The sequence below is a fragment of the Anguilla rostrata genome, chromosome 10, assembly GCF_018555375.3.
Source record: "Anguilla rostrata isolate EN2019 chromosome 10, ASM1855537v3, whole genome shotgun sequence".
In the NCBI taxonomy this organism is placed as follows: Eukaryota; Metazoa; Chordata; class Actinopteri; order Anguilliformes; family Anguillidae; genus Anguilla; species Anguilla rostrata.
Genome location: NC_057942.1, coordinates 35,389,381 through 35,450,038, shown reverse-complemented (window position 1 = coordinate 35,450,038; position 60,658 = coordinate 35,389,381). Strand labels below are relative to the sequence as shown.

Below are 60,658 nucleotides of genomic sequence, written 5' to 3'. Positions count from 1 at the left end.
TGAAATTAGTATCGGATTTGGTACTGATGAAAGTCGCAAAATGGATTCTGGCCGATGGTAGATTTGGACAAGAAATAAAGCGAAAGGAGAAATAATTGGCAGTCTTGGATGGGATGTTGTGCAAAAGTACAGGTTCCTTTCATCAATCCCTGCTCCACAACAGGCTTAGTCTGTGTCAGATCAAAATGCTGGCGCTGGTATTACAAAAATTACTGTGAGCTGTGCTAAACGCACATAGTTTAACTAATCGAGGTTCTGTTCTTTTGCCTTTCACACGCTGTGGAGTGCTTTCATATTTATCTGTGAACCTGGCGGCATCTCAAAGCTTTTAAAGCTTTAATGTTGCACTGCTTTCAAAAATAAGTGTCCCTTTTTTTTACAGAATGTTTATCGGTTTTCTTTTTTTTTTTTTTAAATGTAACTACTAAATTTACTAAAGCCCATGAAGCCCTAGAAACATTCTGTCTTAGTGACCCAAAAAAATGTATTTTTAGCAGGTGGGAAACAGTATTCTGTCTTATTTGAATCTGCTTTCTAATAGTCACTTTTTCATATTGCGCTGGGCCTTGTGTTTTATATGGCTCTTTATGTCTGAACAGGCGAGGGTTGGCAGCTGCTGTGACCGTACAGCTTTGACTGAGGAAAGGTCCGCATTCCTGAGCGGGGATTTAGCGGGCTGGCTTCGGCGATCGGTGGGTGTGCTTAATAAGATGGAGGGAGAGGGAGCGGACCGCGCCGTCCCGCCTCACAGCTAATTAGCCCACCGCTCCACAAAGGTGGACCAGCCACGGAGGAGGGGACCCCCGGGGGGGGGGCGGCTTTACAATCCCCTCTGCGCCTGATTGGCAGATGTGCTGTGCTGGGGTTGTGGAGAAAAAAAAGAGCGGTGGAGAAGGGGAGGAAAAAAAGACAGACAGAGGGTTCTTTGCGCTTTGCGCACGCTGGATCTGGGTCCTGGCAGGAGTTTGTGTAACAAGCTGCGCAGCCCCAGGAGCATGAGGACGGTGCCTGTGTGAGTCTGGGGAGCAGAGGCTTCTGGGATGGACGGGGTTCAGGGCTCTGTGAGGGAGATGCTGTCCCATCTGCTCCAGCACGGCCACACCAGCAGCGCCTTTAAGGACAGTGAGTACTACTGGCTCCCTTCTGCCACAGGCACCGCTCCAGGGCTGGCATGGGACCCCTCTTTCACAGGCAAATGAGATGCCCGTGCTGTGTACGCTAGCGCAGCACTTACGCTCATAAACAAGTGTTATCGTAGGAGTCTGCTATTACACCAGATTAGCATGACACTAATGCCTGTGGTTTAGCAGTAGCATTTAAAAAAATGTATATTGCTGTTTTTGGTTAAAAAAGTTTTGTTCAATATTGCTTATGACATATGTATTATTTGCTGCATATGCAGGTCGCCATGCCAACATTTCAATTGCAACGCATCTATTCTCATAGATTAGACGTTTAGTTTCTTTCTCTTCCAACCAAAGTGGATGTAAAAAGTATGCGTAATTTGTGCTTCAGATGTGCTGCTAATTTTTTTAACTTTTTATAATTTGGCTTTTAATAAGTTCAGCTGTGAATATACTCAGTTGTTTGGGTTGTGGTGATTTGTGAAGGATTTCTTTCAAAGCAATCCATGTTTATCTCACACAGATGTGCATGTCTTGTATATTCAGAAAAAGGATTCTTCAAAAAATAATTTTCAGTTTGTATATATTGATTTGACAGACTTGAATCCTCCACTGTGTCTGTGAAGCATATTTTCACTTTTGTGCCAGTTGGTGCTGGGAAATTATTGAAAGTTCTCCAATATTTAAACAAATGTCTTTCATGTTTATCATGTACATTTTTATTTTTATACAATAACCCATGAAACATAATAGCAGTGTAAAGAAGGCACAAGTGTTACTTCAAACATAAAACAAGTGCAATGAGTTATAGGTTTCTTTTATTTGTTATTATACCAATATGGCACTGCAGAGGAGCAGCTGTCAGATGTAAAACTGCTATTTCAAACAATGTAATGTTTGCATGCGAGCAGTTCAGGGTAATAAGATCCATGAACGCAGCAGTTTTTATATTTAAAATAATGTAACCTCTTCTCAGTCTGAGAGATAGAATTGATACATATATATTATATATTGTACATATAGGTGGTACCCAGTTATCTTATTTCCATTATAATAAAGCATGGAATTTCCTGCATATTTAAAATAAGCTTTTGCTACCATCCTGAGATCCTTATTGAACCTGTCACCTTAAAAAAAAATATGATGGGTTCCATCCTGTGGTGCTTGTGTTTACTTGTGTTGACGTGTGTTTATCCAGATGGATATGATAGGCAATACGGTCAGACTATAAAAATAATAAGAAACATTGAAATCACATGATTGGAATGCACTTATCCCCCCCCCCCCCCACTTCTATCAAACCCTGCTGGAGAGAGACACTGTGAGCTCCTAAACTTCTTCCATCCATTCTGGTGAAAGTTCTTTCAAGTCAACAGAGTAATATTAAATTATCGCAAAGTGTCAGTTTTAAAACGTTTTTTTTTTGTTTTGTTTTTTAATAACTTATCTCCAATGTTCATTTAATTTCCTGACCATCATTGGGCGCACTGCTGCTGAGCTTTAGCTGGGTATGTCATCCAAGAGCACTCACTGACATTCATCATAACTGTCCTTTACATAGTCATATATTCCACAGTCTAAGTGCCTGAATAGTTTGTTCCAGACAAGCTGATGGTCAGTGTGAACAGTGTGGTTGTGAAAAGGAAATAAAATGTAAGTATTTTAGGAAATAAATCAATTTGATTGAAGTGGTACTGTTAGTCACTACTAGTTTTATGCAAAACTATTCTTCATATATTTTTTCTGTAATATTAGATTAGATTAGATTAGAAGGGCCTCTTTGCAGGCAACTGCAGAAGCGCACACCTTTAATTGTTTTAGCTGGAGATAGGAAAGACGTCAAATATCTTATACAAAGGATAACAATAAGTCATGGAATGTATAATATAGAAGAGTGAGTAGCCTTTCTGGAATGTTCTGCATGTCAGAAGTGCAGACAGCAGCCATTCTCAGAAGTGACTGCTGACAGAAAGCTTCAAACAGTCTGCCGGCTCAGAAGGAGCACACTTTCAGACAGTTTACCTCCGTCCAACTGCAGAACCTCTCTCTGCCGAACACACTGTTTCTTTTAAGATAATGGCCCTCAGGGAAATGGGCGTTTCAGCAAAAATCTAAATTGGGCTTAAGCCCCAAAGACAAATTGAAGGCCATTTTAGCTGCCTGGTACTTCCTCTCCAGGGTAACTTTGATGAACTGCATAGGAACTTGAAAATTCCTTGGCTCTGGACCAGTTCAATAAACACCAATAGGCCCTGCGTCCAGCGTGCACTCATCTGTGATGGTGATTGTCTGCAGCCTTATATGGTGTCCTCTTACATTAAGATCGCTCTGCACTGTATTAATAATCTGAAGTGTATGTCAAACAAGATTAAATAAAAAGGTGCCTGGTTGGTTCATCTTGTCAAAGACATATTGATACCATCAGACTATGAGTCAAGTACATTTTTCAGCCAAGTATCATAAGAAAAACTGGTTTAACTATCTTCAGGTAACTAGTCACGGTGAAATAACACATTTGCACATAATATCTGACTGATGGGTGAATTGATGGGTTTAGTAATAAACATAAAGTATCTTAACTCCAGGCATTCTGTGCACTAAATAATGCTACTGTAACTACTGAAATCCAGACAGTTTAAAAAACAAACCCTCCTTCGTGGGCTGTCTGGGTAATTAAAGGTGGGCCCTCACTACATGAATACAGTAATTTTTCTAATTATTTTAATTATACATTGGGTCATGCTGAGTTTGAAGATTTGTTATGTTTTTGCACATTGAAACCAGTTTGAATAATCGCATGTACAGTTGGTTTATCCAAAGATAAAAAGAACTTTAGATCCTTGTGGAATTTCAGTCTCTTATTTGGAGTCAATCCAGAGAAAAATGGCTACTTAATGTTCCTGAACCACTGTGAACTAAAAAGTTCTCTTGTTTATAATTTCAATTACATTTTACCATGAATTATCGTTGTCCAACAGTGCTTTTGAAATGAAAAAGCAACCACTAGAGAATAAGCCCTCCGATCAATTTACTTTTTGTCAGTTTCTTTGTATTTTTTCCCCATGTCATTAAAATGTTTCATATGTTTCATCCTCAATTTTTCTAAAAGGCTGTCTGAGATTTAAAAAGCAGAAGCACAATGATGGTAAAGCTTGTCTGGTCCACTTAAGTAAGCATCATGGACATAATTTTAGGTCAGAAAGGTATAAGTGGAATAGGCAACTGAGGTTGATTATGCAATTTTACTCTTCTGTCTCCATAGGGGCACCCTAACTAGACCATTTGTCATGAGAATCCCTGAGCTGTAGAACTGTCTTCTACATATACAATGTTTCGCAGCACTAGGGAATTGCTTCTTGATCAACTGAGTTTTCCTTCTCTGACCATTTGGTCTAGATTGAGGATTATATATAAAGACATTCTGGTTATAAGAATAATGCAGAATACAATAAATCAGGCTTTTGACCTGTTAACCCTTAAAAGTCTGCTTAACTGAATTTTACAATTCTTCTGTGAGTCCCAGTTAAATTTAATATCCCTCATTCTGAAATTGTTTTTAGGACAGCAGTTCATTCCCGTAAAGTTTTCCTCTTTCCAAACGCTCAAGTCAAATGAATGAGAAAGGTTGAGGCTTCTGCATGACATTACATGCAATATACAATACCTTCTGTGGCTGTGGAAAAATTACATCTATGTGCTCTCTATGTGTTTTCAGTGAACGCTGTAGCAATGCTACATTACTTCTGGGAGCAGAAACAAGCGCAGAGAGGCATCGTCCAATCAGACAGTTTAGTGGTGTACGAGTCCGCTCCCTCTCCCAGCCCCCCGTACATCTGCTATGTCACCTTGCCTGGGGGCAGCTGCTTCGGGAACTTCCAGGTAATTATTCTACATCTGTTAGACCAAGGGTAGGCAACCCTGGTCCTCCAATGTCAGAGATGTCCTGGTTTTTTCTCCGCCCAAACCTAAAACTACATAAATGGCTTCCTTTTTTAATGAACAGGTTTAATGATTGCAGGTAACCATGTGCTGGAGGGGTTTCAACATTCAGACTCAGGCTCTTAATAATCCATCAAACTCTTGCAATCGGATAAGATGGAACAAAAACCAGAGATGAAACTGGCTCTCCAGGACCAGGTTTTCCTACTCTGTGTTAGACAGTAAGGGTGCATTGCACAGGCCACGAGCATCACGCATATCATCTTCAGATATTTAATTAAATGCTTTGTCATTTCCAAACACTTTTTATTTATTTTCACCTTCACTTTACAAGATCACTGTTATTCTTGTTCACCAAGTAACTCAGATTTACCCATATATGTGGTTGATAGTATTTACATAGTGTATCAGCAGATAGATTTAAAGGCAGAGGTGCTGATGCCTGGTTTGCAATTCTATTGTTACTTTATTGGTTTTTGAACAAAAAAAAGAAATTATTATTAAGTTTAGATTTTGATTTCCACCTGCCACTGGGAATAGCATTACAGACAAAGTTAATATTCACAAATATGTATTCACACAGTGCATTCTAGGTATCCATAGCCCCAGATCTGAAGCAGTCCCATTTTTCTGTACCAAAACTTGGACTTCTGACTTAAGAACACAAAATTCAATTGAAAAACACAGGGGTGTCTGACAGTCAGAGTGTAAGTGCTTAAATTGTTTGCTATACGGAAGTTCCTGGCATTAGTTGCCAGGTCTATGAGTCCTAATGGGGGGGAAAAAAACTTCAGTAGCTGCTTTTCTATGCGAGCTCATGAGACCTGGAATTATGAACCAGGAGTTTCCCTGGGTTTGCCAAGCGCAGCCATGGGGAACCTTGAAACATTTGAAACAAATGAAACATTGAGTATGAACTTTTGAAAGCCAACCTTTAAACAAAATTCCTCACACTACAATAACCTACACCTTGCTGTCTAAGGCCCTATTCCAAGGATTTTGGTGTCGTGTTTTAAGATGATATGAGAGTATCAATGCACACCAGTAACCCTCCGTCTCAGAATTTGTAGACTGGTTTTGCGTGCTTCTGTCTTGTTCTGGGAAAAATATCACAAGGTGGATCAATACGTTGGGGGGGAAACTATGAAAATAAACATCCATCCTTTAGCCTGGAGGAGATCCAGCCTTTCTTCGGCACGTTGGGAATGCACGGCCACCTCATGAGCTTAGTTTCCTTTCAGTCTGTCTCATCAGCGCATTTCCCCCTTTGTGCTCCAGAACAGTGCCATGTGTGAGAACAGGGATGGCTACAGGTGGTTCTTATTAGTCCAATTAGGCAGACCCACCACAAATCAAGCCCTTTCTCTTAGTGTAGACGGAATGTTCTTGAACGTGGCCGAGATGAGACTTGAACAGATTCTTATTCTTTCGTGTGTGCATGCGTGAGTATGTACGTGCGTGCAATTAATGCATACAGCTGTATGATTCTCTAATTGGACATTCAATATTTTTGAGGTCATCAATTATCTAATATGAATTTTATAGTTTCATGTTTTAGTTGTGCCTAGCTAGTTAAATCTCTTCTTAGGGACGAGTGGTCTATATTGACACTGCACACATACGATTCTTACCTTTCACGTGAGTGCCACTTATTTATACACCAAAATAATAAATTACAGAGAGCTGTATGTGTAACCAATGACATGAGACATGCCTTTACCTCATTCGATTTAGCCCATTTTCAAAAATAAGCCCCACTCACAAAGCGGTTCTTTGTTTCATAATGTGATTACGCCCAAGTCTCTCAGCCTCAAACTTCTCGTAGAGTTCCTTATCATTTGGAATGCAATGACTAGGCCTGTGTACTGTAACTGCTCAACAGAGTGCGTGCATAAACTTGGATGTCCCACATTTAAAACGCTCCAGATTTGTGGCTAGTTTGCATGTTTAGAAGGAGAATAGCTCCAAAGAATTTTCAGGGGTGGCAGCTGTCTCTTCAAAGGTTTTCACGCACACACGAATGTTTGCCCCCGAGACGCAGTGGCTGTTTGAACAGAGGCTGCTAGCGGCTTTGATCCGCGGCCCTTCCCGTCCTCCGCAGAACGCAAAAGGCTTACATTAACTTCCCTCGGCTAGTGTTGGGAGGCTTGTTTCTTCCACCAATCGCGGCAGAATAATTTGGCCGAAGCGGTGTCTTGCCTTGTGTTTTTACCCCGCCGATCAAAGCCGCTGCAGGCTTCTGAGGATCGACCTTGTCTGTATTCTCCCCACGTGTCCGCCGCGGCCGTTTCTCTCTCTTCATATTGTTCAGCCGGGATCCCAAGCTGGCTTTCAATGGCTCCATTGTGACCTGTACAATTGGCTTTTCACCAACACCACAAAGGCAAAAGCTGATCTTAACTTCAAAACTGGGACTGGGTGTATGGGGATGGTTAGAGTCATAATCCTGCAGTGAATTGGTAAACAAAATAGGCTCATGCATGTTTGTAGCACTAAAATTCCACTTATGTCCTATATAAACTCATTCCACTATCAATGTGATTGACAGTCGGTAAAATTTTGTATTACCACTCACAAAATCCAGGTGCCTCATTGTTGCATTTTAGAATAAAGGAATAACATCACTATAAAAATGAAGTTAAACAACATCAGGTTTATGAAACATGACAGTGGATGTGTGGTGTGATCTTTGCCCCTGCTCTTGCTGACCTGTCGACCGATTCTCTCTCTCAGTGCTGTTTCACCAAGGCGGAGGCCAGGCGGGACGCGGCCCGAATCGCCCTCATGAACTCGCTCTTCAACGAGCTCCCGTCCCGAAGGATCACCCCCGAGTTCATCTCTCAGAGCCTGGAGGAGGCAGCATCCACTGCTAGTGTAAGTCCCTATAAGCAGTTACCTACTAGTGTGAGCCCCAGTAAGCAATTACCTGCTAGTGTGAGACCCAGTAAGCCGTTACCTGCTAGTTTGAGCTCCAGTAAGCAGTTATCTGCAAGTGTGAGTTCCAGTAAGGCGTTACCTGCTAGTGTGAGTTAAAAAGATCATGTAGTACTGAGACCTGTGAGCCAAAGCATGGCTCCTTACGTATCAAAATGAGCAAATCAGCTGCGTTTTATAAAAAACCAACCAAGTGCTTTCCCATGGTCATTTCCTTTCTGAAAGATAAGTAACTTGCCATTGTGATGGCTGTAATGTAAATGTAATGTAAATGTAAAATGTAAATGATGGTATTCATATGATTGCTTGCAAATCTCTGTGCTTTATTCACTACATGAGAAGGGAGTAGAGACCTAGTGAATTAGGAGCACTATAAATTCTCACATCAAAGAAATAAAGAACTGTTGCTTGTACTAACAAAATTTTTTTAAAATAGTACTGAGGCCTGTGAGCCAAAGCATGACTCCTTACGAACCACTTACCCCAGTGATGAAAGTGCATTATGAACATACGATTCCAGTCACGTGAAAAAGCCCAGCACAGTTCTCCCCTTTTTACGTTCAGCAGGATTAGACATATTTATGTTCTGGGAGCTCAACGGTTAACCTGGCAGCGGGCCAAAGAGCAGAGAAGCTGTTTAATGCCTCGGTGGGAGAAACAGGGGCCACCCAGTAGTGGAGTAGTTGTCCGGCAGTGTTGTCCTGAGAGGACAAAGCACCGAACGCGCAATCACTCAAAGCACAGCTGTGCTCCCAGCTATTCCACGCTGCGATGCACCGATGCACGGCCAGTAATTAGAAGGGCTGGTGCACAAGGAGAGGCTTCAGCTCGCCCTGTCAGTTTTACGTTCGAGTTATCTATTAGGTGTCAGCGAGGGTAATTGGGATGACAGGGATGTGTGTGTGTGGTCTAAACCCTGTCTCTTATTTCTTTGTTCTCTTTCGCTCCGCCCGATACGCATGTACGGTCTGCTGACAGAGTGTTTGACAACACCTAACTCATATGAAGAGACAGCAGCCTTTATCTTGTAAAGGTGAACTTTTCTTAAAGCTTAAATAGCTGGAACTGGGACTTTAGCCTCCTCTGAAATGCAGTGCATGTCCCTCTGGGCAGATGAAGTAATTTTGCATTGTTCTGCTCTGGAGTTTAAGCTACATGCTACTCAGGCTCCAGAAAATGCTAACATTTGCAAGACGTGAACGGCCCTCTTATGAAACATTACTTTAACAATATCTTTTTAAAAAACACAGCCCAGGTTAGAGGTGCAGTTTGACAGACCCACATATAAAAGGCTGAAATAAGTCATAAACTCCACAGCTCCAAATAATTTGAAAAATTATAAAATTCATAGGCCAATGCAATGTTTGAGACTTGTGTTTTCCTACCTATTGCTTTATTTGCCACACAAGGTACAATTTATAATATAAGGCTAATAACCCAGCTATTTTCCAGCTAAGTTAATTGTTTGTTGATGTTTATATTCATTTCCATGCTTGTCAGGGTTGCATCAGCGATGCCTCGGATCCAAGCACAAGTATTGGTGCTTACTGCCTTATGTTGGAATCAAACATAGGAAAAACCATGCTGGAGTTTCAGGTAAGGGAACATTACTGCCAACGTGATACGTACTGCTAGAAGTTTCTACGGCTGGCTAATGGAGTTGTTTTTATATAAGAGCTATTTATTTATGAGCTATCTATCACATATATTAGTTTAGTCCTCAGTACAGTCAATATTTTGTTTTGTCTAATTCAACTGACATTTCATTGTTATGATAATGGTCAGGAAGAGCACCTCACAACTGTGGATGTAAATTGTATTTTTGAATTAAAAATTCTAAAGATAAAAGAGCTCCAGAACCATCATGTGTGGGGAAAAATTAGTTTGACAGAGATTCGGTCGCAGCACCTGGATGAAAAACCAGTCAAGGCATTTAATCCTGTTATATTCTTTGAACAAAAAAAACAAAGGCTTCTCTTGTGCAATATTAAACTAATCAAAAGTACATATTGTTTTCCTGAGACTAGCAATGATGTTCTCCACTTCCCTTGGATAAGACTCAAATGTAATGCATCCCCAGTAGTCTACTACTGAGTTACTGCTATTTGAACCAAACTCTCCTATTAGTATTTTAAGGAATATAACTACCTTAAAATGATTTGACCAAGTTATTAGTCCCTTTTAAATAGTAATATGTCCTGCGAAATTCGGGGTGAAGGCCAAATGTATTCGATTTGTGGCAAAGTGCATTTACCAAAGGAATATTCAGCAAAACTATTTTTCACTGCACAGGTAGCTAACATTTTCTGCCATTGTCAATTAGCCAGTTTCATTTATACTGTGCCTGAGGAAAAATATAACCAGAAATTGCTGTAACACTGTATCAGGCTGTGAAATGCCCTCTAGTTTACATACGTGATATATTTAAATACATTATATGTAATTAGAGGGGAAGAACCAGCCATACCCTACCATTTACATTCTGTCTAAACTAAATCTGTGTTCATGGAATAAGTCCAAAATATACACTTGCAAATCTGCAGTTATACTTCACCTTGTGTCCCTCAAAGATAAATTATCTTAACTGCTCCTGAGTTGAGCATACTTGTTGGCATCTAATGAAGTGTTACAGCTGCTTAAAATGACATAACAGCTCTAAAGCTACTTCTGTATCACAAGCAGGTTTGGAGTATAGGTAAATAGGAAAAGCATCCTTCAAGCAACACTACCTCTACTTGAGATAAGATTTTAGTGTTGCTTAGAGTAGGCTTCAAAACTAACTCTGCCCTCAATGTGATGAGATGCTGGAGCCCATCCACATAAGCGTTCAATTATGTTCACATTCTTAAATGTTTGGCTGAACTCCAGTGAGATAGAATTTATCAAATCACATTTTCAACAGGGAATCTTGGTGAAGGTGAATCATTTCAAATATATTCCAGTTATATACAGTTTTGCTTGGATTGTGTAACATAGCTGAATACCTGAGTAATGTTGACTTTTGGAATATCTTTTCTCTCACTTGATTATACTTTATAAGCAATCTGAAAAGCATGACTTTCTTGCTTCCTGCCAATATTCAGGAGATAATGACGGTGTTTCAGCTTTTGCACTGGAATGGAACGCTGAAGGTCTTTCGAGAAAGAAAGTGTTCTCGCCAGGTAAAAATATTTAAATTTGTATTATGTGTCAGAATAAAAACATCAAAAAGGCATGACCTTCATTGCCAAACACTAATAACCCTTCTGGAAACTTTTATCAGGCATCAGACTATGAATAAATCATTAGGTTGCCTTAGTAGATCAAATCTTTCTCACATTGATAATAAATATGCAAGGATGTTATACAATTTGAAATTCTTGTCTGAAATAATTTATTCATTTTTATTTTATTAAGTTATAAAGAGATTTCTAAAATTTGTAAGATTAATTTGCATCTCTGCATAAATATTAGAAATTATATAATACATTTTAAAATGAGTCATTAAATGCAACTTAAAGTTAAAGTTCAGTATTGAAATATAACATTGTTTATAATTTGTCAAATTACAAGGCCTCTTAAGTTCTTCATTTATTATTTAATACTTTATTTGTGTTGTGCCAGGTAACTCAGCATGAATTATTGAAAAATGGTGGACCTTTTCTGTCACCTATTTGATATTTTATTAATTTTACAGCTTTTCTTTTCAAGTCTGGGCGAAAAACAATTGGTTATTATTTCTTCTCAGCTTTTAAAAATTGCAATTTGCTGCTCAAGTAAACACAATGATGATGCATAAAGCAAACAATAAATACATAAAGCTCATGAAGCTACACAATAAATGTCTCTCACCGGCATTATTGATTGTTTTCACAAAATGGCCGCCAAAGCTCATAGTACAAAGCCTTGGTGCTGATCACCTTGTGCTTCCCACCATGCAGGAAGTGATCACGTACTACTCCCAGCATCCTCTGGACGAGTACACGCGGAGCCACATGGCGCTGGACTGGATGGTGCGGGAGCACGAGAACCCGGGGTTGATCTCCCAGGAGCTTCAGGTGGCCCTGAGGGAGCTGGGGGAGGCACGGAGGGCCGGGAGGGAGCTCCGCTTTTACAAAGAGAAGAAGGAGATCCTGAGCCTGGCGCTTTGTCAGGCCTACAGCCAGGACCAGGAGGGTGGGGCTGGGGAGGCGCGGTGGGCTGAAACAGACCCCGCCCACGTTTACACCGAAACAGACCCCGCCCACGTTTACGCCGAAACAGACCCCGTCCACGTTTACGCCGAAACAGACTCTGACCACATTTACACCGAAACAGACCACGCCTATGTTCACGCCGAACCAGACCATGCCCACGTTTACACCGAAACAGACCACGCCCACGTTTACTCCAAGGACAAAAAACCGAGCATGAGCAGGGATCTGCCGGTTGAGACAGATCCCAGCTATGCTTACAGCCATGACAATGACCAGATACCAGGAGGGAGTTAGTGGGCTTATTCACACCGCAGACAGACACCCCGAAAATCCAACATGGAAGAGGTCATCCCATACACAGCCTTGAACTGACTGGCTTTCCCATGGTTTTGATTGAATTCACATTGCACCTCTCAACCCATGGCCTTCAAATGCTTTACAGTGAAGAAGGAGCGTCTCACGTCAACCATCACAAATGTGTAGCCTCCAAGATGCACAGCAGCCATTTTCACCAGAATGCTCACCACACATCAGCTGAGGTGAAGAAACAGAGGTTCATTTATCCATTAATACAGATAGATGATTCACCGCTGGATGCAAGTCTACTCGCTTCCACCAGTGTCCAGGGTTAAGCAGTCACAAGCGTGCGTTCCTCTTAAGCAAATCTGCCCCAGGAATACAGTGTATCAGTCAAAATATGTACTGCCAGTGGTAGTATGGGTATGGAGCACTTTTTGTAAATCGGGTTCAGATTTCCCGGAAACTGCCAAACAGTTTTCTAATCCTACTCCAAACAACTCCTACATTAGGCACTGCCCACGCTGACAGCGGTATTTCCAAAATAAACTTTTCTGGCCCTGCCATGCTGGCATTGGTATTTCCACAATATACTTCTGCATACCAGAGGAAATCCACCTTTCATGTACCTTGATCAAGACCTAAATACCATTGCCATCTGTGACATAAAGAATTTGAAAGACAAAATATTTTGTTAGGAGAACAATCAATGTGCAGCAAAGAATCTTCAGTGCTGTTACTATGGACATTTTTACTGAATCTCAAAAGGGAAAATGTTAATGGAGTGTTAAAGTTTTGTTTGTCTATATTTGTAAATAAAGCTTTATAGTGTGTGTCTTTCTAAATCCATTCATTGTCATCAATAAATCTTCCCACAGGTGAGATTTTGTGGTTTTCCTGGTCTGTAATTACTATGAAGTACTAGAAAATGGTAACCCTAGTCAAAATAGATAAATCAGTACGTGGCTTGTAGGTGGAACCCCATTCAGCAGTGTCTTGAGCAAACTCCTGGTAACAAAGGCAACCTCATCCCAGGCATTGCAGTTCTTGTGGACGTTCAGAGTGGGGTTGTCTGGATTCAGAACAAATGGCTTGCTCATAGCACAAAAAAGAACTAAAGTCAAATGATCTGCACTTCAAATCAAGCAAATTGCCATTTTTGTACAATATGTAACAGATCCTAGAGGTAGTCTTACAGGGACATGAAACTAATGTCATGAGAACAAATCACTTTCAGAGCCTACTTGGCAAAGGATTACTAATATGAGACAATTTAAAAGGCAACAGGCATATCAATTTTATTAAATCCCCCAAAATGTACATACTGAATGCTTTCTTATATCTTTGCCTCTTCATAAGAAGTTTCATTCTTAAATATTATTTCAACCAGAACTGAGAATGTATATTTTTATTGGAACCTGCAATTTTCATTGTTTCATATTCTGACTCACATTCAAAGACAGATTATATGAAATCAAATATTAGCTTGGCACCAATATAATGGTATGCGTCGAACTGGTATGTTGGCCAATGGTTAGTTCAATCTGTGTACGAGGTTTCGTCTCCCAGTATGTTTGATTCCATTTATATTTTAATGATTGTTGAACAGTCTGTTCAATAATATTAAGACCACATCACCTCTTATGATGATAATGAAAAATTAATGCAAAAAGTCATTAATTAATTTAATTAATTTTAAATAAATTAAATTTAATTCATTTTCATAACCTTTTGTTTAATTGGCAAGTTAAACTGAAGACCTTCATTCATAATGTTTTTTAAACAATTAATTAAAATCCCTTCACAATGCTTTGAGAAAAGCAGAATATTTGAAGACGGACGGATGACATGGCAGGATCAACTCAACCAGTTTGGCACAGCTTTGTGCACCAAGGACACACGCTACTGAAGTTATTATTTTTGAGTCCATATACACCTTGTGCATTTTGATGTTCTATTCTGCGAGCTCAGCAGCTCTGCAGTGTTTCTCCAGAAGGGAACATTGCAAAAGGTGCTGCATGGTCTGCGGCTCAGGTCCACAATAGCATGTTGTTGGGTTCACATGGATTGGGGTCATGGTAGAAGTGTTCACGTCGTGACTCCATTTCAACAGATTCTACCACCACAACGCACAACAAGCCCCCACACTGATTTTTCATCTACATACAACCATTTATTTGATGCTCTGTTGAAGATTCATGGAATGATCAATTAACCTGTTTGTAGGGCCATGATTATTTATGGATATTTGGAGCCACTGTCTGGCCAGGCATGTCTTTACCAACTACAGTGTGACTCAACTGCGACTCATTTAGGTCCATGAAAATAAATGCTAAAGAACTTAACATTTATCTGCTGCAGTAATACTAACCAACCATATATGTTATCAGTAAAATTATTTTGGTTTTGGGTTATTTAATAGTCGAGCCGAAACGGCAAACTCTCGTGTCATGCCAAAATACTTCGTTTCGCCTATCATAGTCCTTCTCGTGACCCGTAGAAATAGAAAGGACTGGGCGGAGAACTTGCCATGTGACCTTAATTGCGATAGAGTTCCTGGAACAAAACAAAACAAACAGAATGGCAGGTGTCAACCAAAAGGAGTGGTGTACAAGATAGCCACGTTTGCTTGAAGTGTGTTTGGTATGGGGCTTATCATATGTTGTTAACAATGCCAAATGGGTTGTGATCAATAAGAGAATGTTATATGATTGACATAACAATGCTTTGTCGTTTACGTTTGCTAGCTAACCAACGCTAGTTGTTTCGGTGAAAACCTAATAACGCTATCTACATTTGCTGTCTAGTTGCTTAACTCAGCTAGCTGGTCATCGAGACAACTAACTTAAACGAGCTCGTTGTTACTTTAGTTACAAACTAAGGAGCAAGCTTTAGCAAGATTCCTGGAGAGTGCTAGCTTGCTAATTCGATGTATGTTTATATTTGATGATCTTAGGTAGTTTTTCCTGTTGTCTCGTGATAATGCCATGCCAGCGTATGACATCTAGCTAGCTAAATTGCAAAACAGTGGGACTTAGGCTATGCTACCACTGTTTTCATTTACAGCTAGCCTGTTAAAAGCAATGTTTCTTATGCAGTATAGCGGACTGTTAATGTATTAGCTAGTTGTAATCTGTCATAGCTGGCTGTCTAATTACTAACGTACGTTAGTATTTCTGTTCCTAAGTTAGCTAGCTAGTTACCCATCCATTTAGTTTAATAATATTAACGAACGTCCATTTCTTTGGCTGAAATATTACGTAACATTCCCAGCAAGTCATTTGCACCAATTTAAGGGTACATTAGCTGTTGTTGTAACGTGAAGCTGTACAAAGTTGAAGTGAAATGTGTATCAAACTCGTTTACATGCATGCATTTACATGCAGACCAATATGTCGTTCAGAATGATACTGTTCTTGTCTTCATGTTAAGTGGATTGCTAGCACATGGTATCTGATCTTAGAAAACAAGGGTTTCCACTGTCACTGAGACCTTCGCCTGGTATGGAGGGGTCGAGACGTATGTTATTTCCAAAATGCTGAACGAGCATGCAGCGGCAGTGTAGTATAATAAAGCTGATAAGAAGCTGGTTTTGTGACCTAAAGGTCGCAGGTTCCCAGGTTGGACATCGTTGTTGTAGCCTTGAGCAACCTACTTAACCTACATTACTTCTGTATATATCCAGCTGTATAAATGAATGCATAATGTATGCATATATAATGTTGTGTAAGTCGCTTTGGATAGGAGTGTCTGTAAAGTAACAAATTGTATCATAGTAATACCCCATTACATTTCCTTGAATGATCTACATCAAATTTGGTTATTGCACTGAAACATCAAACTTCTGTCCCTTATCTTGCATGAATATCAACGTGGACACTACAGACTGAAAACCCGAAGAAGAAAAGCCATTCTGACGTCAGAAAAAAAAAAGATCTGAGACGCTGGACTGGCAGCTGTCATGAGAATACATACCCAGAATGGCAGAAGCTGTGAGACCCAAGAGAATCAAGCCAAGGCACAGCCAGAAGTCTCAGGTAAAAACCAGTCTGATCACCGTTTGGATATTCAGGTTTAAACTGGTAGCTTTATGGCTTATAAAAATACCATAATAGCATGCAGTGTCTTTATTACGTGCTGGGCAGAGGGTAATGCGTAAAAAATAATGATGAAAGCATGTTTCTAGTGCTGCTATCTGAGAAACTCCAGTAATAAGTCTGTGTTTTTTATTATGAACAAGTTTTTTATTTTTCATTCCAAGGATAAAAAGCAGAAAGAGGTTGAAGGTGGTAAGAGAGCAGGGCAGCTGACTCCTCTTGACCTGAAGGAGGAGCCTCTACCTTTGGCCCCCGCGCACCCGCCCCTCAAGGAGAAAAGTGCCCCCGAGCCCAGCGATGACTTCACCAACATCCCCCTGAGCCTCACGGACACTGGACCCCCAGCAGAGCCGGAGGATGTATCACACAGTGCAGAGCCATTATCAGACTCAGCCGGAGAGGAGAGGGGGGCGAGGGGGGTGAGCGAGGAGCTTGCGGGCGCTCTCTCCAGCCAAGGGGATTCTCTCCAGCCCAAGGACAGTGTCGAGGCCAGGCCTGCGCTGAAAGATGAGGTCATCAAAGAGGCGGCGCCTAGGCCATTGCAGCCGAAGCTCCTTGAGGAGAAGGCCTTGGACTACAAGTTTGGGCCTTCTGAGAAGGCCCCGGAAGCCAGTGTCGCTCCTCGTCTGTACCCCACCCTGCCCGCCGCCCCCTCGGAGCCCCAGCTCCTGGTGGTGGAGGACCAGTGTCCCGCCGGCTCTGAGCTGGTGGACACCTCCCTGGCGCAAGTCCCGAGGATGGGCGTGGCCCTGAAAGACCCCGAACAGAGGGCCCCAGCCGTCCTTCGCCTGGCCGAGCAGGAGTCCTCGCCGCCCAGCCTGGTGCCCGTGGACCTGGCTAAGCCCGAGACGGCCCGGCAGAGGCTCTACCCGGAGCTGCCCGAGGCCAGCCCGGCCGTGCAGGCCTTCACACGGGAGCAGCTGCGCCTCTGGGAGCCGGGCTCCTGGCTAGAGAACGTGGAGCTCCACGCCGCTGAGTTCCAGGGCGTGGCCCACCAGGAGGGCCACGAGCTGCAGGAGCTGCTGCTGCACTACTGGCGCTGCCGCAAGCAGCTGACGCAGGCGCACACCGAGCTCCAGGCCGCCAACTCCGACTGCAGGAGCACCCAGAACCGCCTCTGGAGCTTCAGGGACGAGCAGCTCACCCTCCAGGTGAGGGCCGCAGGGCTCCGGGGCTCCCCATTGGACGATGATCCCAAGAAGGAAGTGCACCCGTTAAGGGTCTCCCAAGGGTCGCACTCTTCTGAGCACTGATTACCTGCACACATTCCCACATTTAAATTGACTACTGAAGTACTTAGTGATCCATTAGGCTTTCTTTGCTGCTCTTATCTATGCTGTTAGCAACATTCATCTGCTTTGCAGGTATTGTTGTTCAGTCAGGTGTTTATTGCTTACACTTAATGCCTCATAGATATATGCAGTTGGATATGAATACAACTCAGTGTACTTTGTTAAAGCTTCAATAGCAGTGTCTCAATGCTCAGTTGAAGCTGTGACCATCTCAAGTCCAGTTCTCTAATTTCGACTTAGTACTTCTTAACTTATTGCCTTTTGTTATCATAGAAGTAAGCACAGCTTCTTGTTTTCTTGTTGGAAATCTCCCACGTTCTCACTCTGGGCTTGCGTCTCTGTGCCACTCAGGGTGTGTGCACGGACCAGGCCAAGGTGTGCGGCTACCACCGCTTCCAGCAGGTGACGCTCAACGAGGCGGTGGTGGCCGAGCTGAGGCACCTGTTTGAGGCCAAAGCGGAGCTGCTGCACCAGACGGTGGCGCTGCACTCCTACACCGCCATGCTGTCCCGCCTGCAGGTGGAGTCCTACCTCTACCGCCTGCTCAGCGGCAACCAGGCCACCAAGGGCGTGGCCGTCCTGGACTCCGGCACAGGTGAGCCAGAGCTTCCGTAACCACGGTTTCAGTTTTATTCTAATGACTTCATGCCGGAGCTTTCATTGAAGCGGTGAATCTGTGCTGTGATTGGCCGGTAGTTATCCGGCTGGGCTCTGACCCCGTCTCCCCGCGGTGCTGTTTCTCCAGACTGCGCCGAAGCAAAATCGCAGCCGTCCTCGCTGCAGCCGCTGCGGGAGAGCATCAGCGTGCTCTTCGGCTTCACGCGCAGGGTCCTGGACGACGCGCAGTTCCAGGCCGACGTCCACACGTGGCTGCAGAGACTGGTAATGCCCCCGCGCTGACGGCAAGCGCAGTCTGTGACCACAGCCTGTGAGCACAGTTAATAGCACAGTCTATAGGCTCTGTATGTGAGAACGATTAATTAGCTCAGTCTGTGAGCACAGTTAATGAGCGTAGTCTGTACGCGCAGTCTGTGAGCACAGCCTATGAGCTGTAAGGTTAAACCAGACAGCTGAGACAACGCTAGTACTTGGGACCCACATAAATAGATAATGTACACTTTACGCTGGTCTGACAGGGCAAACACAACATTGCACAGATGTTTCATGGTTGTTGAGCAGTATAATATTTCTTGTTAGTGACCTTTATGAAGCCATAAATGCTCTTATTTTTTAATTGGCCTCATGCAGCACCTACTTACTGCAGTTACTGACTACTGAACACCTGGCCACACACAGATGCTGCACACACCCTCTGGTCTGTCTGAATGGCAAACTTCAAGCATTGTTTTGTTTTCTTTTTTTATAGCTCTATTCAGACATTTGTCTGCCACTGCTTTGTTCTGGAATGTTGTTTTACTTGCTTTGCCCTTTCAATATTACATTGTCATGTGACATATTGTCATGAGTAGCAAATAAATGCTGTTGTTTCTTTCACTCATTCTTGTTTATGCTGTTACAGGTTACATGTTTAAAATTAAAAGTGATTTTCTAATGTTTTTGTTCACAATATTTATGAAATTTGTTTGGTCACAAGTTGAGCAAGATCTTAAATGTATTATTTTGATATATTTGTTTATAACATACATCGAAATACCTGCTTTCCACAAGCCGGAGGCTAGGCCATTGAGACATCTTAACATTAGCCTTTTGACTATGGTAAACAAGGCCCCGACTCTTTATTTGCACTTATAATGGAGATATAGAATGGGTTTGTTTGACTCGTATTGATTGTGATGCTGTGGGCTTCCAGGTTTCTGTCCTGCACAAGGTGGGCTCACCTGGGGATCACCTGTACCTCCTCAGCCACCTCCTGCACTGCCCAGCAGGGGTGGGGAGGTGGGCTGCACCTTTCCTGCAGGTGTGGCATGTTCAGTCTTACCTTCAAAACGCTATTATCCATCACTCTTACTGCTGTTTGGATGACTGAAATACTGAATACTGAAATATAAGCTTAGCAAGATACAACAGTATGTACCAGTCAATCATGGTCAGTCAGCAATCCTGCGATCACTAATAAGGAGAACAAAATGCGTTATAAATTGGCTCTGGTTTCCTACTGGAAGGCTTGGAAACATTTATGGATGGGGTGTAAAATATCACACTCATTTGTAATTGAAGTGTCGATGTTGTTTCCTAGATAAAAGTCTTGGATAACCCCTCTGGAGTGTATCACTTCATGCAAGCTCTGGCCATACTGATGTCTGCAGTAAGGTGAGGAACATCACAGAAGGTTCTGAAGGGCGTGTTTGTGCGATCCTGTGTGTGTTTGTGTGATCCTGTGTGTGTTTGTGTGTTTCATTCCTGATATTTTTGGCCCAAGGAACCGCGCTGACTTCCTGTGCCACATGAAGCCCTGTGAGACCAAGAGCAGCTCCGCGGGCCAGTCCGGACCCGGGTCGGGGAACTGGACGCTGGTGGACGAAGGCGGGGAGGAGGTGAGAATATGGGGGACCTGCTGTCAGCCTTCCAGAAGCTGTTTGCTACCTTCTAGAACTTTCCAGAACCCGTCTACTGACAGGCATTTTAAAGTACCGGAGATATAATCTTTTGACTTGTCATCGAGGTTAGTACTATTCAATAATATTATGTGGGAATGTATAATGTCAAATGAGGACTTCATTAGATATTAATGCTGAAACAGGTAGACGTTGAATGTTCTACTTATGACTTCACTGGAATTACTATTGCCAGGTTATGAGGTCATTCCCTATTATTACCTTTCCATTGATATATATCATATACTGTATACTTGTGCATGTAATATTTTTGAAGGTATAAATAGTTACCTGGAGCTGCATATTATTTATTGAAATGAACCATGAACTTCAATAGATGTGCAAAGGATTAGCATTGTTTTTGGAATTATAGAAATCACTTGGAAATAGTCACAGGCTCTCACTATTGGATCTGAATGAACCTTTATCTTTCAACATCAGGATGAAGACCCAGAGACAAGCTGGCTGCTTCTGTCGGAAGATGACCTCATCGTTCTCTTCTCCCAGTTCCCCTTCGACGAGCTCTTTAAACACCTGTTAGGGATGACCTCCAAGGGTATAATCAAATAATTTCTGGGACTGTATTCAGAATGTCTGGCTTTTTGTATTTTACAGTAAGCACTCTGTCCTTACATCACTGACACCTAAAGTTTTATTGCCAGACCTTTTTTTGTTCAACGACTTAAAATAGTGACTTCGACAGTTTAGATATACCAAGCAGAACCCTAAGATTACCCTGTTTTCAGGGTGGTGAACACTTTCTGGTTGAGGAAGTAGATAATCATGACTCAGCCACACTATTGTTTGTGCAATATGTACTCAGCTGACACATTTTGCCAAACAGCACATGAAAAAAGCTGCTGCAGCTTTTTCTGTGTAGCATATGCTAAACAATGATCTCTCTTAGTGGAAGAATTATAAATGGTGGCACCTATTTATGGAACAAAAACAGGTTCTTTCCCTTGTCTCTGTTGGCCAGGTAACTACCAACCCCAGGCCACCACCAGCCAGAAGATGATGAAGATCTTTGCTTTCGCCTCATCGCTGGTGGAGCTGTTAGCTGTGGGCCTGCAGACGTACAACAGGGCCCGCTACAGGCAGTTTGTCAAGCGAATAGGTCACATGATAAGGTTTGTCTGTCTAGTGATTGCACACAAGGGGCCTGCTGTTCTGAGGTTGACTCTTAAAATGCAAACACTGCTGGGCTTTGGGGGAAAGAGAGATGAAAAACAAATTTAATTTAGAGCTTGAAATGCATATTTTTGTGTGGAAATGGTTGAAACGTTCTAAACACAATCCAAGTCAGAAGACCTTACAGCCAATTTATAAATTGTAATTCATCCGACCAAATACTCTTTCTAAGGTATATTTAATCATAAAACTACGCAATGTGCTTTCAGGCTTCTTTTGTGAGATCTGTTAATGGTGTTCCATGCTAGTGCTAACCCTGCAGTCTCCTCCGGTAGGATGACCCTGTGTTATGTGAGTGACCACTGGGCCCAGTACGTTAGCTTGACTGGGGTGTCCAGGACCACGGTTCAGGAGCAGTCTTTCTCCATGGAGAAGCTGCAGGTGGAGTTTGACCACCTCTTCCTCAGGGCTGTGCTGCACGTGCTGGAGGCCAAAAGGTGAGAGGGACGAAGGTGTGGGGTATGAACTGGGGGCTGGATGATTAGCATGAAGTCAAGGGAAGGAAAAATGTTGGTTATGAACATTATGTGGGGAGGGTGTTCATTTTTCATGGGTTTAGAACACTGGGGGATATGAACTGACATTGCACTGTGACTAAATGGAGGTTGCTCCATTCGCTTATTTTGTCCAAGGAGTGAAAATAAGCGATTGGAACAAACCCAAGGACTCTAGGAAATGTCCTTACCCGTAAGCCCCCTAAGGGGTGTAGCGCGTTAGCGGTGTTGACTCCGGGTGTTGCTTTGACCCGGCAGGCTGGGGATCTGGCTCTTCATGTCAGAGATGCCGTACGGGACTCTCTCCAGCTCCATGCTGTGGAAGATCTTCTACATCATGCAGTGCGCGGAGACCGAGGGCTTGGACAGGCTCAGCACCGGCCTGAGCACCGCAACCTGTGTTCAGCGACTAAGGGGTGAGTTTGGCCTCCCCTGAGTGCAGAGATCTGCGTTCAGAGTCTGAGGAGTAAGTCTGCCCCCCCCACCCCGAGCAGTGTCCTGCGTTCAGGGACTGAGGAGTAAGTCTGCCCCCCCGAGCAGTGTCCTGCGTTCAGAGACTGAGGGGTGAGTTTGGACCCCCCTGAGCACTGAGACTACAGGGGTCCCTGGGGGGGTAATAACGGTGTGTAAGGGACTCAAGGAACGCCAGTTCAAATAAAGCACACACTTCCAGAAGGTTCCTCTTAGCGGGGCTAGGTTCAGGTTGTGTAATCATATAAAAAGGGATATTATTCTTACTAAGGTTCATCTGTTTGACATGCCCATGTAGGAGATTGAAAATCAGACCACCAACTCATTTTGGCTTTGCTTTAGTTAGGGTCCCGTCTTGCACAGATTCTTAGAATTGTGCAATAACACATTTTCGACTGTGAGTAATGCAGGGGTGTCAAATTCAAGTGGGGGGTTGCTGTTTTTAAGGGTTCCTTTCACTCAGAAGCCAGTTGGCCTCAGAAACAAAGCTCTGCCTGTGACTTAAACACTTAAATGACCCTCTTGCAAAAACCTGTAGAAACCGTGGCCCTCTTGAAATGTAGTCCAATGACCCTGGACAAGAGGAATTAGCCATAGAAATGATCATGTCCTTCACTGACTCACTCAGTCACTCACAGACCAAAGGCAGTTACAGTATGGTAACACAAGAGAGCAAGAAGCTCAACTAAGTAGATAGCTGTTAGTCAGCTTCGTTTTTTTTTTTCTTCTTTTTTTATGCAAACAGGTAAACGTTTTCACCGCAAATGCTTCAATATAGAAGATTAAATTTGTTGTAACAGTGAGAGTACACATACATACCATTATTTCAGGAACATTCATGGTTTGTAGACCTGAACTATAGTAGTGGTATTAGTTATGACAGAAATGTGATTACAGCTACAAACTATTGCACATTGGACCACTTCAGTAGTCATGTGACAGTGGTGTAAATGGATTTTGTCCAATCAGAGCCGGAGCACCAGGAGAAGTTTGAGCACTGGCTCTCTGAAATAAACAGCTCCGACGGGATCTGCCTGCTGACGGCCTTCGCCCACATGGCCCAGCCCAAACGCACCGACGCCGACCCCGAGTTCGTCAGGACCATCGTGCTCCAGATATACGAGGTATCGAGTATTTCGGTGCTTTATTTAAACGCTCAAATTTACACGTGCCAAAACACACAGTGCGGTTTATACGCAGAAAAGACATTTGAAAGGCATCTCCCTCGTTTTCAGTTTTAAAGCCGGGCTTACTTTGTCCATCAGACTGCAGCCTGCATGCTCTAGGGTTTCGTAATGAGATAGCTTTGCATATTTTAACTGTGGACAAGGTGAATCTCCTGTTCTTCAGGATTAGCTGTATGCTATTATTAGGTATTAGTACTACAAATGAGTCCAGTCCAGTAGTACCAGAACAGCCCAGGCCTGTTTAGAATGTTACCCTGGGGACCTGCCATTGGCCAGCTGGTCCTGTGTTTGTGGTTCTGGGTCAATTCTCAAAGAAAACATGGCTGAAACTTCCCGGTGTTCCGAGTCGTTGTGAAAACTCTGCGGATCCGTCTCTTCCTGCCGTTGCCTAGGTGTCCTATGTCAGCGTGGCCACCAGGGAGACCTTCTCCAAGGTGGGGCGGGAGCTGCTAGCTGCCATAGCGACGGCCCACCCCCACATTATTTCGGTGTTGCTGGAGCGACTGCGCGAGACCATCGATAAAGTGGGCATGGTGCGTCCGCCTCAACCTTCCTGAAACATTCACCAAACCATAAACATCCATTGATTCCATTGGTCACTGATGAAATCTTGACTGTACTGTGTTCTATTATTGGTAAATGAAAATCTATATCAGTGGGAGCCAGCCCTGTTTTTGGAGATCTACCATCATGTAGGTTTTCACTCCAACACCTCATTCAATAGCTGGATATCCTGTTGAGCTGCTAATTAGTAGAGTCAGCTGTGTCAAATTATGGTTCAAATAAAAGCCTTTAGGATGGTAGATCTCCAGGAACAGGGTTGGTCAGTACTGATCAGAATGAGCCTATGAGGATCGTTCTCTGCTGACCCCGCCCACCCGTGCTGTTGCCAGGTGTCTCTGTACCTGTTCAAAGAGCTGCCGCTGTACCTGTGGAGCCCGGCCCCCAGCGAGGTGGGAGTGATCCGGGGCTGGCTGCTGGACTTCGGCCTCCCCGCCGTGGAGAACAAGCTGGCCTGTATCGTCCTGGAGGGCCTCAACTGGGGCTTCAGCCCGGTGAGCCAAAACTGGAGCTGCCTGTCTGCCGGTCAATCAATCAGTCACCCAATCAATCCCTCAATATATCCATCAATCAGCCAACCAGTCAATTAGTCAGTCAACCAAACAATCAGTTAATCAGTCCATCCATCCATCTGTGCTATTACTGAAGGCTTTGCTGTCATTCATTATGACTTATATACTGTAGAAGCATTTATATTTTTATTTAGTCCACATAAATCCAAAATTGTGTCTATGTATATATATGTGTGTATATAACAGTTTCTGACTAGCACACTGTATTACATCATATACCTTTGACATGTCTATCATTCACTTTATCATAGAACAGTATTTTCAGTGATGTTTATATTGCAGTGAGGGCCTCAGAGTGGGCTGTCCTCCACTATTACCATATATGGAGTTCCTACTGTATATTCAGTTCATTAGCTATAATGTACACTGTACTTAACTTTACCTTTAATCATGTTGTGCCCTCTCTGCTCTTCAGAGTGGCTGTTTGGCCCTGGACCCTGCATTGCACTCTGAGGTTGCCTTGCTGGTGGTGGAGGCCTATCAGAAATACCTTACAGACAAACCCTATGGGGGAATCATATCGGAGAGCATCAAGCAGGTGAGCATATAGCCTCTAATTCTTTTAAAAGTAGGCGGTCAAAAAAATATAATATAGGCCAACAATCGGAACTAATCATCAAGACCTGTGGTGTAAGCATAGCCGTAGGGATCTGAAGCTTTGCCTGTTACTGAAAGGGAATGTTTTAAATAAGCAGCTGTTAGACTGACAAGTTTTGACTCCGCCCTCTCTGTGTACAGGTGTCTTACCTGGCCAACGTGGTCCGCCTGGGCCACACCCCTGAGGCCTCCTTCAACCAATGGGCCTGGGACCTGGTGCTGCGCCTGAAGCTCCATGCCAACGAGCGCCGTCCCCGGGATGCCTGGTCCCCCCTGCCCTCCACCAGCACGCTGGTCCCGGAGGTGACGGACACGCCCACCATGCACCCCGTCCTCAAGGCGGTGAGGGCCGGGATCCCCATTGGCTGCTTCCTGGCCATCACCATGACTACCATCGGACACAGGTCTGCAGAGATATCCGAGACGCCTCGCACTGTTTCACCTAAGGACGGGTATCTTCTGTCCGGTCAATTAAAAAAAATAACACTGTAATCTGTTTTGTGATCTGCTGGACAAAAACTATTTTTAGCTGCATATTTAAACTTAGCTATTGGTATTGTGAATGAGCTGTGAACAGTTGCTATGGTTATGTTTCCTTTTATTTTGGGATTTCTAAGTACCTGGAGTACCCAGATTACCATCCCTATACACAGATCTAATGCATGGCTGTCAATCAGAAGCATTTATCCAAGTGTGTGTTCTGTGCTTCCTCAGTTTGGAGAAGTTCTGCAGTGAGGGGGTGGGACTGCTAAAGACCCTGGTTCAGTCTCGATACCTCAAAGCGGCAGTCCACGTGCTGGACAACCTCCTGCCCCTGGTCTACTCCTGCCAGTTCTACCTGCTCAAGAATGAACAGTTAAGACCCTCTTTAGAACTCCGGCTGTCCCAAAGACCCTTTTTCCCATCTCCACTGTGCTTAATATAGAAATGCCTGACTATTTGTAATCATTAATTATATCAAGGCCTGGTCTATGAGACAAATATGAAATAGATATATAATAGATTTTTTTTTGTACGTTTGAGAAAAAGTGTGTTTTTTTAAGTGATCTCCAGAGAGTCTTTACAGGGTTCATGAGGTGCACTCGTATAATGACTTGTGTAACCACCCAAGGTGACTTATGATTAGTAATAGTATTATCCCAAACAAGGATGACAAAATGGCATGCTGTACTAATTATAAAACCCTTTGCTTATGATATCCTCTTTCTAGACATTCGTCGTTTTGTTTTTTTCTTTGGAAGACTGCACGCTGTGTAAACGTTTTTGTGAGGGATCCAAGGCGGGTGTCTGATTTGTGTGTGTGTGTGTGTTCTGCCCCTGTCACTCAGGTTCCTGGGCTGCATCCAGCTGTTTCTGCAGCTGGACAGCGGGACCCCCCAGGGTGTGACCCAGCAGGTCACCCACAAGGTGGCGCAGCACCTCATCGGAACCTCCCACGGAGAGAACGTCAAGCTCCTCGACAGCGTCATACAGGTGGGGGCACGTGACGTCATCACGTGACATCGTCCGCGCTCGCGACGGACCTCCCACAGTTCGGCTGCCCTGTCGGTTACGTCTGAGCTTTAAAAAAAAAAGAGATTGTTTTGTGTGAACACAGATGATGAATATTTTGACTTCTCTCTGAAGCCCCAGTTAGTGCGTTGTCTGTTAATCTTACCCACAGCTACATAAAGGCTCCATAATCTTTGCAGTATAATAGGTATGTAGATGCCTTCCCTAAGTCTTTATAAACTGACTTTGAAACATCAGAATAAGCAGAACAGAATGGCATTCACACAGTCTATGCCTGGATTTTCAACAGGGGGTCCTTGAAGGTGCTGTAGGGGGTCCCAAGCCAGACTTCACATGCAATGATTATACTGTGTATAGATTTGGAAATATTTCAAATTGTATACTTCTTGTTAAAATATGACCCTTTTTAACTTATATTGGGGTCCTGTGGATGCATTTGAGCCTGGGTGGATGTCCCTGGATCAGAACAGGTTAAAAACCCCTGGGCTATAGCGCTAGCTCTCAGAGCTTCCCTCCCAGCCAGTGAAATCCTGACTGTGGCAGTGGCGGCTGTGGCTCCCTCAGATGCACCTGTCGGGTAAAAGACGGCTCGTATGCTCTCCTCTGCCTCCTCCAGACCCACGTGCTGGAGAGCTCCAGGGCGGGGCGGGTCGGGGCGGTGGCCGTGCTGGAGTTCTGGATGCAGGTTTTGACCGGGCAGAGCCTCTGGCACCGCGACAGGACCGTCCTGCACCTCCTGGACCACCTCTGTCGAGCCGCCTTCCTGCACCAGCAAGAGGAGTGTCTCCAGAAACTTCTGTACCAGCAGCACAAGGTGAACGTCTGCGGAGCCCCTGCGAGAAAGACAGGAACACGAGAGAGCTGAAATTAAACCGAAATCAAAGGAACAAAATGTGAAGTTGTGAATTGAAGAAAGAAAATTGTGATTGAGGAGGCTGTCCAGTTATTTTGCTGTCAGTGGTGTTTCCAGAGTGTTCTGTATTTAAAACGGGTACTGACTGTTCTTTCTGCAACCCTCTCCGTTTTGAAGAATGCCTTAGGTTACCATGGAGACCGGGGGCTGCTCTCGTCCCTCGTGGGGTGGATTGTTGCCGGGAACATCACGCCCTCTTTCATCGAAGGGAACGCGCTGGCTGGCGAGGTGAGAGACACAGCTGTGTGCAGTCAGGCCAGATAAGAGCTCAGCTCTGCGCAGTCAGGCCAGATAAGAGCTTAACTCTGTGCAGTCAGGCCAGATAAGAGCTCAGCTCTGCGCAGTCAGGCCAGATAAGAGCTCAGCTCTGCGCAGTCAGGCCAGATAAGAGCTCAGCTCTGCGCAGACAGGCCTGGTAAGAGCTCAGGTCTGCGCAGTCAGGCCAGATAAGAGCTCAGGTCTGCGCAGTCAGGCCAGATAAGAGCTCAGCTCTGCGCAGACAGGCCTGGTAAGAGCTCAGGTCTGCGCAGACAGGCCAGGTAAGAGCTCAGGTCTGCACAGTCAGGCCAGATAAGAGCTTAACTCTGCGCAGTCAGGCCAGATAAGAGCTCAGCTCTGCGTAGTTAGGCCAGATAAGAGCTCAGCTCCTTGTGGACAGAGTGCTGTTTCTGCATGGGCTACACCTGTCTCACCCCTCGCCCCCGCCCTCCCCAGGTGTGGTTCGCCTGGCTGGTGCTGAACATGGAGTCCATCTTTGAGGAGGATTCCCAGCTTCGCCGCTGCGTGGAGCACGAGCTCCTCAGCAACCCCGCCCTCCCGCCAGACCAGGCCCTCAAGGTACAGCCCAACCCCACCCACTGGGCCTTAGGTCCACCCTCTGTGCCCTAGCTCCGCCCTCAATGCCACCTTTTGGGCCTAGCTGCACCCTCTGGATCCGTCCTCTACATTAAATTAATTACTTTAACCATTTTAATGTGTTTAATATATGTGAACAGCAAAATGCATGAGTTCATTACCCTTATTACAGATTAAAACAACATGACCTTTCTACAGTTGTTTTGCAGTACTATGCATATTACTAGCTTTTGAAATCTCCAATTTCTGTTTTTTTAGGCAGCAGTATTTTGTGAGTTTGTGAAAAATAATACATCCCCAGAGGGTCATATGGCATTTCTGTCACAGTGTCGAAAGAAAGACATTGTGATAATTGTCCCGTGTCTGCAGCCCTGCTGAGAGTCTGTGTCTGTTGACAGAAAGCCCAGGTGCGGCTAAAGCTGCACGTGGTGCCGTCCCTGCAAAGGATGATGGTCTACCGCTGGGCTCAGCAGGCCCTGGCCACGCCCGCCGACCACCCCCTCCTCCCCCTGGTCTGGCAGAAGTTCCTCCAACTCTACCTCCGGCAGCCCGGACCCGAATTTGGGTACGTGTCTGTCTTACGCTGGCATGGATCACATCACTTACAAAGTTTGGATATTTAACAGGAAGTCTGGCTCATACGCATTCTCTATAACAGGGGTGTGAAACTGAATCCCAAGGGGGCCACAGTGTCTGCAGCTTTTTGTGTTTTTCTTTCAATCAGCTGCCATTTAAGTTCTTGAGAACAAGGTGTGTGGATTCCTTAGCCAATCATTGAACCACTTGTGCCAATAACACCCCAAAAACCAGCAGACCCTCCAGGACCTGTGCTCTATTACAATCATTTATGAGCAGTGTGATTGTCTTGTGCTGTTGATGTTTCGGAGAGGTCACTGTGAGGCAGGTACATAAATTCACATGCACGGCTGGACCACATCTGACGTAACTGGCCCTCAGTCTTATTGTGTGCCAAATCTGATGTACGCTGTCAGGAAGCCATTTTAGAAATGGAGCCGGTCACGTTAGTGTTTGGGAAATGTCCTCCCGCTCAGGTTCGAGGCGAAAGGTTGCATTGGGAAGCGCTACTTCCACAGCCCCGCCCACGCATCGCTGCTCAAAGACCTCCGGCAGAGGCTGGTGGAGGTGTCCGATTTCCACCACGCGGCCAGCAAGGCCCTGAAGGTGCCCCGGTCCGCAGGGGAGGGGTCCGGCGAGGGGGACAGCACACCCGGGACCCCCATCGCTCAGTACCTGACCTCCCCTGAGCTACACACCGAGCTGGTCAGGTAAGACCGCTCTAACTCAGGAGCTAAAGTACACGGCATTACTATTTCTATTCTTTGGCCTTTAATGGACTGTCTGATTTAAATGTCTAGAGGTAGATTACTCTACTTAATCAGTCCGTTATTGTGGATCCTGCATTACACGAGTGTACTGTTTGAGTGCATTTTGTTTCCTGTTTAAAGGCATACTATGCAGGATTTGTACCTTGAAAACGTAGTAAAATAAGCATGCACAGTCATATCTATGATGCACTGGCAGTCTCTGTTTTTGTGCACGTCTGCCAAATCTGTGCTCCTCTGCCTGCATTTCTTCTAAGATGTGTTTGGGATGTTTCTGGGCATGACACTGTTTTCTGTGTGGGGATGGGTTAGTGTGACTACAGAGCCCGTGGGGTGGGATCAGGTATCAGCAGAGCCTTTGTGGCTAGCTAGCTACTTCTATGGCGGAGTTGAAGAAGCACAAGTACAGCAAAGCGAAGTGACATATCGACAGGGCTCATTCTAAAATTCTTGGAATTTGACAGCTACCAAAAAACAGAGATATCTAACCTCTGTGCTGCCAGATTCTCTCCTGAACTGAAACCTTACTTTTTGTTTGTTTTAAGGCTCTTTGGTGTATTTGCGGTTTGGTTAGAAGATGAAAACTTTCTGAAACAGGAAGTGTATTTACCCTCATTGCCAAAGCAGTATGATGCACACAAGCTGGCCAAAATCATGCAAAACCAGCAGGTATGATTCCCATAATCCTTTTATCAAACCGCCCGAGCGGTCTCCATTACCACCTTGTCACTGAGGTGAAACTACAGTTCCCATGGTGTCTGTTACAGGAAGTGTGGATGGAGTACATGGACATTGAGCGTGTGCAGCACGAGCTGGGGGAGGTGCTTAACCTGTGGGCGAGAGTGAGGGCGGAGCCTTTATTCCTGCAGAGCAGCAATAACTCCATCTTCACCGACTTCATCAACCCTCAGGCTGGTAGGTTCACCCAGGGTGTGTGGCGTAGGGCCTAAGCAGGGATGTAAGTGCTGTTGAATTCTTTGGAGGGCTGCGTGGGGTTTGAATGATGTTTTCTTGGTGACTGGACACCAGTACCCTGATGAACTATAAGCATGTATTCAGGGATAGTCCTCTTCTTTCACTGTACTATAAGGGGACTCTGTTTTGCGAAGAGTGAATGGAATCACATCTATCTGTAAGTCATGTCAGGATCACCGCATACTTGCAGTCATATTAACTGGAGTGTTTGGGACTGAGGATAGTCAGGTTACCTAACGGGGTGTTACCTGATGTATCTGTCCCTGTGCTCAGCGAGGGAGCGCATCCTGACCAACCTGAAGAAGCAGGACGTCCCGCAGCCGCCCATGGCGCTGGTGCCCATGAGAGCGCCCGTGCCGGACATCTCGCCCGAGTGCCTGTCTGACAAGGCCTCCTCCGCCAAGCTGATAAAGGAGGACCTGAGCAAGCTGCAGCACCAAGCCAAGTGAGAGAGCAGCATCTGTTTGCACATACTCAAGAGTCCTGATCCATTCACACTTACTCAAGAGTTCTGGTTCGTTCACATATACTTGGAGTTCTGATTTGTTCACATGTACTAAGAGTCCTGATCTGTTCACATATACTCAGAGTTCTGATTCTGTCTCATATACTCAGCGTACTTCACATCTGAGACCCACAGTGCCATCAGCACCAAGCCCCCATTTCAGTATGCTTGCCTGTTAATTGTATGCTTACAGTCTAAGAGCAGTTTAAAATTTATAGATACATCATTAAATTAAATTAAATGTAATTAAATTAAATGTAACTTAATTAAATAGAAATTAAACAGAGCAGCAGGTATATCATTGCTTATCTGGACATGCTGAAGTTAAAAATGAGTAATGAGTAATTAGGCTCAATAATAATTGCCCCCCTCTGTTGTAATAGGGTATGAATATGACTGATGTGTTTGTTCAGGCTTGCAGCTCTGCGGGAGACCCAGCAGGTGGCGCTGGACAGCGAGCTGCTGGAGATGCTGCCCCAGCTCTACTGTAACCGCGAGGAGCAGCTGTCCATGCAGCTGGAGTGCCGAGGCAGCGGGGGACGGCCCTGCCAGGGCCCCGCCCTCATCACTGTCACGGTCAGGGGGGGCTCCCGATTGGCCGGTTCTTTACATGAACAGATCGTAGCTATGTAGCAACACATTCAGGACGCATCTGGACAAGTTCACATCTAGCTTATGTTAGGCAAAAGCGGAAGTGGAAAGTCCATGGGTCAGAATGTAAATGTCCTGCCATGTGTTTCTTCCACCCATGAACTCATCCAGCTGAATTAACTAATTAGTTCTACCTCCTGGCTGAAGAATAGTGCTAATTAGCAAATTCAAGTGATTGGAACAAAATACTGGAGAGAACTTTTACTTTCTGCATCTGGATTTTACATCTCTTTACATAATTGCCTTAGTAGCTTAGTAATTGCTTTATCTGGGGTGTGTTCCTGGCCGTTTGATTGACCATGCTTGCTTTCCCTCCCCTTCTGGCGCAGTTTGAGGGGATGCACAAGCTGGAGCCGGTCCAGAACCAGATCCAGTCCCTGAAGAGCGACATCAAGCAGCTCCAGGCGGACGCCATGAAGCCCCCCCTCCAGAGCCTGGCCGAGGCGGCCGTTCACGTGGAGAACTTCATCACGTCAGTGTGCCCCCCCCCCCCACCCCACAACCTCCACGTAACAACCCCCAGCTGTCACTGGCTCCTCGTGTGGTATCCGGGTTTTAGAAAAACCCCGAGACTCAGTGATCGTAGCGTAAGAGCTGGAGATGCTTACTAAGAGTGTGCTTGGAGCTGGTTGCCTGGCAACCGCAGTAGTTGCAGATGACAGTAACCTTTGCTTGGTGATCTTTTTGTTGTGTAAATGTTTGTCGGACTCCTGAGTGCTAGCAGTCAGTTATATGAAAATAATCTTCAATAAGCCTTCAAAGCGAAGTCTTTGTCTCCTTTCTTGGTAGTGAATGATGCATGAACGCATCTGGCGGAATACTGACTCGGGTGTTGACCTTCGCAGGGCCCTTGTGAACGCTTTCAAGATGCAGCCGTCCCCCGCCACTCAGAAGGTGGGCATCGCGGCCTTCTACCAAGTGGTGTCCTTCGTGTGCGAGGACATCCAGCGGCACCCCCCCACCCGCCAGTTCTTCTCCTCCTGCATCGAGATCCTGGGCCAGGTACGTAGGACATCCCCCCGCCACCCCCCCCCCACCCGAAATGCGTTAAAACACGGCGAGCTCCGCCCCTGACCCGCGTCCGTCGCACTGCATCCTCCGCCCGTCTCCAGGTGTTCATTCAGGGCACCCAGTCGGAGTGCAGGCGCGTGCTGAGCACCATCCTGCAGACCCGGCGCCTGTGCACCCTGCTCTCGCCCTACTTCACGCCCAACGCCTCCGCGGGCGAGCTGGTGGCCCTCTACGAGGAGGTGGTGAAGGCCCTGCACGCCGACAGCGGCGACGTCATCTTCATGCTGCTCACCAAGGTCCCCAGGCCGCTCACCGCTGCCCACAAACATTACACACAGCAGTTCCACTCAGATTAGAGCCATCCATTTTATTCTGTGCTGAGTTTCCCCACTGGAGATCAATAGGAAATATTCTCTTCTGTTGTAAGCAAATTATGAGTTCTTATGGGCTTAATGCCCTATTCTCATCATATCTCAAATATCATGTATACATATGTTCTGTTCTATTCTATTCTATTCTATTCTATTCTACTCTGTTCTATTCTATTCTATTCTGATATTTTAGTAGTATTACACATTTAGTTCAGGGGATTTGGTTACCTTCAACCTCAATGAAAATATAAAGTATATTATTTAATATTTATAGTATAGAGATGTAGTACTGCAATGGAAGGTGTGGTGAAAGGGGTGAAAGGTGACAGTTCCTGTGTTGCTCCTCCCCCCCAGTTTGACCTGAGCCAATGGCTGTCGTCGGCCCAGCCCCCCTTCTCGGAGCGCAGCCGGCTGATGGAGCTGGTGCACCTGGCACTGAGCGCGTGCGGGCTGGAGCCCGAGCAGGAAGTGCTCCTGCCCTTCAACCACTTCTGCAAGCACTGGACCCAGCTGCTGCGGCACCAGTTCCCCGACCACTACAGCGACTTCCTGCGTCTCCTCATGCAGAGTGAGCCAATCCGCACACGCCGTTTAACAGTGTAGCGCGATGTACCAAAACTTCAGTATTTTTTCGGTACTGTAACGAGAAAATGGGTATTGTTTCATATTTTCGGTTCTTGTCTAAAAGCGTTCCACTTTGTGTATGAACTGGCGATCTTGTCTTTCTAGATTTAAGTTACTGCATTTTCCTTTTGGGTGTGGTATTGTTTTGGTATTGAGTATTGTGATACTAAACCTGTTATCGGTATCAAAAATTTTGTTATCGTGACAACACTACCGCTTACCTTTTCATCAGTGCATTAGTGCATGGAGCAAACTCCCCTTATTTAAGTGTGAGAAATTACAGCAGGTGACAATTTGAGTTGCACTAAGTTTGATTGGCATACAAGGTTTATTTACAGATGCCTGTGGCTCCAGCTTACAACTTGACTGTTTGGGGCCTGTTCATCCTGCAGAAATATGCTATATGCAGTGCATGTTTTAAGAGTGCCTATCGTTCATTTACATATTCATCGCTTTGATTTTGATTAGTCTTGATTAATGTTTAGTTAAAATCCTTTTTGTGGGTGAGGTGTTAAGTAATCAGTAGTGCTTGTGAGGTGTATTGGTGTGCAGTAACACTGGGGACTCTCTGGCTGACAGGCTCCTCTGAGCAGCTGCTGAGTCCTGAATGCTGGAGGGCCTCCCTCGCTGTGCTGGGATGCTCCCCTCAGCCAAAGAAGAAAGGAGCAAAGCCTGCTGGGAACTCTCAGGGCCCCGCCTCCATCTCCCTCTCCCCACAGCAGGTAGGTAGAGCATGCGCACCCCCACTCAACCCTCCTTATACCTTTTAGCATTTTCTATTTCGGTTCATAAGTTTGCGAAAAAAAATACATGCTTAGGTGTGACTAAAAAGAAGTCTGTTTCGAAAACATCCTCAGTAGGCTGTTTCTGTGTGTCAAATTTGTATTGCTCTATTGCTCACTGTCTAAAACAGTATAAAGCTAGCTCTTGTGCCTCTCTTTGACTGGGGGGCAATGCAAAAAAAAGTGCAAAAACTGTGTCTTTCCTGTAAATCTCTCCTCTAGGTTGACGAGACAATCGAGTGGCTGTCCAATTTCTTCCTGAAGCTCCGCCTTTCCAAAGCGGACTTCCGAAGCTTCGGGCTCTACTTCAAATGGGGCCCCTACATAGAGGAGGTGAAGACGTTCTGGGGACACCTCATCAACTACATCATAAACCTGCAACTCAATGCCTGTGCCAAGGAGGCAGTGGGCAGCAACAAGACAGTCACAGGTAAAGAGGTCATCCTCACTCTGTGGGGAAAGTAACATTACATACGCGGGTGGAAACTCTAAACACAGTTTGCAGGGCTGCTGGGCTTGTGTAACAGTAAGAAAAGTAAAGCATTTCTCTTTCAGCTCTTCGGAATTTGCACTCGAAAATCATCGGCCTTTTTAAGCCATGGATTCTGGTCCTGGATACAGACGATGTGAGGTACTGAAACTATAGTGCTCTAGAAAGTGGAACAAGATGATTTATCTGTATTTGTTTTAGTATTTTTTTATGGCATGCATAAACATGGCTCTCTCTGTTGCCAGTCATCCTCGCTGTTACCCTTGGCTGGAGACGGACACTTCTGCAGCAGCCAGCATGGTGGCGCTGTACACCCAGTTCACCCACACCTTACAGGAGAAATTCAGAGGTGAGACCAGCGGCCGGGCTTGTGCGCTGATATTTATTCAGGGTATCTCACGAAGTAACGTAAATATTTAATTTGGCTCCGCTCCCTCTTGCCGTAGACCGGCTGCTGCCCGGTCAGGCGGGTCCGCTGTGGCTCCACCTCATGCACTACTGCGACGCCTGCACCGCCCCCAAAATGCCCGAGTTCGTCCTGTACACCTACCACACGGAGTACGGCCGCCTGCCCTGGAGGGACCTCCACCCCGACCAGACCCTCATGAACCACTTCTTCAAGGTGAGGGAGGGGCCTGCCGATTCTGCCCTCTCCATCTGGTGCTCCCGCCCATCTGCTGCTGCTGCTGACGTGCTCTGACGTTCCGGAAGGTTCCTTCATTTCCATGTCTGCTGAAGCCCTGTGACCATCTGCCATGAATTAATTTAGCATTTTCTGAGGCTGTGATCAAAGGGTTGATAACTAGAGGTCGTATTCCTTGAGAACCCAAGCTGTTGGTCAAACTTATTAAGGACAGGCAGGTTTAAAAAGGGCTATTGAAATGAATAGCCAGTCTTCGTCCCACTTTATGCTGTAGTTTTTCAGTAATTCAGTGGGGGATGACACAAAAGTACTTGCCCTGTATTGGAGCATTAAAACCAAATGAAGATTAGGTATGGTACTGAGGTTCATGCTTTTAGCGGGCTGTAACCATTAATTGGGCCCAGTAGCCTAATTACTGTTACTGTTCCAACACATACAAATGACGCACGGTGATATCAATGCCTGTGTAAGGTGAACCCAAGGGTGGACCGTTTGTTGCATCTGCATACAGGTGGAGAGAGGAAGTCCAAAGAGCTGCTTCCTGTTCCTGGGCGGCCTCCTGTGCGAGGTGAACTGGGTCAGCGTTCTTAGCGGTGCCCTGGGACCCCAGCCCAGTCCCCAGGCCCAGAACATGGTCATCTATCTCTTCTACATGATGGTCTTCCTGGCCAAAGAGGACTACCTGCTCACCAAGCCCGTGAGTTCCTCTGTCTGACCCACATTTACATCCTCTCTGCTTCCTGGAGAACCACAAATGAAGCACTGACTGACACAGAATGTTATTATTTTATAGTGTATACACTGGAGTTTTCCCCCTTGGCTAAAAAGTTTTAAATTACATATGAAAACTCAGGACGTGTAATAAATCCATTATGTTTCCCACAGGTGGTATCCATAAAGTTTTGCCAAAATACTTTGACCTCACGATATATAACATACGGTGGTCCCCAACCACAGATGTCTCTCATGTTAAAATATGTGCATGTAATATTCAGGGTTTTGTTTATTAAGAATGATTGACAAATATTTCAAAAGTAATCAGAACAAGTAGTTTGTTATACCGTTTTGCTATAATGAAAAAAGGTAAAAATATTGAGGGACAAAATGAAAGCTTGTAATTCACACATGCCTAAACAGTGTTGGTGAATTCAGTTTGTTGGTGACCCTTACAGGAGTCCCCCCTGCTGAGTCTGTTGGGCCAATCCACCTCCCTGCCCTGGCACTTTGTGGACTCTTCCGCCTACCAGAACGTCATGGGCTACGTCAGCACCCACTATCCGCCCGCGCTCATCCTCAACCGGGACACCTCCTCCCAGCTCATCCTGAAGCTCCTCAAGATGGCGGCCGGCTTCGGACCCACCCCTGAGGGCACACCCCACAGGGTGAGCGGGGGTGCTATGGGGGTGATATCATCCCATAATGCATCCCAAACGAGTTCAGACTCATTCAGATGACCCTTATCTTTCAACAAGCAAAACCCTTGTCTTTCTAGTCCTTGCCTAATATGCTTGGGAAAGCTCAGTTGAGATTAACCTGCAGCGTTAGCATTAGATATGATGTCATACTTCCCCGTTGTGATGTCAGTGTGTTTCCTCCTATCAGGACATGACACTGAAGTGCCAAGCTTTCATCCACCTGGCAGTGCAGTTCCTCACCTCTCTGGACCAGAACGGGAACATCAGCATCGCCTCCCTGGAAAGTGAGATGGAGAAGCTTCTGGAATGCGTCATGGTCTTCAACCCACCAGGTGAGTCAGTATCCATCAGTCTGGCCTACAGCCTACGACCCATCCATTTTTGAACATTAGAGATTGCTATTGTTATGTAATAAATACCTGGAAAGTTCCAGTACAGTTGCTCATCTCTCTATTAGACCATTATTAAAAGTATTAAATGGTAGAGATGCCAGGATGATGCATGTTTGCTTGGTCATCACCACTCAAGAAGAAAACCTGTGTGTCATTGTTCAGTTAAAGCTGTAGCAGCTTCAAATCACCATTAAGCCTTTGAAGAGTAGGTTTTCTGGAATGTTTATTTCTTCAAAATTCTAATTCAGTGTTCTAGAATTCCATTGCTTTCGATTACCATTAGTGATTGTTACATCATCATTAGAATGTTCAGTTCAGAACATTCTAGTCACATTTTTAAGGGGTTAAAAACAGCCCTTTAATCAGAGTGTAGGGAAGCCGCTGTGACCGCCGTGTCTCCCTCACAGAGACGGACCTGCAGCAGAGACACATGGCCACCTGCAGCCTGTTCGCGGAGCTGCTGACGGTGCTGAACAGCGCGGGCGTGTCCATGGCGGAGGGCCTGGGGGCCATGCTGCACGGCTGGGTGGGGCGGAGGGCCCGTGGCCCGCTGGCGCTGCCCCTGCTCACCGCCGCCTGTCGCTGCCTGGCGTCCGTGCGTCACATGACCCGCATCACCGAGGCCTGCATCCAGGCCTACTTCAGCGACGGTAACGGGACGGGCGGAGTCACGCTACTGGGGAAGGGTGCTATGGGCATGTTTCTATTTAGTTACATTATCACAGTGAATAATCAACAACAAAATATTTCAGAGGGTTGCCAGCTTGCTTTGCCACCTGGCCAGGTGTGCAATTGTTCAGCTTAAAATGTATGCAGACCCCTGGGGTCCTTGAAGGTGCTGTAGGGTGTCCCTGGCCGTACTTGAGCAATAACTACTACATATTGATATGAGACAGTATAAAACCTTTTTATTTTAATATAACTTTTTGGTACTTTTTCAGTACTCTTCTCACCTCTCTCTCTGTTTGCTGTTCCTTTAAGGAGGCTGTGTGGATCAGTACCCTTCTCACCTCTCTGCCTGTTTGCTCCTCTCTCAGGGGGCTGTGTGGATCAGTATTCTGGCTGGGGGCCCATCCTGGCGTCCCTGCAGGTGCCCGAGCTGACGGCGGACGACTTCATCCGGGAGAGCCTGGAGCTGGGCAGCTTCCTCACCCTCTACGTCTACGTCCTGCAGAAGCTCAACCTGGAGCAGACGCTGGCCAACGAGAAGAAAACCCTGGTGCTGCTCAACACCTGGATCAACCAGGTCTTCCCCAGGTGACCTCACATGACCCCTACACTCACTTTTCCCTTTTACCGCCATTTATTAGCATATGTTTGTGCTGCTGTGGCTCACAAGCCTTCAGGAGCCTAAAAAGCCTGCTAATGTAGCACTAAATGCTAATGCAGTACACTTGCCACAGGAAGGTAATAGCATGTACCATTCTCCCCAAATATTACCCACAAGTGTCATGAAAAATGCTCCATTTAACAGAGCAGGTCCTTCCACACTCTAATTTCACCAGCATCACAAACCGGCACTAAAACGAGAGAAAATGTTTACTTGGCATATTCCCTTATGTAGGGTGACTTGGAGTTCAGTACACACTTTCCTCTCCTCGTTTATATAAAGGTTTATTTAACTGGGAAGTTAAACTACCGTGTAAAAATAAAGGTAACAGCGGAGTTCTGCTTGCTTTTTGGGATCTAAGCACCCACGGGTTCGTTGTGTTCAGTGCCCCTCCCATTAAACCTTAGAACCGCCCATCCAGAAAACGCATATCAGGGAGGGGCTTTTTCACTGCGGTTGAATGCAGATGCGGTTTGCCTGTATGAAAGGGATCAGGGTTTTGTGACGTTGTGGATGTTAACCTTCACCCCTACCCCGCCCCCCCGCCCCCCCCAGCACCCCGGCGGACGAGGCCAAGCTCTTCCTGTGGTGGCACAAGGCCCTGCAGCTGGTGGCGGTGCAGGTGGAGCAGGGCGACGCGTGCGGCCTGGAGCCCCTGCTGCTCTCCCTGCTCGGCCTGCAGAGCCGCCTCGCCCAGCTGGGGGAGGAGAGGCTCAACTCGGGCATCCTGGGGGCCATCGGCCTGGGCAGGAAGTCCCCGCTCTCCAGCAGGTAAGAACCGGAGCCGTCCGTCCGCTGAAAGGGCCAGGACTCAAGCACAGTAAGATACTGTATTTATATCGAGGCCTTTACCCATCCTGCAGTTTGAATCATTTCCACATTTCCTTTGTGATTGTATTTGTAAATCTAGCTGACTATGAGACTTCAACCAACAGGCTATTATTCATAGTTTATGGCAAAGCTAAAAACAAATATAAGTTATAAGCACTCTCTTCAAAGTAGCTATATCAATCTCAGTGACTTTATTTGTAATTCAGGTTCACTTGGGTGCTGGACGTGTCTGTTGAGAATAATTTGACTTGTATTCCGTGGTTATTGCAGAACTGGAACCAGATCGCTAACTGATGCCTCAGCCGTTTTGTTAGTGACTACGATGGTTTTGTGGTACAGTTAGCCTTCTTTTCGTAACATGGCAGCGTGTTCTGGGTGCCGTGGCGACGGTGACGTTCCTTCCTGTCCGTCGCAGGTTCCGGGTCGTGTCCCGCTGCATGTCCGCGTTCCTGCTCGTGCAGGTTCCGTCAGAGAACCAACTGCGCATCCAGCCAGGGACCAACCTGCAGCTCTCCCCCAAAGCTCAACAAGTAAGCCTCACAACGGTATATTTGTAACGCCACTTGTAATTTTAACACCATTCGTGCTTATATTTGTAACACCAATCATACGGGACTTCCCGACTTTCCATCTGTGTCTGACTGCACTTAGATGTGAAAATGATGCTTTAGTGTGTTTACTGAGGGGACTGTCAGTAGCTCAGTAAGTGTGTTTTTCAGGTTAGGTTTAAATGAATGTGGTCTGTAGTAAGTGTCTTTTCCTCAGTTTTGGTTTAAATGAATGGGGTCCGTAGTAAGTGTACTTTCCTCAGGTTGGGTTTAAATGAATGGGGTCTGTAGTATGTATGTTTTCCTCTTGTTGGGTTTAAATGAATGGGGTTTATAGTAAGTGTACTTTATTCTGGTTTGGTTTAATGTCCAAACCCGGTCTCTCCCCAGGCTCTGGCTGCTCTTGAAGGCATGCCCGGCAGTAAGCAGTACGCTGAGTTCCAGGAGACCCTGGGCCAGGCCTGCCAGTTCATCCGCTACCCCGGGCACTGCCTGCTGGACGCCATCAGTCTGCTGGCCCTGCTGGTCAACTCCCTGTACACGGACCTGCACTACTTGGACATCATACGCTAGTGCCCCGCTCCTGGCAGGACAGCGCCCCCTGGAGGAGGGGAGGCCCTCAGTCACAGTGACAGTGAGCAGGTGTCAGTTACTAACCCAGACCCAGACGCAGGCTATTCGACTGTGAAGTGCTGTGCTCCGCCGCGCGGTGCGGACCCTCCGCGATGACCTCACCGCTCCTTTGGGCTCCAGGCTTCAGTCTGACTCTGCACCTTTAAGCTCCCAAAGGATCAGTGGTTCAAAGCTGCAGTACATTAGCTCACGCTTTTGCTTTCTTTTAACTTTAAGGCCGCTATTCAACCTGACAGCGATGCGCTTCGTCCGTCACCGTCTGAAAGAATAGGAGTGTTATTCCGAACGTATGTAAACTGCATGTTTCTCCTGGTCTGGAAGTTTGCGCCTTTACGTTCACACGCGGTTGTCTGTTAGAAGCCTTTTCATTTTGCGGGTTTTTGCCAAAACGTAACAATCTCATCCCACTGGATTGTGGGTAATTTGGGGTGCTTTATAGACTTTACCTTTATGCCTTCCTTACCCTGTCTGCTTTAAGCATTTATGTAGGCCAATTTTGTATTGTTTTGAAAGATACTGGGATGTCCTATAACAGAACAAGGAACCGTGCCCTGTTTAAGTGTAATGTCCAACATGAAGTTTGCACTAAAGTTATGACTGGAATGACTTCTTCAGTCTTGTCAATAGCTACAGTATGTGCTTCATTTTTGCTTGTAATATATAATGGTGTATAATAGATAAAATATATTAGAACTGCATTTTCAATTTTAAGTTGTAAATTAAAATGTCCAACGTTGCATTGAACATATATTTAAAATCACTATGTACAATTTTCTCCTCTTTTTATCGTGATTCTATTTGGTTACACGTTAGCAGAGATTCATTGCAGTCACCCTGTCCAGGTTAGCATGGAATTTGGAATGAATTGCATCTGAATGCTTTCGTTCTATCCCAGATGCACAGGCAGGATATGCAGTGTTGCACGCAGCAACAGAACGCGTAGACATACCCCATACGTATATTAGCGTCCAGCATGCTAACTGCATTATGTTTCCCAGAGCCTGCTGCATCTCAGCCTGCACTAGAAGTGATGGCTAGCACACGTACAGTAAGCTAAGCACACTTTGGTTAAAAAGATAATGGACTGTTTGCTAGCCTTCTCTGATAGCAGAGGGCACCATTGACTGCATGCATCCAGTAGCTTGAAAGCACCCAATAAGTCCAGGAACAAATCAGGGCCTGCTCTAAATAATTCAATTAGGTTCTGACATCGTACACTTTGACTGAGTGCTTACTTTTTAGGGCTGCTAAGATGGGCACAGTTTACTCAAAGCTTACGTTAGGCTTAACGGGTCAGTCAGTCTTCAGCCTTCAACCCAACTGACCCCGAAGGCTTTTCTTTTAAGTGTACTTGCCTACTGAGTACAGTACCTGATTCATAACCTCCATATGCTTGTCAAGAGTTACTCTTTCAAGATAATGATGACTCGACTTGAACACGTGACTTGCTGAGCATAGCACTTTAGATGTTGGCAGGGTAAAGCAATAGATTGCTGCCCTTATTCAGTTGCTATGTCTGTATAAAAAAATGCATTCTAAGTTAATTATATAATGGTAACAAATATGGGGGTACCAAATGTGGTGACATTTAAATATTTATTTAAAAAGTTATGCCATTTTAAGACTGGCGATCTGCCCGGGGTGTATTCCTGCCTCTCCCCCAATGCATGCTGGGATAGGCTCCGTCATCCCCCGTGACCCTGACCAGGATAGGCAGGTTACGTAATGGATGGATGGATGGATGCTATTTTAACTTGTCTTCATATTATTAATTTGGAGGTAGGTTTAAATTGCGATAAAATGACATTGGTCGAATAAGCAACACGTGTAAAACCATTGTTGTCCACTAGGAAACAAAATCCACAGAGCTGAAATTTTTCATATGCTTGTCCTGGTTAAGTTACCCATTTCCTGAGTTGATTGAATTGAAATGGAATTCAGCCAAACCCTGTGCTCGATTAGCTTACCGCTATGCCACCCTTCAGGTTGTAGAATACAGTAGGACCAGAAAATATAAGCAGGGATGCACTGACAGAGGGCTAAAATGTTGACAGTACACATAAGCACACGTGTTTTTAGGTGGTTAAAACACTTGAGGAGAGCAAACCAAGTTCGAAAACGTTTCTGACAAAATATGTTTATGATCGAAGTATCATAGCAGTCAATCCACAGCTGTACAGTGTTGCACATGCCTTAACTATGTGCTTGCAGTGTGTCGTGGGTTTATGATGTTTTGTGCCATATCTCTGTGTTTGACTGAGCGCACTGTTGATTACAGTCAGTGTATACAATAAAATGCCAGACAAGCTGGTTGTACATTTCCGTCTGTTTCTAAATAAGACCTGCCTTGGACCACTGTCGATGTGATCAAATAAAGACATTGGTTGTTTAACGTGATGGAGTTGGGCAGTTTATTGCGTGGTGTGGGCGGCTTTGAATACTGCAGGTTAGTCAACTCTCCTATTTATTATGTTTATTAATTAAAATTTCCCTCTTTTTTCCTTTACAGATTCATAGTAATTCATAATTCATTCAAGTTTCTTGTTCTATTATGAAAGAAATATGTGCTGCCCTGTCATTGTTTTCAGAGCAAATGTTTTAAGCTTTCCCAGGCCACTATTGCAGAATCCTTTGCAGAATTGCATGCAAAGTTTCATATATTGTGAACATAAGCAGTATATACATATTGATTAAATGTAAATTGTGTAAGTTGCTCTGGACAACAGCTAAATACCTAAAATGCTAACGTAAAATTTAAATGATCCATATTGCCAGTGTAGTTTGTTCCATTTTAAAGGCCATCAGTGGTCACACAATCCATCAAGTCTGTTCTGGACTATATCTAGGCCAAGAAATGCTGAAGTTCACAGTAACTAAATGAGTAGCCTGCTCATGGTATTGATTTCCGTTCTGAATTGTGAATCGTGTTGTAGAAGGAGTGTCTTCATTGTCCCAATGTGTTCACTTAAAAAGTGGTCAATATTTCCCAAGCAGCTGGCTTAGCTCCCACTGAGAACCGCTGGTGGCAGGTAGACTTTGGGTACCCACTGTGGAGAAACTACTGCAGTGCTAGCCCATGTGAACCTAGCCAGCTTTGAACCAGTCCTACCCTGGTGGTACGAGGCCAGTGTGACCATTTGCATACCGTATAGTGGACGGCAGTGTAGTATAATGGGTAAGGAGCTGGTCTTGTAACCTTGTCACAGGTTCGATTCCCAGGTAGGGCACTGCCATTGTACCCTTGAGAAAGGTACTTAACCTGCATTGCTTCAGTATATGTCCAGCTGTATTAATGGGTGTAAAAAGTTGTGTAAGTCGCTCTGGATAAGAGTGTCTGCTAAATGACTGTAAAGTAATGTATTTATTATGGTTTGTTTGTAGTCATTCACACAATGTGCTTTGTGCAAGAGCCACTCCCTTCTGCAGCTGCAAACCCTCGACTGTCCAGATCATTGCTCTGTCATTGCTCTGCCTGTCTGCTGCACCTGGTCCCCTTTAGCTTTCGAAGGGCATCAGAGGGTTTTTTAAGGGACACAAATTAATTTAAATATCGCGGGCGGCACAAACGCCTTTCAGGGGTCCTGAGCCGTGGTGACGAGCTTGTGCACACGTGTAGTACACATATGCTACAGTATGTGAGGCGTGTTGTACAGAAACATAACCGCTCCACGCTGATAAAGAGCATCACCTGCTCTGTTGTGCTGTACCTTTTACAACACAGCACTGTTATGCCAACAGAGATAGCCAGACAAAGGGAAATGGAGGCTGCGATGAAACTTTGTCTGTGATGTTCAGCGAACTTCTGAGAACAGAATGTCCAAATCGTGTGCTAGACACGCATACCTAGACAACAGTCTGCCGTCTATCGCTCCGAGAGGCGGGGGAGGGAGGGAGGGAGGGAGGGGGGGAGGGAGAGAGAGAGAGGGAGGGTGGTGAGAGAGCCGCTTGCATCTGTCTCTGAATCCTCAAGCTTTGGCCCGGGCTTTGGGAAGACGGCGGTTGCCATGGAGATTTCTAGACATCTCTGTCAGTGGGACACGGAGGGAAAGAAAATCGGCGCCGGTGGCCAAAAACGGCTATTGAGAGAGGCTGGCTAAGACCCGCTCCACTTTCAGATGTGCGCGCCCATAGGCGCCAGCGCATGCCCGCCGTGAGTCATTCCAGTTCGCGGGTTTAAAATGTGAGAACTCCGCCGAATCCACCCCCTTCTGGCGCAATCTGCCGTTTGTCCTTTAAGATTGCGTTGTCGTTTGATGAGTTATTAATTAGTAATCTCAGGATATTCGTCTTTAATATTCGTCTGGTTTGTTTGCTTAGAAAGTCTAACGGTTGACTCAGGTAGAAAGGTAACCGACCGTTTAAGGTCAGCTATAGGGAGTGCAATTTGTTTGGTTTGTCCAGTAGGTGGCGATAATGTACAGTTTAACAACTGTAAAACCTTGACCATAATTTCCCAACGGGGTTAGTTTTGGGTAAATTTTGGGTAAGTTTTGGGTTAGTTGTGCTTGCGCAACAGCTTTGAGCTTGTACTGTGAGCATGGATTTGGGCAGTACAATGTCCAACTGCTGTGCAGTGATCATAGATGACTGTTTCAAAGATTTCTGTGGCTTTGTGGGAATGCTACATAGATTCTGAGGCTCAACCTGAACAGTAGCAAGGGCTCTGACTTTAACCGGCCTCATCAGTGGGAGTTCCAGTGAGATCAAGCACCTCGCCTTCATTGCTTCTCAGAACATTCACACTGACATTGGAAGCCACCCTCTTCTCCTGCAGACACCACAGGTGAAATATGAATTGCATTTAGCTGTTAGAGGCTTTCATTTTTAACCATAGATAACTGTCCTGGAATAATGTCAATTGCTAGTCTTTTAGTTCATTTACCACCACATAATTGTAAAGGTCTTAAAAATCCTTGGATGAAAGGGAACATAAAATGAAGGTATTTTTCTAATCATTATTTCCTTCCTATGGGTTTTAAGCCCTGTAATAAAATCTTTTTAAATGCAAAATTGTCACACATGCACTTTCCCAGCAAATTCTTTAAATTATGAAGTACTTAAGCACATCAAGATTGCTTTGGGCATGAATAATGAATTTATAATGTACAGCTGGCCGCCTTGTGTTACCACTCAAACCTAACATACAGGTGTGTAAAGATTGTGATACACTGTGGTAAACTGTAGTACATTGTGATACATTGTGGTACATTGCAGTGCATTGTGGTAAATTGTAGCATATTGTGATAAGTTATAAAAAGGGGGACTGCAATGCCTGTCCTTTCAGCACTCAGCATGTAAAGGTCAGGAATGGTCATGGGCTTGTGTACACCCATCCTCTGTTGAGTGGCTGCACAGGTAGCACCAGCAGCTTTTCCAGACACATTCGGAAACTAAGGTGTCAACCAGACACCTCTCAAGTGTACTTACAGAACTTTTGATTCTGGTTGAAACGCACCCTTCAAATACAGTGTTAAGGTTCAGGGAAGGTGGATGTATATCACCAGCGTTATTGATTGAAGTAGGTTGGGTACAATCAAGTTCTGGTGACAAACAACCTTCTCGAGTAAATAGCATCATGATTCAATTTTATTAAGACTGAATAATATAGTTCTCTGCTGTTGATGAGGTCGCGACCTAGGAAGTGGTACTCATATCCTGTTTTCCTCTACATATAGAGTGCAGAAATCACAGCTACCCTTCAAATGGATGTTCAATGAGAACTCAGAGTGCCTCTGGGCTCTGTGACTTCAAAGAGTAGCGGTCTTGGAAAGGTGGAGAGCAAAGAGGTCACATCTTTCCTTTTAGACAAAAATGGATCTGTATTAGTCTATGATTCATACCAAGGCAGTGAATGCAGTTTGCTACTCTACTTACACTCGTGTTTTCATGTTTATTTAAAACAAGCAAGCTGATCTTGACCGTATTGAAAGCAGCACAAACAAGAAGTTACGGCGTTTGTCTTTATTTAAATGGTTCTCGTCTGTTTTATCGCAGGACGTGCACTGCTTAGGGTGGGAGAGTTTCTGTCGTCTTCCTTCTCGGAGCCAAGATCTTTTACCAAGACCACGGAGCTGAAACTTTCCTCCTCTTGTCTCACAGCGTTTACTGCTTTCTGCCCATTCTCCAATATTTGCAGCGGTTCTCTGCGAATAGCCCGGGGCAGATGAGGTCTGATTGATTTTGTTTAGCCGTTTTACAGCAGGGTGCTGTTAGCACTGGCTCAGAGCACGCTCGGCAAGGATCTATGAAGTCAGTGGTGCAGAGTAAGCCCACAACAGCCAATTTTCTGCTCGAGAAGAGACTCCAGCAACTCGTCAAAAAAGGACTCCTTGTTACATTTTGTACTTTACCTGTTGAATGAGACAACAGAATATTTAAGCAAGCGAAGAACACTGATGTTGTGCTTTGCTTGTTTGGTAGCTAGTCTCTCAGGGAAAGGCAATGGAGAATTATGTTTATTTCAGGACTGTTGGTTGACAGTGTGGTCCCACACCCCGGTCTGATAAACCTAAATGAATGCACCAGGATCCCCTACTGATGAAAAGAGAATTTGTATAGATCCTTTCATGTACTTATATTTCACATTTGCCACAACAGAAAATGAGTTTTTGTGAGGTTTATAAGAATTAAAAATGTTATGTAATCTATATAATATCAGAAAACGGGAACCAATGGTAATTTATACATTGGATTTAACAGGAGCCTATTCTCCAGGCCCCATGAACTACCCCAGGATAATAGTTAAAAAACTTTACCCAATAATCACCTTGGATCAGGTCAAGTTCATTCCACAGTAATATGTGGATTATTCATAGTTAATAATGTGTTATACCTGTTTTATACCTGATATATTATATATTATATACTCTCTCGTTATTTAACATCAGTTAATTTACTCAGTAGGATATTATTCATGAGCTATCCTTCAGGTTTATCTATATAACTAGAGTGCAGTTTTCATTGGGTGAAATCCTACTACAGGAAAAATGATATGCAATGCTATACTATGCAACACACATATGTTTAATTCGTTGCTTTTTTTCCTTTTTAATTTTCGAAGCAACATATAAGTCCAACTCATTTTCATAATGACTTTTAGACATTTCTTATATAAGATGCATCTGTGGCAGACTTTGATCTTATTTCCTGCCAACTAAAAATGTCAGCTCAAAGTGCCAGTTTAGGCAGTAGGGGTGTGTGCTCACAGAAAGGAAATCGTTTCCCACATTGCTGTACCCGACGCCGCTCAGCGAGAACACGATGAGCCGAGTCGTGTCCTCTCCCCATTAGAGACGTTTTAATCAAACAGCTTTCCTGCGTCGTTTCATATATCCAGATTGCATAGACATGTGGCGCGTGCCTCATGTTTTTTTAATGTCCAGCATTTTCCGTTGACTGTAAGATCTCGCGACTAATTTGTATTCCGGGGAAGTGCGTGTCTTAAGCGGCAGCGTCCCTGCCGGATGCGAAATTGCTGTGCGGAGTCGAGCCGCGAGACAATGGCGATCGTGATAGCCTTTACCTCGCCTGACCTCTGGAGCCTCACGAGTCCTTCTCCGTCAACACATCATTGATAAAAACGCACTCGCGCTAAGAGCTTAACTACTCATCTGCTTCCATCTGGTAAAAATTACTTTGGCCTTTGTGTCATGTGTTTTCATTGTGCCAGCTGGCCCCCTAGGCGGAGGTGTCAACACTGGTGAGATAAAAGGAATAGATGTACTTTGTTAAAAAAAATTAACAAACAAAAAAAAACACAATTACAATGCAAATATTGTACATTTCCATTATGTCTTTAGGTCACATATGTTCAAATGTGTACATTCTGCCTTGTTCTCTACGTGTGCATTTGTTATGAAATTCATTTGCATGATTACCACTTGTGCACCTGCTAAAGGTGAGTTTGACCCCTAGCACCAAAACAAGAGAACAATTATTTTCTCTCTTTAGGGACCTAGCTATTCAGCTGAGAGAGCTGACTGAATCTATTGGCGTGCCCTAAACTCCTCAACGATAAAATCTGCAGCAGACCAATCTCCACTGCATTTAGCTTTAATGAAATGTTACCAAGGCACTGTTTTGTCCATGAAACATGAAATGTCAGCTGTGTTCTCAGTCACCATGCCTTCTACGGAACTTAACCACACTCATGTGGGAATGAACCCGTTTGACCTCAGCTGTTTGCCGCCAGTGAGACAACAATGGGCAACAACACACCATCTATCACTGCCAATCAGGCAGAAGTAATCACTCTTTCTCAGCTCTATGTCACAGGCCTAGCCCCTGGGGTATGCAGCACTAACAGTCAGACAGAAGCAATCGCTTCCCGACTCAGTCCCGTGCTGAAAGGAAACCTCACTTTACCTCAGATGACACCATCCGCAAGATACGCGTACTAAAGCAGCCTATGAATATTTCTGCATTGTATGAGCCAGGTTATTCCATTCTACAGCAAAACATAAAGGCACCTCTGCTGTCCAATATGACAGTAAACCCCAGGGAATGTTTTTATAATGCGGAAAATGTATAAAGCGGGGTGTTAATGATAATTGGAAGAGCTGCAAGAGAATAATTATTTATAAAAAACTGCCAATGTCATTATTTTGTTATATAAAACAGTAGTCACACGCACACACACACACACAGACACACATAGAGAGAGAGAGAGACAAAGAGATACACATGTGTATATAAAATACATATTAAACATAAAACTAATTGAAATGCTAAATAAAATGCTAATTATTTACTATGTAAGTAAAATATTTTCAGGGGTGCTGGAATTCAGACACCATGTAAATCGTAATTCTGTGACAACTATTTGAAAGGATAGTTCCAGCAAAAACTGGGTCAATGAAAAACTAAAATGGAAATACATATTTTTTTTAAAGAAAAAAGAAAAGCACAAACACCATAAGATTCTCCATCAGCATAATCAGCCTGGTATCACCTCACGGAACCTGCCATTTTACCTGTGCTCTGGACCATGGGCTGGAGCTTGGAGGAAAATGGCTTTAGCAAGGCGAGTGTTTGGGGACGTATTTACAGTCTGTATTTGTGTGCTGAGATTTTAATATTAAAATTCCAAATAGTTGAGAGAATTAACAAAACAAAAAAATCAAAACTTTGATGACGATTGGTGTTGATCTGCCCTAATGTGTTGCACTTATGTGGGAGATCCTTGTGGTATTACGCCATAAATTAATTTCATGATGTATTCGCACCTGCTCAGGAAAGACAGTGATGGATTGGGTTTAATTTCTTTGGCGAGCAGTTCATCCGCAATATTTATACTGGCGAAAAGGGACCAAACAATCACATTAAATCATGTGCAAAACTGAATCCTGTGCAGTTGCATCAGTTGTTATCACCAACTGCACTGCAGTTTTTTCCTCCTTAGACTGTGAATGATGGTATCACAGTTGATCTTCATGTTACAAAGCAGGTGAAACACATCCCATGTTGCAACCCTCTTTACAGTTATTTACAATTCAATAACATTGTTCTGCTCTTGCGTTTGGGAGGTATGCCTTTTGAAGTAGAACAACGGTTAGAAGGTATAAATGCACACTAAGAAATCTGGATTACTGCCCATGTATTTATAGCAGGAAAAGGAACATATCTCAAAGATAGCTTCTGTGTCGTTGGGACCTCATTTAGCAGGTGACCTGACAAATCAGGTCGGAACTGCAGCTGTTTTAAATCATCTTCTATCACTCATCCGCTCTCTCCATTGAAAATGATTTCTTTGCTTTGCTGTTTTATTTTTTGAATGACTAATATTTTGGGGTCTTTATTTCAGTGAAAACTAAGAGATGTCCACTCTTATGCTGTTCATTTTTCCCGTTTGTATATGAAGAATCTTGATTGGCTGTCAGTGGCTAGCTGCTAAGAACCGAGCCAATCGGGGGATAAGATGACGCAAACCGAGCATCAGCTGAACTTCCATGAAGTAAACTATACTGTCGCAGAAACGGTGCTTCCGCTGTTCACAATCCAAAAATGAACTGGAGCAAATGTGAGCAATTCTAAAAATAAATCGAAGCTAATTCGAAGGGCTTGTCAATAGATGTGGGAAAAACAAAGTTGCATATGTTTAGATTTATTCACATAATTTAAATGCTATGCTTATTTTGTGAGATAAACCATCTTAAACGATCTTGTTTTTAAGAGTTTGTAGTTGTCTGAACCCTGTCTGACATTTTGACTGACTTTGTTCTGACTGCCCACACTCAGAGTGCCAGAGTACGTTCAGGAAAGGACTGTTGTTTTAATGGACGCTGGCATGTCTTGTACCATAAAGAATTATCATTTGTCCCCAGGAATCCCTTGTCCTGGCCAATCTGAGCTCATCAGTTTGAAACATGGAGAGTTGACAATAACTATAGCCAATGTCCTGAGAAACACAGAATATTACTTTGAGGTGCGTTTGATGAGATTTTTAAAGTCATTATTTGGTTTGTTTAGTAACATGGGGAAACTTTAACACCATTAACTCTGAGGTGAATTTAAACAGCAGTTTACCCTTAGTAAGGGAATAATCATATTAAAATCCAGAGGAATGATCACCCTAGGGCAGCAGTGTTGTATAATGGATAGGGGAATTAACTCAGAGATAATAGGGGTTTGAATCCAAAGTGGGGCTCTGCCATTGCACTGTTGAGAAAGATAACTAACCCCAATCACATCTGTAAATATCCAGCTGTGGAAAGTGTATCTAACTGTGGATGTGTTCGTTGTTCGAGATAAGGGTGTCTGTTCAGTTATGGAGAAAAGTCCCGCAAGGCTTATACAGGTACATTGGAATGAATGTAATTCAAACTGGTGTTGTTTTCAGATGCAAACATCCATTTTTCTTAAAGCATGAATGGAGACGGGTGTCTGTGACACAATGTTTATGAGGGTAATAAATATAACGACAGAAATAATGCACAGCTCACGCCGCTGCAGCAAGAGCTGAATTTGGCACAATGACTGAACTCACCTGGTATGCGAGTGCAATGGAGGAACTGAATCAGTTGTGTATCTAAGTACAGGCATGTGTCTGGTACAGGGCCCATGCGTGCCCTGAAGAGAATTAACATTACACAGCCCCCTGGGGGTCACATGACTCATGAGCTCTGAGCTCTGGGGAGTGGGGAAGGGAAGAGGCCCTACTAACATTAACACCATGTTGCCATAGCAGCCAGGTGTGATGACCAAGGACCACTGAGTGCAAAAAGGGCCATCAGGAAATAAAAAAAGACCTGTTACACAACCAGAATCTCACTCTTGGTGAATGAACAGGTATTATACAGATGTGCTATTAATAGATTTTGTGTGCTTGCACAGTGATGTGTGCAACAGACAATCATTAATTCAGCAGATTGTCTCCTTTGAAGTTATGTGTCAGTCACGATCAACTACATGCATACTTTGAGATTGTTTGTTTCCAATTTATCACTTTCTTAATTACACAAAAAAACATTGCAAGGTACATTCAGTGCTTAAATATGTCTGTGGTCTGTTGCTGTCTGGATCGCTGCCAAGTTGCCATAGATACCATTATGGAGGTCAGCTGCCTCTGGCAATTTTAGAGTCTGGAGCTTTCTCTCCAACCATTCTCAGCTCAGTACAAATTAAAACCCACACATCCATGACCTGCTCAGCCTCCAAATATTAAAATACAGCACCTGGACACTTTGTCTATGCACACAGGCTGATGTTTTTATCCAGGCACTCTCATCACAACAATTTATTCAGTTGTGCTTCACTTATGCTGAATGAAATGTGAATTGAACATGAGTGTGTTATTTGTTCCTGTTCTAATCTCAGATCAAATAATCATTTAATGCACATGAATCACATATGAATCATGTAGCACTCTCTATTATGATTAAACCTTTAAAGACCCTCTGCACTCACTTCTTGTATTTAAAGTGATCTAAGACACATATTAGGATGCATGCTTGGTTTTGACAAATTTATAGGCAGGAAAAAAATGAAAAAAGTGCTGTTGATATAAAGTACCTAATTTCTAAACATGAGAGCTGGTGTGTCTGGCCTGTAATGGATTTGTTCACTTCTGATTGGCAGAACACTAAAGGGAAGCACTGCTGATTGGTTAAGATGTGAATTGCCAGGACCATTGCATGAGTAACCTGGACTCAAAAATACCAACACTGAATCAACCAGGTTACTTACGCAAACTTCTTATTCTTTGCGGCTTTTAGGATAAAATCAGCAGTTGTTTTTTGCACTTTGATAGCGAAAGTATGCATAATTTGGTATGCAATATTTCACTATTCTTGAGGGTTTTTATCCTTAACAAACCGAGAGATCCACATCATCAACCTCTGAGCCTCGCGTCCATAATAAACCCCGAAATCCACATCATAATTATATAGAAAGCTAGCTGAGGCCAAGGGTTGAGAAGCTATTTAATCTCTGCTTTTTTCCTAATATGTAAATCAGATGTGTCCCGATGTGTCTATTTGCATACGTCGTGATGCTCGAGATGTGTGGAGCGCTGGGTGTGAACCTGCCGTGTGCAGTTTCAGATTAGAACATTCGGGGATACACCCAAGGACCCGTCTTGTTCTATTTCAGTCATGCTTTAAAAAAAGCACAAACCTCCCTTGATCTCTCACAGTCTGCTTCACCCTCCCTTCTTTCTGTCTCTCTGTCTCTCTCCCCATCTCTCTCTCTCTCTCTCTCGGTTTCCCTGTCTATCCAATACTTTCTGTTCTTTCTGTCTCTCTTCTCCCTCTCTCCCCCCTCCCTCGTTCTCTACCCTTTTTTATTATCTCCACCGCACACGCAGTCCTCGCACTGCCAGTGTGTTTCCCGGTGCTCTCAGACATGGGAGTGGGCGGCGTCTGGCAGACTGTTACCGCAGCAGGGCCCAGCGTCCACCACCCCCGCCGCCCGTGTGTTGGGGCTAGCACTCTCCGATCGTGCCTGTGGGGGGGAGGGGGGGGGGGGGCTGAGGGAGGGATGGAGAGAGGCACAGTCTCAGCTCAGGGCCAGAATCACAGCTGAATATTAAACAATGCTGTCTGACACAGTTAATATATTCACTGATGGATTCATACTGTATCCCAGTGAATCCTCTCTGAATATTTTCTAATCTCAAACTGGATCAGAGAGGAGAGAGATGGAATCTGTGTATATGAAGTTTTTTTTTTTTTTTTTTTGCTGTGATGTTTGTGAGAAAGAATAATTAAGGTTATGGATAATCAACACAATGATCTAGCAATTTGATGTGAGATTAATCACAAAAAAAATGCAAGTCCCACCTATCTCTATGCCGAACAGCCATTCCTTTGTTCTGCTTGTGTTCTGTTCAGAATGTCCTGTTCTTTGAGATGCAGCAGCTAAATGCAGAGTCAGAGCTCAGCTGAGATGAATTATGCCATCTGCACAAACTTGGTCATTCAGATCATTAACTGCATGGAATGCATCTGGTGACACATAACCGTGCCTGACAAACTACGTTATCTTTCTGCAGATGATGTGCATCGCGTGCTGGGTCAAGCAAGGTCAAATTCTTGCATTTGCAGGAGAAACAAACACAAACACACAGATGTATTACTCAATAGATATTGTTGATACTGTGGTTCATGCAATATTGTGACTGAAGCAGTCTTTTGGTTGTAATATTGTGTGGTGCACTGGTGCAATGGAAGCAATAGAAGACACACATGCCCTATAAATTAAATAATGCCCATGAACTTAAATGATGTCATAGCGCTAGCTAATCTGTAATACCTCAGTCATTTAAGGCTAATGCTTCTCCCCTAGCTTTCTCAGGCTTTATGTCCGAGTTATGTGTGTTTGAGCGCATTCAAAAGGAACTAAAACAATCTTCAGCCTCCTTGTCAAAGTTGCATACATATGATGCAGATGTGAACTTTTGAAGTCCTCTTTTCCGCACTGACTGGGAGGCCCCTTGAAGGTCTAGATGTACTCTATCTTTATGTTACTGTTATTGCCTTAGGCCATGCAGCACCAACATCTGACTGTTTTCATAAGTGTGCTAATTGATTTATTTTGGTCTGATGCATGGACGAATTGAACTGCACTGTAAGACCTCTTGCTTTGCATTGATGTCTTTGTGCACTAATATGTCGAAGCAACTGCAAATCGTACTTTCTGGCTGATCTCTTAATGATTACACAGCTCTTGATGTCACTGTTTTGGTATTTTCACAGAGCACATGTTTGAATTTATATTCAGTTGCTTTGTAATTGCAAACATCAGTTCTGTGTGACAGAGCTTTGAACATCTGAACCTTCAACCACCATCTACTGATGTGATTCCCAGGGTGAGCATCGTATTACTTTTTCACTTCTTTGTTACATTACTGTGCCTTTTTACAATCATTACCAAAGCGTGCATTGTTCTCGTTACTTTAAACTGTGTAATTGTCGGCAGTCCTGATCTTGAGATTAAAATATAAACATGTTCAGGAGGATACACAGTATGATTTGCCCTTGGACATCAGGAAATGATGTAAGGAACAATAATGCGCTCACCAGAGAGAACTGACACTTTTGCGGTTAGCTACTTTGATGGCTACGGTGGTACATGAAGCCCCACCCCCGTCACTGTACAGAGCTGTCAGCAGAAATTTGTGGGATTATAATGGAGCTCCAGATGGCTTCCTGGGGCGCATGAGACCCTTGCCGGGGGTGTAACAGACTTTAAACGCCCTGGAGTTGCACGATCATGGAGTCATTCTAAAGGCTGGGTTGGTTGGCACTGCCGTGCTGTTGGAGACTGCCCCCGACCCTCTGCGCTTGTGCCCGGGCCTCTAAGGACCTGACGCCAGCTGCCATCGTCTGTCAGAGGACCCGCCTCCTTCCCGCCTCCTCTTAGTCACTCCGCTCATTTGCAGTTCTATTCTGTCCTTCAGAAAGGGGTTGGGATGGTGACTCGTGGGCGGATGGATGCTGCACATCATGCCCCCTTCCGGCCCAACTGCCCCCAGACCCCCCCCTCACCCCCCCCAACACCCGGGCCCCTCCCATCGCCGGACGTCAACCCTGGCATTCTGTGACAGCCTTTTCTCTGTCTTCTCAGAAGAAAGAGTTCCAAAAGGCTCTTCTGTGTGTCTCTGTAGAGGAACCATGTCTAGTTCATGGTTTCTCTGTCAGTAAAAATGGCTCAACCTTGGATATTTCAAACTGTTCTCGCCTACCGTAGATAGTTCCATAAAGAACTAGAATGGGTTCCCCTATAGAGACAAGCCAAAGAAGGCTTTTTTCTGAGCATGTGGCTGCAAGTTGGTGATGCCCAGCCTTTCTGCTTTAACCTTATGGTGTCCTAACTCTGGAGGGACGTGCAGTGGCTGTCGCTTCTCTTGAAGTGCAAACCTAGGAAGCCACATCACAAAGCCTCTAAACCAGAGCATGCTCTTCAGCTGGGGAGAAGTGTCTGGTGAGTAGGTTGCAGAGATGAAAACAGCTCTCTTCTCTACTGGGTACATGCAGATTTTTATTAACTCTTTGTCTTATAATCAAAATGAGTCACCTGACACCCTAGAAAAAGAGTTATTGCATTGTGTTGTCTTGTATGAAGCAGTCTCCACCAGACTATTGGAAAATGTTGTAATCTCAGGCCAGATGGTTAGCACTAGCCTATTATCCAAGGTGGCAAATTATCAGAGTAAAAGATTGAGTCATGTAAAGTTCAAATGAATCAGTGTTGTTTATTGTTCATTACATGCTGCAAAAGATAGGACTCCAGCACAGAGACTCGTTCTAAAACTACCTTAAGGAACTGAGTTCATTTCTTGCAGTACAATCTGTTCTGATTTGAATGACTGGATTCCACTTGCTCCTCCTTCATATGCTATTTAAGTAGCCCCTCCATCGTGTACAGTGTCTGTTCGAGATCCTGCTGGTTGAGGAAAGTACCAGGAACAAAATGTTCCCAACCAAAATACTGTATGCTCCTTGCTTGCTGGAGTCCTGTACAACAGAATTTAATTGAACTGTGGTATAAAAATACCTTGTTTTATGTGCACAGTCAGTAAAAAGACTGTGGATAATAGGCTCAGAGGGAGAAAGTGTTAGAATCAGCTTGGAGGGAGTCTTTCAGCGATTACATAATACGCGTCCTAGAATGCATCCATAAATACCAACAGAGAAGATATACAGTAGATAGCTGACATCATGAGGGTTGCAGGATATGCTTAGGAGGGAGTCATTGAAGAGAGGGAAGTTTCAGTGCTTATGCCCTCAACTCCTGACTGTAGAAGCAAAAGGCGGGGGGGGGGGAGCCCTGAAAAATGGGGTGCAGGTAAGTATCTTGTGGGGGTTGGGAAGGGCCCCATCTGGAGCAGAGAGGAAAGCATGGGCGTACGTGGGCAGACAAAATGGAGGGTTATTATGCAGTTCCTGGTACCGGCTTTCCACAATCGATGCACACTGCTCCTCTCTCTCTCACACACACACACACACAAACATGCACGCATGCGTGCACACACACACACCCTGCCTTCATTACATTTTCTTTCTCTGTCTCTCTCCCTCAGTCCTGATTCTCTTCTCTACTGCCAAAGATACACCACCATGAAAAGGACATGTGATTGAACCAAATGCACATTTTTGGATGCACACACTGTTCTCCTGTAAAGATTAGTACATTTGGAAAAGTTAATAGAGACCATGTTTCATATTGGCAATAGGTACACACAGTAAAAACACAAAACATTTCTTTTCTTTGTGTCCTGCTCATTACTGCAGATATATATTTGCCATCAGATCAGGTCCATTGGTTGTGATTTCCCTCGCATGGAGCGACATAGCTCAGGAGGTAAGAGCAGTTGTCTGGCAGTCGGAGGGTTGCCGGTTTGAACCCCCCGTGTCTCTAAGCAAGACACCTAACTCCTAATTGCTCCCAACGAGCTGATTGGTACCTTGCATGGCAGCCTTTCACTGTTGGTGTGTGAATGGATGAATGAGAGGCATCAATTGTTAAGCGCTTCGGATAAAAGCGCTTTACATTTACCATTGTGGCAAACGCGCCTGCCACAGGCCACCGAATTTGCTTTCCAAGGGGCCCTCCAGCACAGAGACACAGGGAGACGACGTTCAAACAAACCCACATTTCATTGTGAGGTTGCCAAGATGTTACAACCAAGGAGCAGATGTCAAACACTGTCATGACAGAGAGGCTCTCCCTTGTGTGGGTGGGGATGGCAGATTTAACCTGTGCGCACTGATTACCTCACTACGCACAGGTGCAGCCACCCCTGTTCCCGGGTCCGATTAGCCTGGCTAATTATCTAATTAGCCAGGTCTAATTAACTTGACCCAGGGCAGGTGTGGCTGCTTAAACCAGCCATCCCCACACCACAACCATTTACCATGGTGAGGTCTCATCAGTCACGCACGTTCTGTTCCAGCATGAGCACAGATTAGCAGACGGGACCTCCACACCTGCCTGGAGGACCATGGATTCAAATCAGTGGAGCATTCTGTCGTGACCCACAGAAACACACAGAGCTTGGGTTACAATTAAAATCCAGCTGTTTGAATGAGTAATGGGAGCAATATAGCCGGTAATCAAGCAGACGAAGCAGAGGCACAAATCTTTATTGAAATCTACTTGCGCTTGATTATGCTGTACAGTGCAATGCCTGCGGGAGCCGTGTTATGATTATTGCCTTTCATTTCTTCTGCTTTTTAATTACTCGTATCAGTCACGTTTGCCTTTCGGTGCAACAAAGAGCTTGATAATATTGCTTGTGGTGGAGATAGGAACAGATTCTGTGAAACTGGCAATGCACTTGTGTCCTAAAAGCTGTGTGTGTTCAGAAGGCCACAGTAAAATGTCCAGTAGTACTGCAACTCTTAACAAATAACATTTAGTCCCACTCTGGAATGCGGGATCAAATGTTATCTGTTAAGAGTTGAATTAACAGTGTTAGAGTTGAATTAACACTGTGTGTTTTTTACAGTGTGGCATGACAACATGCACTTATATGCTCATAAAAGAAGTAAGTAAAATCAGTCATTTTAAAGCATGACCACCAGTGTGTTATGCAATAAAATGGAGTATGTGATTAGAGACCGACTATGTCATTTGTTGATATTTCCCTTTTGCTGAGAAGAACTTGAGCTGTCGAAGATTGTGTTGAGAAACAGGACTCCTGTAATGGCTTCCCAGTTTTGTCTCGTAGAAGAATAGTTCAATGTGTGCATTCGTGTGTGCGTTCATGTTCATGTTGTCTGTACACCAGAGGTAGATTGTTGAGAGCTTGTGTCTCAGTGCCTGTGTGTAAGAGGGTATAGGGGATGTGTTGTCTCCCTGCTCTCTTATGTCATGGTCCAGTGCCCTTCTGCAGGGCCCAGAGCTAAAGTAGAGATCAGACATCAGTGACCATAAATCCATTACATACATTCAGGTGCAGGACACTTCCTATGCTAGTTGTCTAAGTTCAATACAAGTGCATGTATACTGCAACATTATTTAACACAAACACCCATACACATTGTGAGATGGTTAGTATGAACATCTTTAAGCAATTTGTTTGTATATGGAGGGAAATACAAGTCAGTATTTTAGTGATAATAACAATCGCAACCCTACAATACAAGTTCATTTTTTTTAAACTGTTATATTCCAATCAATTTTTCTGTTGCCATTCAGTTTCTAGTACATAAACGATCATTTATCTGCATGAAATTGCATAAAATAGCGTGTCAGGGCTCACGAGTGTTTAATTTAATTGCCACAAATGGCGCTCGGTAAGTGAAAAGGCCAGATGCAGAGAGTGCCACCACATGGTGCCACAATCAAATGTTAGCTGACAGTTTGATTGGAATGAGTCACGCTTTCCAACAACATTCCCAAAGCCTAAACTTTAAAATGACATTCGGCGCTAAGCAGGGTGACACTGGAGCGGGGGGTCTACAGGATTTTAGGATTTGACAGTCATTTTCATGGCATTAGGGGAACAATGGAGCAAAATGTGACACAAATGTTGTATCATTTGTGGCGTGTATTTGTATGCTAAAAGATTTTTTATGTAGGCTTAATAATACACGATTAATTATAAATGAACAATTATGATAACTTGGTTGTCTGCTCAAAGCAGCCCGTATCTTGTGGTATGTAACTATAATTTCAGTGTGTGAACGGCAATCACTTGACAAGAGTGTCCTTGTGTCTAGCGTTGACACACATGTCAAAGCGTAAAATGTTACATAAGACACTGACATGCCGCTGCAATTATTATGAAAAGACAACACACATAATTGCTGGTTATGCTGGGCATAGAGAATGCGGTGGAGCTCAGTTCCACCTACAAGGCCAGATTACACCACAATAGAAGCTATTAACTAGCTACCAGTATGTC

The 60,658-nt window shown here is 44.4% G+C and overlaps 2 protein-coding genes across 2 annotated transcripts; both read left to right on the top strand.

Moving 5' to 3' along the window:
• The first annotated feature begins 716 nt into the window (after window positions 1-716).
• Window positions 717-13,351, top strand: lix1 (limb and CNS expressed 1). The gene is made up of 6 exons (XM_064296738.1): window positions 717-1,122; window positions 4,840-5,003; window positions 7,797-7,937; window positions 9,498-9,593; window positions 11,081-11,158; window positions 11,918-13,351. Exons 1-6 carry the CDS (start codon window positions 1,041-1,043, stop codon window positions 12,464-12,466), a joined length of 1,110 nt encoding a protein of 369 aa, XP_064152808.1. The 5' UTR covers window positions 717-1,040; the 3' UTR covers window positions 12,467-13,351.
• Window positions 13,352-14,987: 1,636 nt separating this feature from the next.
• epg5 (ectopic P-granules autophagy protein 5 homolog (C. elegans)) lies at window positions 14,988-43,702 on the top strand. Its single transcript, XM_064296737.1, has 45 exons — window positions 14,988-15,112; window positions 16,355-16,506; window positions 16,731-17,717; window positions 18,210-18,453; window positions 18,604-18,740; window positions 19,669-19,776; window positions 20,056-20,129; window positions 20,239-20,353; window positions 20,855-20,969; window positions 21,393-21,543; window positions 21,880-22,041; window positions 22,357-22,514; window positions 23,539-23,693; window positions 24,149-24,289; window positions 24,650-24,811; window positions 25,305-25,427; window positions 25,628-25,890; window positions 26,201-26,341; window positions 26,815-26,959; window positions 27,615-27,812; window positions 28,029-28,139; window positions 28,626-28,748; window positions 29,165-29,331; window positions 29,819-30,052; window positions 30,655-30,778; window positions 30,877-31,024; window positions 31,358-31,529; window positions 32,003-32,165; window positions 32,570-32,712; window positions 33,086-33,242; window positions 33,353-33,547; window positions 33,977-34,190; window positions 34,826-34,968; window positions 35,251-35,458; window positions 35,584-35,659; window positions 35,764-35,867; window positions 35,965-36,140; window positions 36,673-36,858; window positions 37,334-37,543; window positions 37,764-37,908; window positions 38,376-38,618; window positions 39,006-39,225; window positions 39,854-40,069; window positions 40,545-40,659; window positions 41,068-43,702. Exons 2-45 carry the CDS (start codon window positions 16,450-16,452, stop codon window positions 41,248-41,250), a joined length of 7,812 nt encoding a protein of 2,603 aa, XP_064152807.1. The 5' UTR covers window positions 14,988-15,112; window positions 16,355-16,449; the 3' UTR covers window positions 41,251-43,702.
• The last annotated feature ends 16,956 nt before the right edge of the window (window positions 43,703-60,658 follow it).

Bases quoted from the DNA above. Each gene is read 5' to 3' on its own strand.
- lix1 (XM_064296738.1), top strand. From the start codon at position 1,041: ATGGACGGGGTTCAGGGCTCTGTGAGGGAGATGCTGTCCCATCTGCTC. The intron at 9,594-11,080 runs GTAAGGGAACAT...GCCAATATTCAG, and splicing joins AAACCATGCTGGAGTTTCAG to GAGATAATGACGGTGTTTCA. The intron at 11,159-11,917 runs GTAAAAATATTT...CCCACCATGCAG, and splicing joins AAAGAAAGTGTTCTCGCCAG to GAAGTGATCACGTACTACTC.
- epg5 (XM_064296737.1), top strand. From the start codon at position 16,450: ATGGCAGAAGCTGTGAGACCCAAGAGAATCAAGCCAAGGCACAGCCAG. The intron at 25,428-25,627 runs GTGAGCATATAG...CTCTGTGTACAG, and splicing joins TATCGGAGAGCATCAAGCAG to GTGTCTTACCTGGCCAACGT. The intron at 34,969-35,250 runs GTAGGTAGAGCA...TCTCTCCTCTAG, and splicing joins TCTCCCTCTCCCCACAGCAG to GTTGACGAGACAATCGAGTG.